Source organism: Notolepis coatsorum (assembly GCF_963971535.1).
Source record: "Notolepis coatsorum genome assembly, chromosome: 8".
Lineage (NCBI taxonomy): Eukaryota > Metazoa > Chordata > Actinopteri > Aulopiformes > Paralepididae > Notolepis > Notolepis coatsorum.
Window position 1 is genome coordinate 58,431,025 of NC_140172.1, and position 56,894 is coordinate 58,487,918.

At 46.9% G+C, this 56,894-nt stretch overlaps 1 protein-coding gene across 1 annotated transcript; it reads left to right on the forward strand.

Annotated features, from left to right (window-relative positions):
• Positions 1-11,273: 11,273 nt before the first annotated feature.
• Positions 11,274-51,476, forward strand: LOC311233459 (palmitoyltransferase ZDHHC23-A-like; the record flags this gene model as incomplete). The annotated part of the gene is made up of 4 exons (XM_084320426.1): positions 11,274-11,386; positions 20,151-20,837; positions 21,809-21,976; positions 51,203-51,476. The coding sequence occupies 4 exons, from the start codon at positions 11,274-11,276 to the stop codon at positions 51,474-51,476; spliced, it is 1,242 nt and encodes a 413-aa protein (XP_084176552.1).
• Between the last annotated feature and the right edge of the window lie 5,418 nt (positions 51,477-56,894).

Consider the following 56,894-nt stretch of genomic DNA (forward strand, 5'->3'; position numbering starts at 1 on the left):
TATTGTTTATGCATATTCAACCGACCTTGGCATCTACTTTGGATCACCAAAGCTCAAAACAACCTGGATATAAAAATAAAAAGCATACCAGAAGTTAGTTAGGGACTCTGTCACTCTTGAACTGTGCAAACCAATGTCCCTTTTAACAGCAACAGCAACCAAAATACGTAACCATTAACGAATGTCTCAGCGCAGACCATAGTCGAAGCCCGCTGGCTAGCCCGAGGCTAGCGCGTAAGCTAGTGACGAATCCGGATAGCACGTTAGCCTACTATGTACATTGTTCAGCTAGCTCGTTAGCTTCCAAAGAGGCGATACACAAGTACGACCATGAGGTCAGCTTTAGCAAGTAACAGAAGTCATTGGGAAGCCCCGCTAGTTGGATGGGCAGAGGACAGTTAGCATGTCTGGGCATGACAGCAAGTGTTTGTGAATAGTCGACCTAATCAATGTATATAGGCCCAAACCGCCAAGTCACTCACCCTCCATAGATATCAAGCAACAGACTCGGGTGTCTTCGCGAGATATTCCTTCGCTTTAGCCAGCGACCAAAACAAACGCTGACCACCGACCTTCTCCAACACAGATAGTTTCGCGGGAGCGAATAACGTGGGCCTCAGGCCTAGTCTCCAGAGCTTAGTCAGGACCACCTTGTACTCGGCTCTCTGAGCTTGAACCTCCGGTGTAAAGTCCTCGAAAATGGCCACTTTGTGATCGCCAAGCCTCAGAGTACCCCTTCTGGTACGAGCCGACCGCATGATGATTTCTCTCTGTTGGAGTCTGTTCAGCTTGACTATGATGGGCCTCGGTTCTTTGTTCACGCCGGGAGAAAACCTGCCCGCTCTGTAGGCCGACTCACAGATAGGAGGCGAGGGGAGGACGTCCGTCCCTAGTATCTTCTGCAGCAGTTCGGGCATGGTCTCAGAGAGACGGCCTTCACCGCTGGTCTCCGGTACTCCAACAATCCTGACGTTGTGGCGTCTATCCCGGGACTGCATCTCCTCCATCGCCGACTGTAGTTTGTTGACTTCAGCCTGCCTAGCCAGCAGGGCGGATTCAAGACCCGCCATCTTCTCACACTGTGATGATACCTCCGTCGTTAGCATGGCTAGTTCGTTAGCATTAGCCGATGAGGCAGCGTGAATCGTCTCCATCTTGTCTGTCAGCGGGACTACCGCCAGCCGTATTTCTTCTGATATCTCACGACGGAGGCTGATACAGAAATCCGCCAACACTTTCTTCTGTGCTTCAGCGATGCGTGCCTCAGAGTCTGCGTGTACTTTCTTCTGTGCTTCAGCGATGCGTGTCTCAGAGTCTGCGTGTAGCTTGGTCATGACCAAGAGCACAGCTTCGCTTAACTCCCCGACAGCGGGAGACGGTACGGCCATGCTCGGCGGTGTCGGTGTCGTGCCTAATTCTTTCATGGCTCTGGTTTCCACCCCCGCCATCGTAGAAAGTCGAAAAAAGTTGATGAATGTATACTAAACACGACGACCTAGCAAACAGATAAAAACAAATAAAAATAAAATAAAGACTAATGGGGAGAAACGTATATTCAGCACGGTAGAAGGGAGCTCATGTGAAAACACGTCTACTCCATGATCGCTCAGCTCCGCCCCTCTTTAATGTCCATCTTTGTGACGTGTCCCGCTGTGATGAGCTTCTCAATCTCAGCGCGGTATACACTCTCTTGGGCGGGGTTCTTGGCTAAGCGCCGCTCCGTGTTCAGCAGGTACCGTTCTGTGGCGTCTGTCTTGGCGTGGAAAGTAGGCATTCCTTCTCGCCGCAGGAGTGGCGTGGCGTATCTCAACACGCCGTTGACCGGGACTCTCTTGGTCCCTGTCTCGAGGAGGTGAATGGCGTAAATGTCATCTTTAGAGCGAATGTCTTTCTTTCCGTTCTTAAAGGGCATTTGTTCCAAGGTCCATAACCGCTCTACGTGTTGCAGGAGTGCGGTTTCTCCCTCTGTGACTCGGGAGTGGAGACATCTAGTGGCTGTATTTCGGTTGAGAGATTTGGCGAGCGGGCCTTGGAGAGTCCATCCCAAACGGGTCTCGACTGCTGCAGGACAGCCTCGGGGTCCGGTATGAACCCGGTCTATCGGGACAATGAGGTCTGCATGGTCGGAGCCTATCAACAGGGTCGGCATAGCATTGTCTATGAGCGGGATCGGTAACTTGCGCAGATGTGCATATTTCTCCATCAGCTTGGCGACGGGGTATGTGTACCGCGACAGTCCTATTTCTTGGCTGGTGAAAGCGTCTGTAATCTGGTACCGTCGCTCAGGCTGGCCGCTTGCTGCGATAGAGAATGAGACATTCTCGCCCTTTATCGTCTTCAAATCTCGTCTTATTGTCCGAATTGTCATTTGGGTTTCGCTTCCCCGCAGCCCTAGCTGGGCCGCAGCGGAGGCGAGCAGAAGGGTCTTCTCTGACCCGTCATCGAGGACGGCGTAAGTGTCCAGGACTTTATTCTGGTAGCTTAGTGTCACACGCACTACTTTTAGGAGTACTCGGGCTCCACTGCTGCTGGCGGGATCGATGTACATGACGCTCGCTTTGCTGCTGGATGGTGCGGGTGAAGGGCGCCGTCTGTTACTGTCGTGAAGTATGTCCAGATGGGCTCCATCGCACTTGGTGCACCTTTTCTTTAAGCGGCATTCGGCTGCCATGTGTGAGCGCGCACAGCGAAAACAGCGCTTGTTGGACTTTATCCATTGACTTGCTTCCTCCGCGTTCAGCTTGGGGAAGGAGTCACATTGCGCTAGCCAGTGTTCTTTCTCACAGTAGGGGCACACTATCTTCCACTTCTCCGTTCTGGAGGGGGTACTGTGGCTCCTGCTGCTCGGTACTGACTCCGATTGGTGCATCACAGTCACCGATCTTCTTCCATCATTTAGTCGTCTGGTTCCTTCTCTGGAGCCAGGGGTGCTCCGTCCGAATGTATCTAGCCGTAGGCTGCTGACTTCTCTCGCCAGGAAGTCTGCTAGATCGAGGAGGTTCGGTTCGTGGCCATTCGGGTCTCGGTGGTCTCTCTGTCGCCTAAAACGCTCCTGTCGAGCGGGCGGCAGCTTCTCCAAGATCCTTTCCACATTTGAGTTGGCGTAAAGTTCATGCCTCCCCTTCTCTCTCTGCGCTCCCAACATCCCTACCAGGGACTGCACTCTGATGGACAGGTCGTCCAGTGCTCGATTGTCTATTGCTGGGGGTAAGCGGTCGATGTGTCGGATCTCCTGGATCACGTAATCCCATATGCGCCCATACCTCTGGTCCAATGCTACCAGCGCTGCTGTGTATGGGGTGGTGGAAGTCGCGTAGGCGAGCGCTATATTATGTGCGCGGGGTACCTTTAAGTGCTTCAGTAGGATGGCGTATTTATGGCGTTCATCCAATACATCCACCAACATGGTCTCCAGACACATGCGGAGTTCTGTATACTGGGCCCGGTTCTCTTGGGTGAAGTCGGGTACCATAGGCGTGCCAATGTATGACGCTGACTGTGGATACATCGGCGAGCGTTGGGGGAGAGGCCTCCTAGGCGAGTCTCCTCCCGCTCCTTGGTATGGGCTGGTACCGGCAGTGTACCATGGCCCGCTTGTCCAGGTGCTGTTCCTCGGTGCGGGTCGTGCGTCGTGCTCACCCGTGTATAGAGTCGGGGGTCTGTAGCGCAGCTCCGCGGGAGTATAGCCTGGGCTGTACCGGACCTCCTGGTCCGGTAGAGTACTGTGCTGTCGTCGGGCGTGGTTCTCCTCCTCTTCCTCTTCGTCTTCAGTTAGGTCATCCAGTGCTTGTAGTCTCTGGTTTAGCCTCTCCACAGGATATGCTGCTCCTTCCCGGTTGCTAGGTCTCGCTTGGACCGGTGGGGGGAGGTGGTCTGTGGGGGGTATAGACCTCGTCTGTTGGTCAAGTTCAGGGTTGTTTACTCGGCTAGGGGATGCCGCCCTGGAGGTGTGTCTAGACGAGTTCCTGGAGCCTCTGGCGGAGGGAGAGGGTGTTGTCCGTCTGATCAGCTGTTCTATTAGTTGCGCTTGCTGTCTGTCGCGCTCTGCGTCCGGTAGAGCACCAGCAGCTGCTCGCTGGCTGTCTGCTCGGTCTCGGGCCACATTCTCTTCTCTCTGAATGCGTCTTATTTCTAGACGTATATGCTCTTCTTCGCTCCGCTGCTGGATCTGCAGTTGGTCGCGTTCAGCAGCGGCGTTCAGGCTGATGAGGAAGGCCTGCTGTAGGGTCCTCTCTGCCTCGCTGGGGGAAGGCGGTTGTATAGGGGAGCCTTCCCTCGGGGTACTCCTTGCGGAGCCTTGGAGCTCTATCTCCACGGTGCTCTCCCCGTCTTCTTCCGTGCCGAGTTCTGTCTCGGTAGCGTTGTATTCCTCCCGGGACTCATCGGGGACTACTTCTTCAGTACTGGCGGGGTGTGAAGTCATGTCTGGTTCCCACTGGTCCCCACCGTGAACTTGGTCAGTTACATTAGAACCCGTAGGGGCCTCTATGGTCGGGGTAGTCTGGGTGTTGGGGTTAGACATACTTTTACTTTCTAGTTTTACCGCGTTTACTGTTAGTAGAAGACTAGGTTGTTGACTGACAGCGTAAGCCTCTAAGTACTGAGGGAGCCGTCGTTCGCGCTGCGGGCGTTGGTTAGGAGGATCGTTTCGTGGAGTGTTCATCATAGGCCATTTCAATATTAATAACACTATATTAATATTACACTGATTACCCTCCGGCTCGAAGGACCAATTGTAACTGAGGGGTACAATTCCCTGACTGTATTACTAGATATGATACTTACTACCACTACCTTTGTACTTAATATTCGGCCACCCAGTACTCGGCATAAATATATTATGATGAACACTGTCACGTAGATGAAACGGATCCAACACAAATGTACGAATTAGAAATAGGTCTTTATTTCTACACAGCGATAGTGTGTAGAGCAAGCACTTAATCAAATCAATCACATTTATGAATGGGAATTAGTATGCACTTTTATGGCAAGAGTATTCGTCGGTATATCAATAGAGAATGTCCAATCTCTGAAGGCGCAGGTGGTACATATACGACCTGGAATAGTTTAAGGAATAACAGCAATGATACTTTAATGATTACAGACTGGATACACTGGGGGGGGTTAATCCGGTCGCTTGTAAGCCGACAGGAGTAGGAAGGGGGGGGGGTAGAATCCGGCTGCCTCATCCGGCCAAGGGTATCCCAGGTGAACCCACTGTAGTGCCGTTCAATGCGCCGGCGATCCTTGGACCACAGATGAAAGCAGATGGACTCTTTGTGGGCCGGCGTCCTCCGGTCCACGGAGGAGAGACGTGAAGCGACCTCGTCTTGCAGAGCGTCTCCTCACCTTGCGTCCTCTCCAGGGGGGGGGTTCCAACACACGGCAGTGTCGGGGGTCTTTATCCATGGAATAATCAACGTATACAAAGCATAATCCGTGCCTGGGAAGGCGGGCTGTCGTCGGTAGAATAATCCGGTATACAGGTCCACTCGCTCGTCGGCTCTGGGGCTCCTCGGGTGCAGCTTCACGTGGGGTTAACCACCCTGGATAAGCAGCCAGTTCTCTGCCCGAAACGATGGGGTGCTGACTACGGTAGTATTCTCACCGCACGAAGCACTATATATTAACAGACTATTATTAGCTTAATAGACTACGTCCAACTCGACGATATAGTGCCAAATATGACTATTCAAATATTAATATACACGATGTCTCAATACCGATGGTAAGCCGAACTTGGCCTTACTCCCACACGTGGCGTCGCGGGGAGGCTTTACGTCTGTGACTCTATTGGAGGGTAAGAAACTGGACTGAAAAGGAAGTCCTACTTTAGTAGCGCAGTATATATACGCACTATGAACAAATAGTCCCATTAGTGGTGCGGTAGCCAGATTCCTACGCGGAACTAGGACTTGTTCGTACATGTTGAGCGGTACGTTTGAACTGGGTCTGAGGGGTATGGCAGCCTGGCACCAAGGTCTCGACCAATAGTAGAATGGAGGCTATTATGGGATGTTCAGTAGGCTAGAATGGATATTCAATGCATATTGTACAAGGAATATACAAGGGATATCAGGGAATATTAGAGAATATACAAATACAATTAAATATATATATATAAATAAATATATATATTCGGTTTAATCTGGCCCTTCACAACAGTTAGCGTAGATTATGCAGCTAGCAAGAACTCTACTGCTAACATACCGTAAATCCTCAAATATAGGACGGGTCTTGTATTTACCTCAGCTGCAAAGAGCACCAGGCCTTTATTAGAGAGAGGCTTATATAAGTGGCAGGCCTTAATTTCACAAACTGGCCAATTGTAATTGTGATTGATTGATTGATTTTATTTAGACATAAACATATACAGATCACATGAGTATTTGCTTTGTCAGGGTGAAACTATGAATTGAAAATGGGGGACCCTGATGTAAACAAGACAAACGTCTCTGGTCTGCATCCCCTTAACAATTGTGTGTATTGAGCCGTACTGTATTGTACTCATTCTGCAATCTGTTAAATAAAGTTTTCATTCATTCATACATGGTGGATTAACGTAATTCACACACTGAAGTTGGAACTGTCTATAGGTTGCGGGGTCCGGGGACGATTTAGCGTGTGGTACCTACCTTCTCGACTTCCTCAGTCGAATCGAGTTGATGACATCTAGGGGTAACAGTACTGTATATTTGAATACCGTTTATGTCACAAATGTATCAGTACTAAATACCTATATGTCCCTATGCCATAAATGTCATGTATGTTGTGTATGTCATAAATGTCTATATGAATTGAAAATGGGGGACCCTGATGTAAACAAGACAAACGTCTTTCTCAGGTCTGCATCCCCTTAACAATTGTGTGTATTGAGCCGTACTGTATTGTACCCATTCTGCAATCTGTTAAATAAAGTTTTCATTCATTCATTCATTCATTCATTCATTCATTCATTCACATGCAGGCAGTAGCTTTAGCTAACGCTATCATAGCATCATGATCTGTAATGTGTCAACTGGACAACGCCAGCCTCGCCTGCCAACGCCATATAGACATGGCCGCCTAGTTATAGTTGAAAGTGGGGGTGCAAGTTTTTTTTTTCTTCTTTTTTTTTTTTACATTTTTTTTCTTCTTTTTTTTCTTTTTTTTCAATGGGTGGTTTGGAGGGGGTCCGGCACGACCCGCTCCACGGCAGCTTTTTTTACATTTAATGAACACCTGTATGTGCAATTTCCTGCAATATAGAGCCTTCAATCTTGACCAAAATAAAGCTGCTCTTTTCACTATAAAACTCAGTTTATATTGCAGTATGATAGCTATAATAATAATAACTTCACTGCGAGGGCTCTTTTAGCTAACGCTAGCTAGGCACGTATGATAGCCAATTACTATTATAATAATAATAATAATAATAACTTTCCCATCCTCCCAAAGCCCCTCCAGCCCCGTTCACATCCGCAGCACCAACAACAACAACAACAACTAATTGACGCTATCAATAGCCCCAGTGAGCGCGGCGGCTGAATGAATGAAAACTTTATTTAACAGATTGCAGAATGGGTACAATACAGTACGGCTCAATACACACAATTGTTAAGGGGATGCAGACCAGAGAAAGACGTTTGTCTTGTTTACATCAGGGTCCCCTTTCGTGACTGTGCTGCACCGAGTGAATCCACAGTCACTTGCTCCTCAATGGGAAACCAACCTAGATTTACCATGAAGGACTGGTTCTGGCCGAACCGTTCGTTATACAAGTATCACAGAGACATTACAAAGGTGCTCACAGTTGCACGAGGGGTTCGCACAGAGATACGGGATGGTTTGAAAGCTCGGCGTTGCTAATAAATATTTTTAATATTTTTTTATAAACTGCTCAAAGCGGCATTATTTCCGCCGTTGGGTGATCACAGCGCCTGCGCACCATCCTGTATCTCTGGATTCACTCGGTGCAGCGCCGAGGCTCACCATACGAGAAATATTCAGTTTCAATCTGTTTGCGCATTTAGTATACAGTCACAGTGTTCGACTTACGTGATGATTTGCTCCATTTTGATGTAAACGCCGAAGAATAATCCTCACGAGTCACAATGTTATCCAATATCCAGCCTGAATTTTTCAAGGGCTTTCGAAAAAGCCGCCTCCCCCAACATGTCGTATACGTCATGCCGACGAACCGTGGCCCGTGGGCACTGGATCAAACCATTAAAGTGGGGGGTCACACAATCTTTGGAAACTTAAAAACTTGCTATTAAGTGTCATTGCGTATTATTAATTTGATTGAAATTACGTAGTTATGGTTCGATAAGATTTATATATTGGGGGGGGATATTTATATCATATGATATGATCAAAAAGTGAGGGAGCAAAGAGACAAGCTTGCTCCCCCAAGTTCAATAGTCCTGGAGCACGTGCATCGTCTGCTCCGTTAAGTGGGCGCCTATGCATATAGATAGCGAACGTTAACGTTTGCAAACGAAGTCAACATCATCCAGCTGACACCACAGATCTAGATATTATGACGTTAGTTAGCGCTAAAGCTAACGCCAACCAGAGGGAAACGTTAATGTACGGTAGTCAGTGTAGTGGGAGGCAGCACTTGATTTGCATTGGCAAAGAGTTTATCTCATTCTATATCACGGCACGAAAAATAAATAAAAAATACTTTTTTTTGCGACCTCATAATGGAAGCCGGCCTGTATTTGTCTGCATGTATCAAACCCCCGGCTTATATAAGAGGCCCGTCCTTTATTCGAGTACCCTCCACTATTAGAGGATTTACGGTAGCCTCTAATGCTGGTACCGCTCCTTTGGCTAGCATGGCTTCAATGGTTAGTGTAGCCTCTACAGCTAGCACGGCCTACACGGCTAGCACACCCCCCACTGCTAGTACAGTCCATACTGCTAGCACGGCCTCTGCAGCTAGCAGAGCCTCTACAGCTAGCATAGCCTCTACTGCTAGTGTAGCCTCTACAGCTAGCATAGTCTCTACTGTTAGTGTAGCCTCTACTGCTTGTAGAGCCCCTCCTGCTAGTACAGTTCCTACTGCTAGCATGGCCCTTACTGCCAGGACTGCCCCTTCAGCTGGCAGGGTCTCAGTTACTAGAACCGCTCTTTGTGTGGGTTCTTTGGTCCCTACTGCTAGGACTGCCCGTTCAGCTAGCATGGTCTCGTTTTCTAGAGCCGCTCCGTCGGTTACTATGGTCCTTATGCTAGGACTGCCCCTTCAGTACTCTTCGTTTCCTAGAGTACCCAGGTACTGCTCCTGGCATGGAACAGCAGAGCGTTTCCCCTGGAGTCCAGGCGTACCCATGGGAGGGAAGCCGCCTGGCCCACCGTGGAGCCCCCAGGGGGAGACAGGGTTCCCGATGCCACAGGCCCTCTCCACCGCCCTGGTCGGTGTCTCCTGCTCCCGAGGAGACCCCGACTCCTGCTTCCATCCCAGAGGAGGCCCCTGCTTCTGGTCCTGCTCCTGCTCCCGAGGAGACCCCAGCCCTTGGTCCTACCCCTGGTCCTGCTCCCGAGGAGACCCCTGTCCCAGGTCCTACTCCTGGCCCGGCTCCTGCACCCGAGGAGACCCCTACTACTGGTCCTCGTTCCCCTCGTCGGCCCTCCGTCTCCGGTCCCAGTCCCACTGGTCCTTTGCCCCGGCCTCCCTTATCCAGTCCCCTCTCCGGTCCTTTTCCCCAGCCCCCCTTCTCCAGTGCCCCTCCTGGGTTAGTTTCTCCACCCCCCCTGCTCCAGGCCCCCTCTCCCTTGTCCCCTTCACCCTGGCCTCTTTCCCCGGTTTTTTCCTGGTCCCCCCCTCCCTGGGGGGTTGCTTCAGTTCCCGCCCACCCTCGGGGGTGTACTGTTATGTTCCACCTGGTCCTGCCCTCTTCCCCCTCCTATTCCTGGACTAAATGATGACATTGTAGTAATTTTGAGAAGAGAACATCCAGAGCTCTCAATGAGCGTTGGAATTTCGAAAAACTACACCTCCCAACGGATTCTAGCTGCCTTCAAGCAAATGACTTGTGTATGAATTTTTTTTTATTTCTCTTATTACTCTGGATTATATACCACAAAACTGAACGTTATTGGCATATATTGGAGCGCAGTTAGTTTGTCTCCCCTATTGTGAACATTTAGCAACCATCCGATTTGAAATCAGTTTAAAAATGGCGGAGCTGTCACAAGAATAAAAAACCTACTGTACATACAGTAGATTTCATTCTCTGTTCTTCATGCACGCCTGGTGATACTAAATCCAAATTGAACTCTGCCATTGGAATAAGTAGATTTGGCCCGATCCATAGCTGTGCAAGTTGGCTATAATAAGGTAATTTATAGTGTATGGCATGTAGACAATCTCGTTGGCAATATAGAACAGCTGACAGATTAGAAATAGCATCTATTGTTCAAAAGTTATGAATAAATTAGTGAAACTAATTCTAAATAACTAAATATGTCTTCCTCTATGCCCTCTGCCTCTCTGCACGCATCTCACACGGGAGGGGGTTGGTCTCTCAATCTCTGGGTCTTTGGCTAGCTTGTTGTTAGCCAGCGCTAGCATGGGAGCTAGTTCAGCTAATACAGGCCTGCCGGCTGGGGAGGTTCATCTCTGGGGCATGCGGGCCGCAGCGACCCGGTCACACTCATCGTCTGTTCTGGGCCAATAAAATGAAATATATTATATATAGAATATGACCCAGTAATGAATAAACTAAATACAACAATGTGGCTATTTGAGAACATTGCATTTGCTAAATAAATACGTCAATTGTGCCTCGGCAAACAGCGTCAGCGCGCCGTGTGAGCTCAAGCAAGCATCGATTTCCTGGGTGATTTTATAGTTCACATCGCTACTTTAGAAACAAGCTTTTCGAGTGGAAAATATTACCAAAATATCTGGAAAAACCTCTCACAAACACTATAGACTGTCGTAAACTGAACAAATGCTATAATATATGGCCAACAATTGCCTATAAACAGTACTTACACTGTCGGTTCAAACTGCGCACAGGACCTAATTTGCTAGGGAGGATTTTGTTCCATGACCGCTGGCTCTGAAGATTTCGGGAAAAGACACAAAGATTGTTCCGGGATGTTTTATATACTCCCTGTGACGACTGTGATACAGTACTTCCGTCGATTTACCACATACTGTAGGGCATAGGCCCATGCAAAAATCTTGTCCATCTGTTAAACATCATATTTCCTGAGTACAGTTCATTACAGTACTACTTTTCTATTGGTTCACAGCTTGTTTGCACAGAACCTTCATCATGAAGTGGGAGAAGCTGAAACCACCGGAGCTGGATGATCCCATCTGCTGTTGTGAATGTGATGTCAATGGCTGCTGCAGCGACTGTGAGGACCTGGATGAGGACTGTAACAGGTGAGGCTCCGTCAGGGTGCCGTATTGACCAGAATACCACAACCATTATAATAATCTTTTTCAATACTTATTTTTTGGGGAAAATATTTTTTTAAGAGCAAATCTTGTATTTAGGACTAGCGATACTAACACATTGAACGAAACAAGGTATGTATTTTAAATGAAATGGTCTTGTTTACAAACAGATAGAAATGCAAAAACAAATTTTTTTATTTTACAATTTATTTTGAATTAAACTGTAGCCTACTGGTAGGCCTATTTCTAACATTGGCCTTACTTGCAGCTAGAGTTGGCTGGAGCTGGTCCCCGGGTTTTTATGTTGTATTTGTCACATATAAGGTACATGTACATTACAGTGAAATGCTTGGTTCTGTATGAGCCCCCTGGGATTGTGCTTCATACAGTAAAAAAAAAGTTTAAAGACCAAACAGTAACACTATACAAAATATACAATATATAAACTAAAGTACAAAATGTTAACAAAATGCAAAGATGAGGTAGGGATGTAGTGCAAATATTTTAGTAATAAATAGATAAAATATGGTGTAGTGTTAAAAAGTGTCTAAAGTGAATGTTAACACTTTGAGTGCCAGCCACGAGAAATCTTGTTAGTTCATGCCATGCGTTGAGTGCCAAGGACGAGAAATCTCATTATTTAATCGTTATTTCTTTTATTAGTGATTTCCATAAATGTTTCATCAATCTAGCCTCACGTTACCATTGGGACTGGCTCTGAGCTCGAACAGGGAAAATACCGCCCCCTATCGTCTCCCGGATGGTAATGCACGCATTGGATTGGACTCAATGGAAATGCATGAAAAAAATAAAATCCGGAATCCACATTTTACTTATCAGGCATGTAACCCGAGCCGATTGCATTCATTGCCGACCCTCAGAACAGCGTGGAATATGTGACTCGCCGTGACCAAACCCGATTTGATTCGCAAGGGGGAGGTGCTCTGAAATAAAGAAAATGTCTTGCTGTTCAGAAAATCCAAAAAATCGAAATCTTGATTTTTTTTACATATTTGAATTGTCATTAATGTGTTCCCTTGTTTGCCCTTAGTTGCAAACTTAAATACAACTTGTAAATGAGGTAATTATTGTTATAATAGTTCCACAAATTTTCTTTCAAGTGAGGAGAAAAACTACATGCGCGGGCTGTGCAGGCCTGTCCAGGTAGCAAGTACTGGTACTTAATAGGTGTTAACACACAGACACATTATTTAGCTCTCCTATCTCAGAGAGAGAATAACACACTATTAATACACTATCTTAATGTTATAAGTTATAAGCAACGTAACGCAGTGTAAAAAAAAAAGATAAAAAAAAGAGGCCTTGACGCCGTTATAAAACGCATGTTTTAACTTAATTAAAAACCATTAAAACACAGTTAGAATTTTATGAGCGAACGAATTTCGTTAGGGTGCATTTTTTTCAACCTAATAGCTAAATACATCTAAATAACACTGTTGAAAGCTGGGCTGTGTAGACGTTACAAATGTACAATCGCGCGGCTGCTGGTGCTGCAGCGCGAGGGGAGATGAGTCGAGCAGGGGAGACGAGGCGCGCGTTAACCCTTTCACTGCCACACTACAGAAGCGCTTAGTAATGCTTCGCCTCAAAGCCGTTTCTGGCCGAATTAGTCATCGAATCTTTAATTTTTTTTTAATTCTTATTCAGAGGTATTTCGTCGAGATTTCATAATTTGTAATGTAATGAAAAAAGACTACCACTTTCACTACCACACTACAGAAGGTTAACCTTTCACTACCACACTACAGAAGGTTAACCTTTCACTACCACACTACAGAAGGTTAACCTTTCACTACCACACTACAGAAGGTTAACCCTTTCACTACCACACTACAGAAGGTTAACCTTTCACTACCACACTACAGAAGGTTAACCCTTTCACTACCACACTACTGAAGGTTAACCTTTCACTACCACACTACAGAAGGTTAACCTTTCACTACCACACAAATTTTTTAATAAACTATCATGACTTTTCCTTTTTCCTCTGGGTGTTGTGTTTGCAGTCACCAGACTCATTGTAATAACAAAGAGCCTCAGACTGGAAAGCTGCCAGGTGTTAATTGCCCTAGAGAGAGGGGGGCCATGGATTACAATGAATTCTGGGTAGTGTTGTAGTTGTTTCACTATTGTCACCGAATAGCCTGCTCGTCTCTTGAAGGCTATTATCTCTGAATACGTGTTGTGATATCACCATGAATCATAGGAAGTAGCTTGCAAAGTATCCCACCAAAATGTTCAAGTGATGGCTTATTTTGAAGGTATGAATCTGTACTTTCATAATATGTAAAAAAAAAAAAAAAAAAATGAAGATCCCTCAACATGACCATGAAGTCCATACCTGGGCACATATGTGTTTCGAGTACCCAGCGTTGGATCAATAAACGCGATCGATATTTGGAATGCCAATCAGGAATTGGAATAATCTTTTTGCAGAACATCTGATGTGAGGTAAGGAATCAGTCTTGGGGTAATCAAAGTTTTTTTCACATATATCTTAACGTGTATATATCATATCTGTGTATGTGTGTGTGTGTGTGTGCTGACCAGGAAATATTTTCAGCCCGCTTCTCTAGCGTGCATAAGTACACATATACTATCGATAATCTAGCGTTTATTTGAAAACGATTCATAAATAGGCTGAAAAATGACAACGTGTTTTGTGTATTCCACTAAAGGGCGTTTATCACAGAATCTTTAAACATTTCTGGAAATGTCCAAACACTAGCATTTTTCAAAATGGTATAAAACGGAAATGTACAGATGAAAAAACAATCCGTTTCGTACATGTTGACTGCAAGCAAGTCATTGATAAGTGGCGGGCGTATTAGACACATAGCCATAATATAGAATATAGAAATAGCTCCGTGAAAATCATGAAATATCGGAAAATCAGTCTAAAAAGGCTGGCATTCAAGCGATAAATCGTGCGCCCCCTGCTGGCACTCAAAATGTTAAAGGCGAGTGTTTAAAGTGAGTGTGTGCATGTGGATGTGTGTGCAATGAATGTAGATGGATTTGTTAGTGTTGCATAGAGTCATTGAGCATCCTGAGGATAGAAGCTCCTTTTGAGTCTCTCTGTACTGAGAATGAGACTCTGGTAGCGCTTGCCTGACTGCAGCAGTGCAAAGAGGCAGTTGTTTGGGTGGCTAGAGTCTTTGACTATTCTCTTAGCCTTGGCCCTGCAACGCCTGGTCTAAATGTACTGGAGAGTGTGAAGCCCACCTCCAATTGTGCGTTCGGCTTATGGAGCCACTCTCTGCAGTCTGCTGCGGTCGTGTGCAGTGCGATTCACAAACCAGGGGGTGATGTTACCCGTCAGGATGCACTCTATTGTGCATGAGTAGAAGTTCTTCTGACTCACTTTGAACTTCCTTAGACGCCCACGGAAGTAGAAGCCCTTCTTCTGACTCACTTTGAACTTCCTTAGACGCCTAAGGAAGTAGAGGCCCTGCCGTGATCTGGGTCTGAACACCGCCCTGAGCGCCTGGATCCTGGACTTTCTGACCGACAGGCCCCAGGTGGTCAGGGTGGGTGGACACACCTACAACTCAATCTCCCTGAGCATCGGGTCCCCCCAGGGCTGTGTTCTCAGTCCTCTGCTGTACTCACTGTACACACATGACACACATGTGTGGCCAGGTTCAGCTCCAACTCCATAGTGAAGTTTGCGGACGACACGTGGTGGGGCTGATCTCTAACAATGACGAGAAGGCCTATCGGATGGAGGTTGATGTACTGGCACGTTGGTGCCAGGATAACAGCCTACTCCTGAACATTGGTAAAACCAAGGAGCTGATCGTGGATTTTAGACGAGTACAGCAGGGGACACACAAGCCACTGTGGATAAATGGGGCTATCATAAACAGGGCGAGCAGTTTTAAGTACCTGGGAGTCCACATCACAGAGCCACTGTGGTAAAAAAGGCAAAACAGCGCCTCTACCACCTGAGACAATTAAGGAAGTTCAGAGTATCATGGAAGATACTCCACTCCTTCTATTCCAGGGCTGTAGAGAGCATTCTGACTGGGAACATCACTGCCTGCTATGGAAATAGCACGGCCCAGGATAGGAAGGCCCTACAGAGTAGTGATGTGACGATTCATCGATTCGCATCGGTGCACCGGCATAAACGTTCACGATGCGAGTGCACCGGTGGAATAAGTCCGCATCGGCTACAATTCAGGCTGAACTTGCGATGCATCTTGTTGTAGCGTCTTTGCATCGGTCAAAACCGATTCATTCATATAATTTCCTCTCATCCACTTCTGTCAGCAGTGCACTGTGACTGCACACAGCAGATACTATCTTTGCTTCGCTACTAGAAGGCGAGAGCCGCGTCACAGTTATCAACAACAAACAGTGGGAGTCGAGGAGGAGACATGAATAGAATTTATCAACTGGCTAACGCTAGTAGCCTCTAGCTAACGCCAGTTAGCCGTTCAGCTAACGCTAAACTACAGTGTCTAACTAACTAACTAACTAACGTGACTCTGCAACACCAGTTCCATTAGTGAGGAAATGGGGGGGGGGGGGGGGGGGGTATATTGAAGACGCTTGACAACAAGTTCAAAGATAACTTCACATTTATTGGCAATTCGTTTCTTTCTTACATCGCTTCCTCCAGGTTCCAACTGTGTTGACAAAATGCAACCCTGGTGTGGTCAGCTACGGTGCATCAGAACGCTCAAACTCAAACGCGCCACGCGCTCTCTCTCTCTCTCTCTCTCTCTCTCTCTCTCTCTCTCTCTCTCTCTCTCTCTCCCCTCTCTCCCTTCCCCTCTCTCTCTCTCTCTCTCTCTCTCTCTCTCTCTCTCTCTGTTCAATGATTTAAAGTGGCCAAACGTTACAATATAAATACTAATTGGATAGTTGATGATAAACATTTAATTTCATTATCTGAAATATTATAAAATCATTAAGTCTGCTATAAGCCATTATCCCTTTGTGTGTGATTATTATTGTCTCACAGTAGTGTGTATATACATTGTGTGTGTGTGTGTGTTTTTTTTTAGCTAAAGTGGATAAAAAAAACAGTACTATGCGAAAGTCTTCTTAGGCACCCAAGAGTTTTTATATAAATTGTCTTACAGTAGATTATTTTATTTTTAATAATAATATAAGCTGTATAAGGAATACAACCAAATCCTCTGTCATACCATAAAATGTTATCATTATTTTCCATCGTGTTGAATCGTATCGCCCCGAATCGCATTATGTTGAATCAAATCGTATCGAATCGTATCGTATCTCAACAGGGGGTGAATCATATCGCATCGCCCGGTGCTTCAAATGTATCGTTAATGTATCATATCGTTGGCACCGTATCGAGATGCGCATTGCATCGGCCTCAGTGATGGAGATGCACATCACTACTACAGAGAGTGGTGCGCTCAGCAGAATGGACTACGGGTATTGCACTACCACCCCTGCAGGACTTATACAATAGGAGGTGCAAATCCAGAGCCTGTAGAATAATTAAAGGGGACATGCGTTGCTATTCCTAGCACTATTTGGGCAACTTTACACAATTCCTGTGAGTCTATTGAAGACATCTGTAAGGTTTTTTTCAAAAAAATGCATTGTTTTATATTTCTAATCAAGTACTCAAAACCATAATTTTTCAGCTTCAAGATTTCAGGCTGTTATGGCCTGGCTCCGCCCATAAGCACTTTGAGTGACAGTCAGTCCACACAGTCTGCGACTGGTAGACAGAGAGATAGAGAGAGAGAGGGAGGGGGTGGGAGAGAGAGAGAGAGAGAGAGAGAGAGAGAGAGAGAGAGAGAGAGAGAGAGAGAAGAGAGAGAGAGAGAGAGAGAGAGAGAGAGAGAGAGAGAGAGAGAGAGAGAGAGAGAGAGAGAGAGAGGGAAAAAAAGACAGGCCGTTATTGATAAGGCCCCCTCTCTCCCTCCCTCCCTTTCTCCTCCTCTCCCTCTCTCTCTCCCTCTCGGGTGTGCCGCGCGGCAGCTTGTGGGGGGGGGCCCTCCCTCCCTCACTCTCCCGTTCGGAGGTGTGTGCCGCGCGGCAGGTCCCCCCCCCAAGTGCTCCCAAATGCTCTCTATCTCTCGCTCTCTCTCTCCCTCCAGAGTGCATGCAGAGTATGAGGAAGTGGTTTCCACTCGCTGTGTACAGTCAGTCTAGGTAGATTGTGGGCGGGCATTAGCTACAACCACAGAGCCAATCACATCACTGCCTGCTACCCAGAGCCTGAGTAACATCACGCAGGCCTTCAAATCAGGATGGCCTAATTTACTGGAGTAGGAAATGATCTGAGCTGAATCAGAGCAATCCGCCAATATGGTATTTAGACACTAAAACACATTGATACTAACTCCTATTACTATAATACAATGCTAGAGACTGAAAAATGACATTTATAATGCATGTCACCTTTAAGGACCCTCACCACCCCAATAACAGCCTGTTCAAGCTGCTGCGGTCAGGCAAGCGCCTCCGTATACACGCAACAAGAACAGAGAGACAAAGGCTCAGCTTCTTCCCTCAGGCCATCAGAAAAATGAACACTGATCTCTCCGCACACATGAACACACACATACACACACAACACAACATTCTGCACTCGCACACACACAAACGCACCACAGGTCACTTTAAACACACAAGACACTTTAAAGGAAGGAAAGGACACTTTAAAGGGGACATGTCTTGCTATTCCTTTCACTATTTGGGCAACTTTACACAATTCCTGTGAGTCTATGGAACACATCTGTAAAGTTTTTTTTCAAATAAATTCATTGTTTTGTATTTCTAATCAAGTACTCTAAAGCAGCATTTTTCCACTTCAAGATTTCAAGCTGTTTTGGGCTGGGCTCCGCCCATAAGCGCTTTGAGTGACAGTCACCCACAGTCAGACAGAGGCAGACAGAGAGAGATATAGAGAGATTGAAGGGGATACTAATTAATTTCGCCGCGGGAGGGCATAATCCCACGGGACAATTAGGGGTGGGAATCACCACTTTCATCACGATACGATATCGATACTTTCCGATATCACAAAGTCTGCCACGATACGATACGATTAGATTCAGGTGCCTGCGATCGATATGAGACGATATTATATGCCCATTTAACACAATCAGTAACATTTAAATCAACAACAAAAAAAGGCAATGGAAATATCATTTGACATTTTTATTTTTGAGCTCTTCCAGACATTTAAATGAAAAACAATCTATTGTTTTTAATACAAATAGACCTCCTGTTCACTGTTTTTGGTTCACTGTTTTTTTTTTTATATATTAATATCCTATTCACTGTCAGAGCTGTATTTTGGCTGGAAAAGGCATATTGGGATTCCGAAGGTGCAGTACCGGCCAGATCCTGGTAGTGGGGCTATCTCGAGAATGCAGTAACCCCCCTCCTTCCCAGTCCCTAGTGGACCTCTGCTGTTCTCTCTATATGGCTCTGATCAGCTTAGCTTAGTTAGCTTACGCTAACGCGACGTTAATTTAAGTATTTAACGCGACGTGGGCATAAAGGAATGGCGAAGATGCAAAGCATGTTAGATGCATTTGACCCGTTGTGGGGGAAAAAACAACAGGCACTTATTTCGGGTCGCAAAATGGGCGGACTCTGAAGCAATGCTGTCTAACGTTAACACACGCTGCTACTGAGCTACTGTTGTGGCGGCCGGGCGGATTTGCATTGCTCACCAGGGGATTTTCAAAATAAGAGTATCGCAATATGAATCAATCTTTTTACGTTGATGTATCGTCCCACCCCTAGGGACAATGCATTGGTAACTTGTTTCAAATGACAATATATACCCCTGTGAATATTATTGCATGGATCGGAATACAGGCGTGCACGTGGGAGTCAAAGATATTTTGACAGTGATATGCGAGTGGAGAAGCTCCATCCCTGCGCGCGCGGTACGGGAGGTTGTGTGTAAATGTGTGTGTGTTTCCCCAGAAGCTCCTGTCCCTCTCTCTCTCCCTCTCTATCTCTCTCTCTCCCTCTCTCTCGCTCGCTCCTTCTCTGCTGTCTCTGTCGGCACCCACCTGCTTGAGGAAGTGTCGGTATTTCCACTCGCTCTGTTGTTGAGCGAATGGTTGCGCTACAACCATAGAGGGGGCGTTACTGCAGATCAGCTCCGTGCTATGTAGGATAGCGAGTCAAATCAGAATAGCTTAATTCACTGGGGGAGGATATTGTCTCAACTGAATTGGAGCAATCCGCCAAAATGAGAATTAGAGAGACAGACCCCATTTATACAAACCCCCATTGCTAGGAAACAATGCTAAACACTGGAAAAGGTCATTTATAAGACACAGGACCTTTAAGAAAATAATTTGTTGTGATTGTTGTATAGTTAGTAACAGCAAGTATAGCATACGGACAAGAAAAACTGCACATTGTATAGGAATGTACATAGGATCCAGTGCCTTTATGCAATTTATTAACATGTCTATTTTACCATGTCTATTCTAGTTATCTTTTTATTATTATTACTATTACTATTGTTTTATTGCACAATTGAAGCGGGCATGGCCAACCGCATTTCACTGTATGCCCTGGTATGTATGTGATGAATAAAACTTGAATCTTGAATCTTTTCCAGGTGTAATTTGCGGCAGAAAATACTGTTTCTATTCGAAGAATCAGGATATGTTAATAACAAAAAATGTAATAGTGTCCTTTGTTGTATAACACAGACATTCCTCCCTGCCTCCTCTCCACTCACTTAGCGTTTACATCTTTCCTGCAGGTGGCTGAAGGGCGAGACCCAGAACGCCACGTCTCGGCTGCCCATGCTCGGGTCTGTGATCGCCAAGCTGAGGCTGCCGCTGTTGTCTGAAAACAGACGGTTGGAGATCTCCACACTTCCGGCATTAGTGCTGCTGCCGCTGCTTCTGCGCTTGGCGGCACTGCACTATCTGCTGGGGCTCGTCATTCTGACCACCCTGCCCGGCCTGGTGCTGTGGTACTACTACGCCACGCACCGCAGGAAGAGACGCACCCTCTTCTTCCTCACCCTGGCGCTCTACTCACTGGCTTACATGTACTACGTCTTCATCGCCGAGATCCTGCCTCGCGGGGATGTGAGCCCCCTTCAGCTGTGGACGGTCACCGCCGGGGTCGTCCTCACGCTTGTCTCACTCGTTCACGCGAAGAAGGGGCCAGGTTTTGTGAATGCCACGTCCCCGCTGGTAGCAGACGATGCCCACGGGCCTGGTCAGAGCCTCGGATATGATCATAGCTCCACCCACAACAGTGGCACTGGCCAATCAGAGGTGTCTACCTCCTCCTCAGTGAGAGCAGCGGAGTCACGGACGGAGGCCCTGCCTGGGAAGTGGAATAGGTGTCCGGTGTGCGAAGTGACACGTCCCCCACGTGCGGGACACTGCCGGACCTGTGGCTGCTGTGTCCTGCGTTTGGACCACCACTGTATTTGGTGAGTATTATTAGTATTATCTATCTTATTATCAGTATAGTATGTTTTCCACTAAGGCTGTCAGAATGAATTTCAATATTCAAACTTCATTCGAATTTGAAAGAAATCTATGGATTTGAATACCAAAGTCTTGGTTGAATGTAAAAAAATATATTATTTTGGCCCTGCAATGCCTGGTGTAAATGTCCTGAAGAGTGGGAATCCCACTTCCAATTGTGCGTTCGGCTGATCAAGCCACTCTCTGCAGTCTGCTGCGGTCGTGTGCAGTGCTATTCTCAAACCAGGTGATGTTACCAGTCAGGATGCTCTCCATTGTGCATAAGTAGAAGTTATTTAAGTTCTTCTGACTCACTTTGAACTTCCTTAGACGCCTAAGGAAGTAGAGGCACTGCTGTGCCTTCTTCACTACACTGTGCATGGTCCATGTCAAGTCCTCTATGCTATCATACAGTGAACTGTAGCTGTGATTACAGTGTAAAGCAGTATGTAAATCATTCATATTCAACTTTCATTAAACTTTGCCTGATTTCAGCCTACTCATATTCAAATAGTATTTATAGGGACAATTGACAGCCCTGTTAACCACTGCTACAATTTTGAATACAAACATTTTAATGTACAAATTAATTGTAGCCCCACCACCAAAATACAAAGTAGCAATATAGACGTGTTTTTTCTTCTTCATGATTGACAAATAATATGAGATTTGATCTGTATTTACTAGTAAAATAGAGATATTCTGTTCACTGAAATCAACTCCACAGTGCATAGAAGGTACAGTGAGCTTCAGTCAGGAGCTTGTTCCCATCTGACTTTGCATTGGTTTGTGGCTAACTGTCTGGAGCTAGTATGAGGAACAGCATGGATTGTGCTGAGAAAACATTCTACTGATCAACACCATTGGTAAGTAAGAAATAGGTTCCAAAAATGTTAACTGTCCCTTTAACCTCTCTTCCTCTCACCTGCTGTAGGATAAACAGCTGTGTGGGCCAGGCCAACCATCGTAGTTTCCTTCTGACACTGTTGGTGTTCCTGTTGACCTCGCTGTATGGGATTAGTCTGGTGCTCAGTAGTGTGTGTCCTCAACAGTCCCTGATTACTGCTCTGCTCTACTGCCCTGGAGTCTACAATCAGTACAGGTATAGACCTCCGGCTGCTCCCGTCTCTCCAGTCTCCTACAGCTATAGGAACATGAATGGGTTATTAATAGATCAGCCCTAGCGTCGTCTGTGGTTCATGCAGGCTCTTTAGCTTGAAATAAGGTCTTCTAATATTGATTTCAGGGGATTTAGAATTTTGAAGAATTATTATAGTAGGGTGGTATATACAGTCATAAGTCATAGTACCACCTACCACTCAATCTTAAAACCTGGCTCAAAAGCAACCTGGCGTGTCATCATGCCTCCACATGTCTGCTTTGTCTGTCCTCATCTGTCTGGCTTGTCTATCTGTGTGTCAGGTTGACGTCTCTTCACTCGAATCCCTTTGTCTATATGGTTGTACTGCATGGATTCCAATCGTTTTATTGCTGGCTGTGTGTTGTCTGATCATTCTCATGTCTTGTCAACTGTGTCTTGTCTGCTAATGCTAATGGTGTGAACTGCCAAGAAAACTGCTAATGGGTTGCCACCCAGGGTGACCATAAGGCATCACAACAAACACAAGACTTCATGAGACAGCAAAGGACGGACAGGCTGAGTGTAGGCCAGGCACACTCAGCAGAGACAGTGCAGGACAGAGAGGCAGAGTGCAGGCCAGGCACACTCAGCAGAGACACCGCAGGACAGAGAGGCAGAGTGCAGGCCAGGCACACTCAGCAGAGACACCGCAGGACAGAGAGGCAGAGTGCAGGCCAGGCACACTCAGCAGAGACAGTGCAGGACAGAGAGGCAGAGTGCAGGCCAGGCACACTCAGCAGACAGTGCAGGACAGAGAGGCAGAGTGCAGGCCAGGCACACTCAGCAGAGACAGCGCAGGACGGACAGGCAGAGTGCAGGCCAGGCACACTCAGCAGACAGTGCAGGACAGAGAGGCAGAGTGCAGGCCAGGCACACTCAGCAGAGACAGCGCAGGACGGACAGGCAGAGTGCAGGCCAGGCACACTCAGCAGACAGTGCAGGACGGAGAGGCAGAGTGCAGGCCAGGCACACTCAGCAGACAGTGCAGGACGGAGAGGCAGAGTGCAGGCCAGGCACACTCAGCAGACAGTGCAGGACGGAGAGGCAGAGTGCAGGCCAGGCACACTCAGCAGACAGTGCAGGACAGAGAGGCAGAGTGCAGGCCAGGCACACTCAGCAGACAGTGCAGGACAGAGAGGCAGAGTGCAGGACAGGCACACTCAGCAGACAGTGCAGGACAGAGAGGCAGAGTGCAGGACAGGCACACTCAGCAGACAGTGCAGGACAGAGAGGCAGAGTGCAGGACAGGCACACTCAGCAGACAGTGCAGGACAGAGAGGCAGAGTGCAGGCCACGCACACTCAGAGATGGCTGTGGCTTGAGACCTAGGGCAGTACCTGACAACTCTCCTGAGTGGAAAGATTATGGGACAAAGAGTTATTACCAATTAAAACCAGAAATCACATTTCTGGCATAAAAGGCCCAATGTTTGGATACGAAAACCCTGAAAATGTTTGCCTCACTTTAACTACACCTGTACTACACGGTACAGTAGCACCCCCTAGGGATTAAAACTGAACTTCAAACAGCTCAAAATAAACTAGTCAGGATAAAAGATAAGATATTCCTTTATTGATCCCCTTGGGGACATTCAGGCATCATAGCAGCATGGGTGAGGGGGAAGGGAAGGTATAGGTACATGGTAATAGTAGAAGACATAATACAGGTAATAAAATTATAGTACAGTAGAAAAGTAAAAATAGGCAGTGTAAACAATATAACAAACTCTGAGTATACGCATATGAGCAGGCAGTGTAAATCAAGGTGCAGATGAGGGTCTGTATGCCCTATCAGTTATATTTGCATTACAATAAATATACTTACAATAGACACTATAATATAAATACATACTATGAGTAAGAAGTATACAGTATACACAGGTGCAGTATGCATAAGGTACGTATGGCCTGATATACGTTGTATGTTATACGTTGTCCGTTTAGGTGGGAGTCAGACACACTCTGTGATCAGACAGGATATGACTCGTATACGTTGGCCCTTCCCAACTCAAGCAATTAAAATGTTGAAAATAGGGTAAAGCAGCCGAAATGTAGACGTACACATAATGATCTTGCAAGGAAATGGGCCATGGTATTTTAAGAGTTATTTTATGCTCATTGGGGACTCGCATGGCTATTCAACTAGAGGCAGGGCCACAGACATTGTGTCACGTAGATTTAAAATTGTATTTAATGTTCTGGGCAAAATACCTTTCTGTACATGGCAGCGGTAGAGAACAGACTTCCAGTAGAGATACAATCAAGTCAGTCCTGTCATAGATTTAAACATGATGTGGGAAATGGTTATTTGACCAAAATGAGAGAATGACTTAGAAATGTATGTGGGTGTATATGTGTGTATGTACGGTATGTTTGTGTGTAAGTATGTGTGTATGTAGGTATGTGTGTATGTACCGCATGTATGTAGGTATGTGTGTATGTTAGCGGTGTAACGGTACATGTATTCGTACGGAACCGTTTCGGTACAGGACTTTTGGTTCCTTCATTATTCAATATCTACATTGATTGATTGATTGAGGGATGATTTACAATAAAGTGCTAAGTGCTAAAAACTGGAAAGTAGGCTTACATTGTACATAGTACTTACATTCTTGATGCTAGAACTCCCAAAATAGCGTTGGCATAAAAAAGAAGGTAGGCCAGCTGTAGTTTACATAGCTTGCATACAACTTTGCCTCAGGTTCCACAAGTTGATCAAAATCCTAGGTATTTCCAATCAGGGCTTTTAGATTGATCAGAGTGCAAATCACTGTCTTTGCGACCGAGTTGGTTTCTGAACTCTCTGCCATCACGCCATGTGGTTGTTGTTGTTGTTACTACTACTGGCACATTCTTCAAATCAATGAAAGTGACATTGCACGTCTCCTATCCGTCATGCAGCGCATTCAGGCCCACACAAGAAGTTTAATTAATATTCATTTTAATTTGAATTTGAATTTTAATATTAATATTAATTTTCACAATCTAATGTATGTTTTTTCTTTTACTTTTCTTTTTACAAGTCGATTATTAATTAGAATATAGAATATTCGTCGATAGCCCTACTTAACATAAACATACGGTTATCTATATAACCATAGTTATCCAGTCTATATACTGAATACATTTCTCCACATGTACCTATACACACCCATCCGCCTGGCCACACCCCCATCCGCTTCTCTACATAAGCAGGGGTGTGGCCATACTAACAGCTCCTTCCCAAGTCTTTCACCACCAAGGCAAAGACCACGGGGTCCTCAGTGAGTCCAGCGCAGAGTGCTCGCTATTACTCACATAACTATGGTTATATAGATAACCGTATGTTATGTTACGTTATAGCTTACGCTCTGCACTCTACTGGAACACAGGAGCTGAGCAGAGCGGAAGCTCGACAAATGTACCCGCTGAGGCACCCCACAACCATCAGAACCGGGGAGGACCCGAGCCCCCGGACCCCCCTAGTGGAGGACGGGAGGGAATCGGATCCGACTGTGCGAAGAGGGGTTTAGCAACTCAAACGCACAGGGTCAGCAGACCGTGGGACTTCCCACAGAAGAACCCACGACTACACAAACGCGCAACCCACATGCCATTAGGGAATGAACGGGAAGAAACAAAACCCCCGTTACAACCCCTAATATCACAGGGTCAAGGGCAAAAACCCAACCCCGTGGCAAGGCCGTAGCAGCGGAGCGCGAAGGAGGACCCAGCCCCAGGAAGGGACTTGACCCCCCGGAAAAGGGGGCCTGGTGAGGCCAACGACGCCGCAGCATCGAGACCCCACCAGGCGATCACTAGTGACACCACCCCCCACATCACCAGCGTATCGGACAGGGCCCATCCAAGAGCAGGCCCTTCCCCCCTACAGCACGCCGCCCTGAAGCACTCAAGAGGCTACACACACAGCGGGACCAGGCAGCGCACCGGGGAGACAACCCCCAAAGAGGTTGATCCCTCAATCCAGGTAATAGGTCAAAAAGACTCGACCTGAGCCTGGAGCACTGCGGACTAGACAGGCGCCAAAGGGGTCTGCTGAAAACAGCACCCCGGCGGAAGGGCCGTACGGTATGCTGTGCACCATGTCGTAGCCTCCACAAAAAACCCAGACCCTCTAGAGGGGCCAAGGCAGAGAAGGCAGACACGATTGGCAGACGTCATGAAAGGTGCAGGGGCACACTCGCAGGCAGACGGGGTCAAGCCCGGCCTAACCCGAGAGTCGACTCCGCTACCAACACACCTGGAAACCAACCACCACCTAACAGGAGGCGGTTGTTCCTAAAACTCCAAAACACAACTGCGGGTATACACCGGCTATACAGCAGTACAAGTGTTTCAGTTCTCAAGAAAGGGTTAACCCAGGCCAACAGGTCGACGAGAACGAGTTCGGACCTGGGCCCGGCGGACCGGGACGTACACAGGGATGCCAGAGGGGTACAAGAACCACCTCGACAGCCCCCTCCCAGCCCCGCCAAGCAGGAGAAGAGAGGGGCGAAAAAAGAATGGAGAAGGACCAGGCTCCTTTAGCACAGCGCAAGGTACAACACAATATGGACCAAGCAACAGTGAAGGATCACACGCAGTGACATAACCACGAACACCTCCATAACATCAAACCCTGCAACGTTCCCTCCAAGCCGCCTGGGAGAGCGGCAGGAAGCCGGCCAAGACACAGATATGGGTCCCATATGACGCGCCCGAGGGAAAACACCCCTGTCAACCCTGCCCTATAAAAGAGAGGAGACAGGGAACCCCCAGAGAGAGACTTCACACGTGAGTAATAATTGAAAAGATATATGCAACATTGAGCTACGTGTCCAAAAAGATTCATGTAATAATTGGACTGAGACTCTCTGAGGAGGAGGTTCTGAAACTCTTGAGGAGGCTCCCTCACTGAGAGGGAGGTTCTGAAACTCACCGAGGAGGCTCTGAAACTCCCTGAGGAGGAGGCTCTGAAACTCCCTGAGGAGGAGGCTCTGACCCAATATACACTACTAGTAGGGAGCAGAGCAGAAGAACAAATTGTCTCTACTGCAGTGCATCACCTACCAAGCTCAAGACACATACAACAGAGCAGAACTTCTTTTTAAGTTCTCACGCACCGCATAACTCATCTTGACAATAACAGAGGTCCACAACATGGAGCCTGAAAAGAACTCACGGAAGTCTCACAACCAATAGAAACGTGCCCAGTGACGTACTCTATGGCGGGGGGAATTCCGTGACCCACCGCCCAAATATGGCGTGGGACCAGGAAACTCCCTCCCCCCCTTACCCTGTGACGCGCTGACCCAGCAACGTGACAGGAAGCCCGAAGGACAGGAGGTCCAACCCCCTGACCAATCAGAAAAAAGGGGAGGGAGGGTTTATCAGTTCACCCCCTCATGACCCCTCACCCCTGATACGATGCAATGACAAAGCAGAGCCATGACACCAGTCATAGCGTGCTACATGAAGCGCATGTATACCTGTCAAGGTAACAGCTTCACATAGGCTCATGTGCGAACCTGCCACCTGAATTTTCTACATCTTTTCCTAAAGGAAGAAAAAACACAGACCAAGAGAGGGCCAAGGGCCCTGGTACAAGAGCTTACACATGTAACTTCTGTAGGCTAACACCTAACCCAGTTGTGGATCTTAACGACACACACAACCCTCCATAACAACAAAAAAGGGCGAAAGTACACTCTCACTACCGTAAGAGGAACGCCGTTTTTCATGACGAGAGAAGACACAAGTCCTCGATTAAGTACTGGTCACAGGCCTTGCTAAGTCCACATGACAGCGACCAAACAATTTTCAGAAAAAAATTGCCTCTCTAAGCAAGAGCACAACCCCAGCAGAAGCTGAGGGGTTACACCGTATCCCCAAAAACATAGTGTAACATATATATATATATATTGTAAACAAAATCATGTCTGAGGGGAGGGGGGGGGGGCCAGGGGAAAACCGGGGAAACCCACCCCTCACCACCTTACCCCTGATACGATGCCAATGTGTAGAGTAAGCTTGCCCTGTGCACGCCAGCACAGCCGAAGACCTTGTTTGAACAGGTACAGCCCTGTTCATGTGTGAAAAAACTTGCCACCTGTTATTGTCATCACAAGCTGAGAGAGGGACTCATCCCTCGATCACATGCCACTATGCACAGCATTGTAGGGCAACCCAGCCAGTTGTGGGCTCAGCCACGTTGTCTAACGTTACATGAACACACACAACTTCTCATCATACAACAAAAACCCAGTTAATTTTTACTCACGTAAAAAACAACGCTGTTTCTAGGTAGAGAGAAAAGCACAAGCTTTGGCCTGCGGTACCCAAGCTATACCCAAGACAATTCACACACAGCACATGTCGTATCTCCAAATGTAGTGAAGCAACATACGTTTTGGAAAAAACATCGTTATTAACAAAACATTCGGGAGGGGAAGGAAGGAAGAGTGGGGTAATGTCCAATGGACACCTTACCTGCACCAACGAACGCAGGATGGAAAGGCTGCAACACAGGCTGGTCTCCACGTTGACGAAAGGCCTCTCGCTGGCGGGGCAAAAAAGCAGATGGCCGGAGCCTCGCTCCGGCGAGACGCCCCCCTCCTGCAGCCGGTCATGGTGCTGGCCCGACTACATCTTCTGTCAAAGATGACGTCGTAGTCAGAGTGCTAGGGCCTGCTATTCTCACGGCTAATGTTCAACGGTTGTAGCACAAGCTAACAGCTAACTCTAGGCTAACTGATAGCATCAAGCTAACGTTCCCAGCCGAGCGAACGTACGGGCAGCTAACATCATAGCTAAACAGCTAACTGGCTAACAGTTAGCTCAACCCAGCTAAGAAGCAAGCTAAACGGCTACCACTGAACAATAGTACAACGTGAGAAAGCAATATAGGCCAACACTTCAGACAGCCGCTGTCTGTCCCTCTTCTCATCCGAAGAGAGAAGAGAAAAAGAAGGCAACACGTCCCTCTTCAGAACGGTGTTTACCAGACACAGCGGTGTCGGCAACAAGTCCCTCGCGGACTATAGCCGACTTGAGCGTGGAGATATTCTCATAATGAAACACCAAGCTCACCTCCCTCGCGCCGGGTGTTTTTCATCTTGAAAAGCAGGGCCAGCAGGCGGTCAGGTGGCGTAGCGGAGATTGCGTTCGTCACCAACACCGGAGACGCTGGATTCGCCTGTTCGAATCCAGCTCACAGCTCCGGCGTTGTCACCAGCTTGGCTGGCCGTTCACACTAATACAATTGGCTGTATTAGAGGGTGGGAAAGCTGGCGGGGTGGGTCCGGGTCGTTGTAAACAGCGACTCCTACAGTTCGGTCGGGGCGCCTGCTCAGCGCGGATAGGATCTAAGGGGGGTAGTGTGATCCTTCCACACGTTACACCCGCTCAGTGAGAGTCCGCGCTGCCAGGTGAAAAGAAGCGGTTGATTGGCTAGACGTGTGTCGGAGGAAGCACGTGATAGCCTCCACTCTCCCAGACCGACGGTGGGGGGTAAGTGCGCAGCGACCAGGAAGGGGATTGGGAATTGGCATAACGACTAACATTGGGATGGGAGAAAATCGGAGGAAAAAGGAGGGGGGAAAAAATAAAAAAAATAAACAGGGCCAGCACGGTGTATACTGTTTACTTCACTTGCTCATGGTATATATACAGTAAGTGTTTTATTGCCCATATTTATTGTAACTTATAATATAACTGATGGGTCATATTACAGACCCTCATCTGCACCTTTACAGTTTACTTGCTCATATTCTTATTCAGTTAATTAAATAGTTTACACTTCTTATTTTTATCTTTACTAGTTGTATTGCCTATATAATTTATGTCTTCTACTATTACCATGCCCATACTTGTACCTCCCCTCCGCCCTCCCCATACTGCTATGATGACCGAATTTCCCTATGGGGATCAATAAGGAATATCTTATGGTATATACCCAGGGATTAAAGCAAAGAAAATCTCCTGACTGAACTTTTTTTCAGGCCAAGTCATATTCTTATTTTAACCTCCACTGTATATTTTTTATTTAACAGCGTTAGCGTTTTAAGGGAACTCGATTATTTTGAACATCTTTTCTATTGCCAGTTTGCTTTTACGTAATATCAATGCTGTTTTCAATTCATTAAATAAAACGTTTTGCAAGGGTTGACTCTGACTTTGTCATACAAATAATCAACATACTGTAACTTTTCAGTGCACGTTTTTCAGCTGATTTTGCATGACAGTGCCTGCTTCAGAAAAGATCAATCACTATCAGGCTAAATCCAAACTTTGATTTGATTGCAATCTTGATCAGGCCATTTCAACTAGCTATTTCTAATGCTTGCTGCACATTAAGACACTCGTATAATTTGCTTGTGTGACGTTTATAGATGTAGGCTATAGTTAGGCCTAATAACGTCGGCTTGTGTGCCTATTTGTGAGCTCCCGCACAGGCGTGATGGAATTCAAGTTCAAGTTTTTATTGATCACATAGGCAGGCTACACATTATTATTGTTATAGGCTATTGTCAAGAAAGGAAGTACATTATTTTCAATCGTGGCTTTAATTCGTAGCCTTAACACTTTGAGTGCCAGCAGGGGGCGCACAATTTAGCGCTTGAGTACCAGCGTTGTAGTCAATGGGAGGGCGAGCACATTTGCGAACGCATAAACTATATCTTAAATGATGTGTCTAATACGCCCGTCGCTTATCAATGACTTGTTTGCAGTCAACATTGTCAAAAAGGATTGTTTTTTAATCGGTACATTTCCGTTTTATACCATTTTGAAAAACGTTAGTTTTTGGAAACTTCCAGAAAAAAAGGTGATTCTGCAGGAATCGCCCTTTAGCGGAATACACAAAACACGTTGTCATTTTTCGGCCTATTTATGAATAGTTTTCAAATAAACGCTAGATTATCGATAGTAGCCGATAGAGAAGCGGGCTGAAAAATCGATTATCCATTTCCTGATCAGCACACACACATGCACACACACACACACACATATGGGACACGCTGAGATATAGGTGAAAAAAAACTCTGATTATCCCAAGACTGGTAAAATAGATTCCTTACCTCAGATCAGATGTTCTCCAAAAAGATTATTCAAATTCCTGATCGCCATTCCAAATATCGATCGCGTTTATTGATCCAACGCTGGGTACTGGAAACACATATTCCACGCTGTTCTGCGGCTCGGCAATGAATGCAATCGGCTCGGGTTACATGCCTGATAAGTCAAATGTGGATTCCGGATTCTTTTTTTCCCATCCATTTCATCCAGTCCAATCCAATGAGTGCAATACCATCCGGAGAGACGATAGGGGGCTCTCTGTTCGAGCTCAGAGAGATCCCCAATAGTAACGTGAGGCTAGATTGATGAAAAATGAATGGAAATAGCTAATAAAAAAAAATAACGATTAAATAACGAGATTTCTCGTCGTTGGCACTCAACGCATGGCATGAAATAACGAGATTTCTCGTCGTTGGCACTCAGTGTTAAGAGAATTTATATAGGCTACCTAATACTGACATCAAAATAAGATTGTATGCCTCTACAAATCATATTAAACCAGGTTGTTTGTGAGGTCATTAGGTAGGGCTATTGCGTCTACGTTTTAACAGTATACAGGATGGTGCAAGGTGTGGAGATGTATATCTCTTTGTGGATTTCTTGTCCAGCTGGGTTTATTTGCACATGCAATATCCAGTTGTAATAACAATAATTGCTATTAGATACTGTCTGGTATACTAATGGGTAAGACAATTAACTTCTGAAGCATGAATAAGGAACTGTCCTATACATATAGGCATATATATAGTAGTGTTGTCAAAAATATCGAAAAATCGATACATATCGATTCTGAATATTTAAAACGGTTTCAATACTCATTTCCCGAAATATCGATATTTAATTATTCATAAAAAAAATATATATATATATATTTTTTTATAATGAAGTTGCATTGTTCATTTCAATACCTGTAATAGTACAGTAGTCCACACACACACACACACACACACATGTGCATTCAGTTAAGTCGGAATATGACTGTTGTTGTGAAGGGCCAGATTAAACCGAATATATATATTTATTTATATATATATATTTAATTGTATTTGTATATTCTCTAATATTCCCTGATATCCCTTGTATATTCCTTGTACAATATGCATTGAATATCCATTCTAGCCTACTGAACATCCCATAATAGTCTCCATTCTACTATTGGTCGAGACCTTGGTGCCAGGCTGCCATACCCCTCAGACCCAGTTCAAACGTACCGCTCAACATGTACGAACAAGTCCTAGTTCCGCGTAGGAATCTGGCTACCGCACCACTAATGGGACTATTTGTTCATAGTGCGTATATATACTGCGCTACTAAAGTAGGACTTCCTTTTCAGTCCAGTTTCTTACCCTCCAATAGAGTCACAGACGTAAAGCCTCCCCGCGACGCCACGTGTGGGAGTAAGGCCAAGTTCGCCTACCATCGGTATTGAGACATCGTGTATATTAATATTTGAATAGTCATATTTGGCACTATATCGTCGAGTTGGACGTAGTCTATTAAGCTAATAATAGTCTGTTAATATATAGTGCTTCGTGCGGTGAGAATACTACCGTAGTCAGTACCCCATCGTTTCGGGCAGAGAACTGGCTGCTTATCCAGGGTGGTTGACCCCACGTGAAGCTGCACCCGAGGAGCCCCAGAGCCGACGAGCGAGTGGACCTGTATACCGGATTATTCTACCGACGACAGCCCGCCTTCCCCGGCACGGATTATGCTTTGTATACGTTGATTATTCCATGGATAAAGACCCCCGACACTGCCGTGTGTTGGAACCCCCCCCCCTGGAGAGGACGCAAGGTGAGGAGACGCTCTGCAAGACGAGGTCGCTTCACGTCTCTCCTCCGTGGACCGGAGGACGCCGGCCCACAAAGAGTCCACCTGCTTTCATCTGTGGTCCAAGGATCGCCGGCGCATTGAACGGCACTACAGTGGGTTCACCTGGGATACCCTTGGCCGGATGAGGCAGCCGGATTCTACCCCCCCCCCCCCTTCCTACTCCTGTCGGCTTACAAGCGACCGGATTAACCCCCCCCTAGTGTATCCAGCCTATAATCATTAAAGTATCATTGCAGTTATTCCTTAAACTATTCCAGGTCGTATATGTACCACCTGCGCCTTCAGAGATTGGACATTCTCTATTGATATACCGACGAATACTCTTGCCATAAAAGTGCATACTAATTCCCATTCATAATTGTGATTGATTTGATTAAGTGCTTGCTCTACACACCATCGCTGTGTAGAAATAAAGACCTATTTCTAATTCGTACATTTGTGTTGGATCCGTTTCATCTACGTGACAGTGTTCATCATAATATATTTATGCCGAGTACTGGGTGGCCGAATATTAAGTACAAAGGTAGTGGTAGTAAGTATCATATCTAGTAATACAGTCAGGGAATTGTACCCCTCAGTTACAATTGGTCCTTCGAGCCGGAGGGTAATTAGTGTAATATTAATATAGTGTTATTAATATTGAAATGGCCTATGATGAACACTCCACGAAACGATCCTCCTAACCAACGCCCGCAGCGCGAACGACGGCTCCCTCAGTACTTAGAGGCTTACGCTGTCAGTCAACAACCTAGTCTTCTACTAACAGTAAACGCGGTAAAACTAGAACGCCCAACGCCCAGACTACCCCGACCATAGAGGCCCCTACGGGTTCTAATGTAACTGACCAAGTTCACGGTGGGGACCAGTGGGAACCAGACATGACTTCACACCCCGCCAGTACTGAAGAAGTAGTCCCCGATGAGTCCCGGGAGGAATACAACGCTACAGAGACAGAACTCGGCACGGAAGAAGACGGGGAGAGCACCGTGGAGATAGAGCTCCAAGGCTCCGCAAGGAGTACCCCGAGGGAAGGCTCCCCTATACAACCGCCTTCCCCCAGCGAGGCAGAGAGGACCCTACAGCAGGCCTTCCTCATCAGCCTGAACGCCGCTGCTGAACGCGACCGACTGCAGATCCAGCAGCGGAGCGAAGAAGAGCATATACGTCTAGAAATAAGACGCATTCAGAGAGAAGAGAATGTGGCCCGAGACCGAGCAGACAGCCAGCGAGCAGCTGCTGGTGCTCTACGGGACGCAGAGCGCGACAGACAGCAAGCGCAACTAATAGAACAGCTGATCAGACGGACAACACCCTCTCCCTCCGCCAGAGGCTCCAGGAACTCGTCTAGACACACCTCCAGGGCGGCATCCCCTAGCCGAGTAAACAACCCTGAACTTGACCAACAGACGAGGTCTATACCCCCCACAGACCACCTCCCCCCACCGGTCCAAGCGAGACCTAGCAACCGGGAAGGAGCAGCATATCCTGTGGAGAGGCTAAACCAGAGACTACAAGCACTGGATGACCTAACTGAAGACGAAGAGGAAGAGGAGGAGAACCACGCCCGACGACAGCACAGTACTCTACCGGACCAGGAGGTCCGGTACAGCCCAGGCTATACTCCCGCGGAGCTGCGCTACAGACCCCCGACTCTATACACGGGTGAGCACGACGCACGACCCGCACCGAGGAACAGCACCTGGACAAGCGGGCCATGGTACACTGCCGGTACCAGCCCATACCAAGGAGCGGGAGGAGACTCGCCTAGGAGGCCTCTCCCCCAACGCTCGCCGATGTATCCACAGTCAGCGTCATACATTGGCACGCCTATGGTACCCGACTTCACCCAAGAGAACCGGGCCCAGTATACAGAACTCCGCATGTGTCTGGAGACCATGTTGGTGGATGTATTGGATGAACGCCACAAATACGCCATCCTACTGAAGCACTTAAAGGTACCCCGCGCACATAATATAGCGCTCGCCTACGCGACTTCCACCACCCCATACACAGCAGCGCTGGTAGCATTGGACCAGAGGTATGGGCGCATATGGGATTACGTGATCCAGGAGATCCGACACATCGACCGCTTACCCCCAGCAATAGACAATCGAGCACTGGACGACCTGTCCATCAGAGTGCAGTCCCTGGTAGGGATGTTGGGAGCGCAGAGAGAGAAGGGGAGGCATGAACTTTACGCCAACTCAAATGTGGAAAGGATCTTGGAGAAGCTGCCGCCCGCTCGACAGGAGCGTTTTAGGCGGCAGAGAGACCACAGAGACCCGAATGGCCCCGAACCGAACCTCCTCGATCTAGCAGACTTCCTGGCGAGAGAAGTCAGCAGCCTACGGCTAGATACATTCGGACGGAGCACCCCTGGCTCCAGAGAAGGAACCAGACGACTAAATGATGGAAGAAGATCGGTGACTGTGATGCACCAATCGGAGTCAGTACCGAGCAGCAGGAGCCACAGTACCCCCTCCAGAACGGAGAAGTGGAAGATAGTGTGCCCCTACTGTGAGAAAGAACACTGGCTAGCGCAATGTGACTCCTTCCCCAAGCTGAACGCGGAGGAAGCAAGTCAATGGATAAAGTCCAACAAGCGCTGTTTTCGCTGTGCGCGCTCACACATGGCAGCCGAATGCCGCTTAAAGAAAAGGTGCACCAAGTGCGATGGAGCCCATCTGGACATACTTCACGACAGTACCAGACGGCGCCCTTCACCCGCACCATCCAGCAGCAAAGCGAGCGTCATGTACATCGATCCCGCCAGCAGCAGTGGAGCCCGAGTACTCCTAAAAGTAGTGCGTGTGACACTAAGCTACCAGAATAAAGTCCTGGACACTTACGCCGTCCTCGATGACGGGTCAGAGAAGACCCTTCTGCTCGCCTCCGCTGCGGCCCAGCTAGGGCTGCGGGGAAGCAAAACCCAAATGACAATTCGGACAATAAGACGAGATTTGAAGACGATAAAGGGCGAGAATGTCTCATTCTCTATCGCAGCAAGCGGCCAGCCTGAGCGACGGTACCAGATTACAGACGCTTTCACCAGCCAAGAAATAGGACTGTCGCGGTACACATACCCCGTCGCCAAGCTGATGGAGAAATATGCACATCTGCGCAAGTTACCGATCCCGCTCATAGACAATGCTATGCCGACCCTGTTGATAGGCTCCGACCATGCAGACCTCATTGTCCCGATAGACCGGGTTCATACCGGACCCCGAGGCTGTCCTGCAGCAGTCGAGACCCGTTTGGGATGGACTCTCCAAGGCCCGCTCGCCAAATCTCTCAACCGAAGTACAGCCACTAGATGTCTCCACTCCCGAGTCACAGAGGGAGAAACCGCACTCCTGCAACACGTAGAGCGGTTATGGACCTTGGAACAAATGCCCTTTAAGAACGGAAGGAAAGACATTCGCTCTAAAGATGACATTTACGCCATTCACCTCCTCGAGACAGGGACCAAGAGAGTCCCGGTCAACGGCGTGTTGAGATACGCCACGCCATTCCTGCGGCGAGAAGGAATGCCTACTTTCCACGCCAAGACAGACGCCACAGAACGGTACCTGCTGAACACGGAGCGGCGCTTAGCCAAGAACCCCGCCCAAGAGAGTGTATACCGCGCTGAGATTGAGAAGCTCATCACAGCGGGACACGTCACAAAGATGGACATTAAAGAGGCTGACCAGACCACTGAATCGTGGTACGTGCCTCACCACAAGGTCCATCACAACGGTAAAGACCGCATAGTATTTAACTGCAGCTACCAGATCGGATCCCAAAATCTGAATAAAGAGTTACTGCCCGGTCCCACACTCGGCCCCTCCCTACTCGGCGTTCTACTCCGCTTCCGCCAGGAAAAGGTGGCCATCAGCGGGGACATTAAAGGAATGTTCCTGCAGGTGAGATTAGTAGAGGAGGACAAGCCCCTGTTACGGTTCCTATGGAGAGAGAAGCCAGGAGATGAGCACCCAGCCATCTACCAATGGGAAGTCCTCCCCTTCGGAACGACGTGCAGCCCCTGCTGTGCTACATTTGCACTACAGAAACATGTAGCAGAGGACCCAGCAGCGGACGAAGAGGTCCGACACAGCGTAAAGAACAGCTTCTACGTAGACAACTGTCTACAAAGCCTTTCAACCCAGGAAGAAGCCGAGGCTCTCCTGATTAAACTCCGCGCCTCATTGATCAAAGGCGGCTTTGATCTCAGGCAGTGGGCCAGCAGCGATCCGCAAGTACTGCGCAGCCTCTCCTCCGAGGACAAGGCAGCCAGCAGCGAGACCTGGATGGCTACAATCCCGGGAGAAGCCCAGGAGATGACCCTGGGATTGGTGTGGCGATTCAAAACAGATTCGCTTCACTACAGACACAAGCCCCTGACTACGGAGCAGGGAAGGCCGGCGGCGGCGCCGACCACCAGACGGAGTGTGTACACAACACTCGCCCGACAATATGACCCGCTAGGATGTATTCTACCGTACACCACCAGGGCAAAAATGATTGTACGAGCATTGTGGGACAAGGACCAGGGCTGGGACGACCCCATTCCCGCACACCTTGCATCCACCTGGAGAGAGTGGGAGATGGAGCTCCACTCACTCCCAGGCGTTAATATGCGCCGAAGCTACTTCCCACCCACGGTGAGGCCAGAGACATGTAAAATGGACTTACACGTCTTCAGTGACGCCTCAGAGGTCGCATACGGATCAGTAGCCTACTTGCGGGCCCAAGAAAGGGGGGGAGAGATCTACACAGCATTTGTCCTCGCCCGCTCGAGAATAGCCCCACGCAAGCAACAATCTATCCCACGTCTAGAGCTCTGCGCAGCCCTAGCCGGAGCGCACCTAGCCACGCTCATCCAACGTGAGCTCACCATACCGGTGTCTAGAACAATCCTGTGGTCAGATTCCACGACAGTACTCGCCTGGATCCAATCGGACTCATGCAAGTACAAAGTCTTCGTGGGAGTCAGAGTCACAGAGATTCAAGACTTAACCGAAGAGTTAACCGGAGAAACAGAGTGGCGCTACGTTGATACAAAACAGAACCCAGCTGACGTCATCACCCGGGGGATGCCCCTGGATGACCTCACCCGTCGCAATGTCTACAGTGACGGCCCCGCATTCCCAAAGCTCCCGGAAGGAGAGTGGCCCACGCCTATCCCGAGGGAAGCCAGTCAGGAGGAGGCTGAGAATAAGAAGCCTGTGTTCTGTGGATTGAGCACCGTAGCCTCCACCGACCCTAACATAGACGATTGCACGTCCATAGAGAGTGCACAACAAAGAACATTCCTGCGGTACCACCCGGAGTGCAAGTCCCCCGCTGATATGTCAGCAGCTAACTACGAGGAAGCAGAATTGCTTCTACTGCAGCGAGCCCAGAGAGACTCGTTCCCCGATGAATTGGCCTGTCTACAGGGAGGAAAGCCCGTCCCATCCGACAGCAGATTAATTCATCTGGCCCCCGAGAGCGACGCTCATACCCTCATCAGAGTGGGTGGTCGCCTACGCAGAGCCCCCAATCTACCGGATGACATTAAATACCCGATCGTATTGAACAGCCGACACAAGGTCACAGAGCTGATTATAAAGAAATACGATGAGGATGTACATCACGCAGGAGCAGAAAGAGTCTTCGCGGAAATCAGACGTCGTTACTGGATCCTACAAGGAAGAGAGGCGGTACGACGCTTCCAGCGAACATGTCTAGACTGCCGCAAGTGGCGCGCGCAGCCCAGCATACCAAGGATGGCTGACCTTCCTCCATGTCGCCTCCGAATCGGTGACAAGCCATTCCACTCAACGGGTATGGACTGCTTTGGCCCGCTGCACATAAAGAAAGGAAGAGGAACCGAGAAGCGGTGGGGTATTGTATTCAAATGCATGACCACCAGAGCGATACACATCGAGCTTCTCCCGACCATGAGCACAGACTCATTCCTTATGGCCTTCCGTAGATTCACATCACGGAAAGGAAGACCGTCTACCCTATTGTCCGATCATGGGACAAACTTCAAAGGCGGCGAAAGAGAGCTGAGAGAGAGCTTCCAAGCTATGGGCCCAGAACTTAAGACCCACCTCGCTCCAGCACAGGTTGATTTCCAATTCAACCCCCCAAACGCACCCCACTTCGGTGGCACTTGGGAACGAGAAGTGCGCTCCATAAAGACAGCCCTGTACGCAGTACTTGGGGCCCAGACTGTGGCGGAAGAAGTCCTAATGACAGTCCTCACGGAGATTGAGGGAGTACTTAACTCGAAGCCCCTCGGATATGTCTCCAGTGATGTGGCGGATATCGACCCAGTTACCCCCAACACACTCCTGATGGGGCGGCTAGATCCTGCATTACCCCAGACAATGTACCGGCCTGAAGAAGCGAACGGCCGACGAATGTGGAGGTACAGCCAAGTATTAGCCGACAAGTTTTGGAGCAGTTTCCTACTGCACTACCTACCGTCTCTACAGACCCGCCAGAAGTGGGTAAAGGAGAGAGACAATTTGACAGAAGGAACAGTCGTCATGATTATTGATCAATCACTGCCCAGAGCTATGTGGCCGGCCGGCCGCGTAAGCAAAGTGATCACCGGTGCCGACGGCAAGGTCCGAGCAGCTGAAGTGCTTGTCCAGGGTCGCACTTACACCCGTCCCGTGGCGAGGCTCATAGAACTGCCCCGACTCCCAGACACAATCGATGATGACCATGACCCCATAACCCTATGACTTTGTGAAGTTGACTGACCCCTACAGCAAACCCTTATGTGTAAATAGACAACGCGATTAATCTGTCTCTGTTTAACTGATTAGGTCTGGGACCAATCAGGGGGTGGCTGTTGTGAAGGGCCAGATTAAACCGAATATATATATTTATTTATATATATATATTTAATTGTATTTGTATATTCTCTAATATTCCCTGATATCCCTTGTATATTCCTTGTACAATATGCATTGAATATCCATTCTACCCTACTGAACATCCCATAATAGTCTCCATTCTACTATTGGTCGAGACCTTGGTGCCAGGCTGCCATACCCCTCAGACCCAGTTCAAACGTACCGCTCAACATGTACGAACAAGTCCTAGTTCCGCGTAGGAATCTGGCTACCGCACCACTAATGGGACTATTTGTTCATAGTGCGTATATATACTGCGCTACTAAAGTAGGACTTCCTTTTCAGTCCAGTTTCTTACCCTCCAATAGAGTCACAGACGTAAAGCCTCCCCGCGACGCCACGTGTGGGAGTAAGGCCAAGTTCGCCTACCATCGGTATTGAGACATCGTGTATATTAATATTTGAATAGTCATATTTGGCACTATATCGTCGAGTTGGACGTAGTCTATTAAGCTAATAATAGTCTGTTAATATATAGTGCTTCGTGCGGTGAGAATACTACCGTAGTCAGTACCCCATCGTTTCGGGCAGAGAACTGGCTGCTTATCCAGGGTGGTTGACCCCACGTGAAGCTGCACCCGAGGAGCCCCAGAGCCGACGAGCGAGTGGACCTGTATACCGGATTATTCTACCGACGACAGCCCGCCTTCCCCGGCACGGATTATGCTTTGTATACGTTGATTATTCCATGGATAAAGACCCCCGACACTGCCGTGTGTTGGAACCCCCCCCCCTGGAGAGGACGCAAGGTGAGGAGACGCTCTGCAAGACGAGGTCGCTTCACGTCTCTCCTCCGTGGACCGGAGGACGCCGGCCCACAAAGAGTCCACCTGCTTTCATCTGTGGTCCAAGGATCGCCGGCGCATTGAACGGCACTACAGTGGGTTCACCTGGGATACCCTTGGCCGGATGAGGCAGCCGGATTCTACCCCCCCCCCCCCTTCCTACTCCTGTCGGCTTACAAGCGACCGGATTAACCCCCCCCTAGTGTATCCAGCCTATAATCATTAAAGTATCATTGCAGTTATTCCTTAAACTATTCCAGGTCGTATATGTACCACCTGCGCCTTCAGAGATTGGACATTCTCTATTGATATACCGACGAATACTCTTGCCATAAAAGTGCATACTAATTCCCATTCATAATTGTGATTGATTTGATTAAGTGCTTGCTCTACACACCATCGCTGTGTAGAAATAAAGACCTATTTCTAATTCGTACATTTGTGTTGGATCCGTTTCATCTACGTGACAGTGTTCATCATAATATATTTATGCCGAGTACTGGGTGGCCGAATATTAAGTACAAAGGTAGTGGTAGTAAGTATCATATCTAGTAATACAGTCAGGGAATTGTACCCCTCAGTTACAACTGTAATACAAACAGTTCAGTTTGTCAGGTACATGCAACACAGATTACAGTGTTTACATCTGTCTGCTTGAGAAAATACCATGTTCTGCAATAAAAATTATTGAAGTGAGATGAACAGTTATTTTTAAATGTGTGATCTAAAGATAAACAAAGGGTTTTAAAAGTGTTATATTTATCTTCTCTTATAGTACCAGAGAGAAGCTGGGGAGAATCAACCAGCAACAAAAGCAACATTTATTAAAAGAATATTACTTTTTTTTATTTATTTATTTTTACATTTTAAGATTGAACCCTTTTCCCCGTGGTATCGAAAATGGTATCGAAGTTAGAAATTCCAGTATCGTGACAACACTAATATATAGTAACACAAATTATATCACTTATCTAAATATCCATCACATAATGTGCCAGGTTACACACAGTTTTGATTGATTGATTGAAAACTTTATTAACAGATTGCAGAATGGGTACAGTACAGTACAGCTCAATACATACAATTGTTAAGGGGATGCAGACCAGAGAAAGACTTTTGTCTTGTTTACATCAGGGTCCCCCATTTTCAATTCATCGTAACATATATGACATACATGACATACAGATATACAGTACTGCTACATCTATATATTTATGACATACCAGATTTGTAAATACAGTACTGTTTGTGATACAAAAAGAGTCCAGAAAAAAAAGTATATTCATTTGACGTAGAAACTGAACATTGGATTGGGTAGGTGGGGGGGGGGGGGACTGTACATTGGAGGTTGTTGGGTAGGAGTGGGGGGGGGGAGGTTGGGTAGGAGGGGTGGGTGGGGGACACTGTACAACTGTACAAACAAAACTGTACATTGGAATATTGACAAGACCATACTTGGTAATTTACTGTACATTGGAGGGGGTTGTGTAAGGACATTTACAGGGGCCAGTTTCGAATTGCAGTCTCCCGTAGGTGTTTTTTGAGAGTGTTTTTGAAAGTGGGTAGTGATTCACATTCCTTTACAGCTTTGGGTAGGGCGTTCCACATTGATGTGGCATAATTGCGAAACGTGTTTACTCCCTTGTTTGAGCCGAATCTGGGTTTAACATGATTTGTGGAGCTCCCTCTGGTGTTGTGATCGTGGTATTCACTGACCTTTGGGAAGTATTTTGACATGTACATGGGTACCTTGGTCGTGTAGTGTATCTTGTAGACAGTGATGTACCTGAACGCGTTCAATGAACGATCGTTCATGAACGCGTTCGTATTTTGGGCGAACGTGAACTGAACGTACTGATTATCCGCTAAATGAACGTAATTGAGAACGCGTTCATTCTCAGCGCTGTGTAACGGAGTTCAAAAGTGCGTTCATTCTCAGCATCTGTTATAACGGCGTTCAAATATGTGCCAGATTTCATATGTATTTCAGCCGAAAACCCAGTGAAAACACACCGTAAACAGGCTTTAAAATTATGTGGAAAACCAACCGATCTGGCAACGCGCCTGTACACCCCCTGCTACGTCATCAGACTCATCACAACAACAGCTGAATCTGCGTCTGCGAGCAGAAGCTGAGAGCTGCGCAGCAGCAGGTCGAGAGCAGCACTCGCTCAGAGAACTCTACCTCTAGATGTCGGCGCTTGGGGATTTAAAATAGTTTAACGTTAAAGTCAGTACTGACTCAGACGGAAACAATCTAACGTTTGTCTGTAAACTTTGTCCACCCGGTTTGAAGAAGCAAGTCCCCACATCGACGCGACAACGTCGACAGCAACATTGAGAATATGCAAACGTCCTGTTTTAGTTTTCATAATAAAGACAATTCAAGCAAAGTTGTTCCTCATGTTTTTGAAAATATACTGTAGAGATGAAAGCTGCAGTGTGGACTGAATGCGCGGTGGCAAAGCGTTATGGAAATGCCAGTATTCTGATTGCTGTCTGTGTGGTTCAATATTTTTTACAAATAATAGTTTGCAGCAACGTATTGAAAAAAGAACTAACAAAATGGGCCGTTCAATATCTCCTTTATGTTCGAAATGTCAAACAGACCTGGGTACCTACAGGCTACAGTCTATCACTACTTTTGGGAATCTAAGTGTTTATCCAGGTTCTGGGGCCAAGTGATTGATTGATTGATTGAACACTTTATTAACATATTGCAGAATGGGTACAGTATAGTACAGCTCAGTCATGAATTGAAAATGGGGGACCCTGATGTAAACAAGACGAAAGTCTTTCTCTGGTCTGCATCCCCTTAACAATTGTATGTATTGAGCTGTACTGTATCAGGGTCCCCCATTTTCAATTAATCAGGACATACATGACATACAGATAGACAGTACTGCTACATCTATACATTTATGACATACCAGATTTGCAAATACAGTACTGTTTGTGATACAAAAAGAGTCCAGAAAAGAGAGTAGGCCTATATACATTTGACATAGAAACTGTACATTGGAGGAGGTTGGGTAGGTGGGGGGACGGGACTGTACATTGGAGGTGGTTCGGGGGGGGGGGGGGGGTTGGGTAGGAGGGGTGACACCCTTTACAATTCAAACTATTTGATAAACTTCTACTTTCGGCCCGGAAATGCATTCTGATAAACTGGATTAAGGATAAGCCTCCATTTTTACAAATGTGGTATAGAGAGATCTTCGGTGTGCTACCCCATGAAAGACACTGTGCAAATGCATAGAGGCAACAACGCTTCCTTTCAGGAGGTGTGGGCCCCACTATTAGACTATTTTCCTGCTGCAATTTCTCGGATCCTTCTAAAGGCCCAGTGCCCCATTGTATGGACAGACCTAGGATAGGAAAAAATAAATATATGTCTACATGTGAATGGGCTCGAGGCAAGTGCAATACTGTACAGTGCCTGTCTTGGTTTGCTTTTGCTTTTTTGCTTGTTTTTCTTTTTGTTTTGTTTTTGCTTGCTTATGGTGTGGATGATGGCATAGAGATGAACTGGAGGACCCCCCCCTCCATTGTCCCAATGTGTGTTTTTGTAATGTAAGTAACTGTACGTGAAAAATCTATATAAAAAAAAAATATATATCAAAAAAGAACTAAAAATAACTAAATTAGTTCATTTTTGAAACCATGAACTTTAGTTCAACATTTTGAATTATGAACTATGAACTGAACTAGTTCATTTTAAAAATTGTGAACTGTGAACTGAACTAGTTCATGTAGAAAGTGAACTTTCCCAACACTGCTTGTAGACCAGGCCCATTGCAAGTTGCTGTACTCTGTCGTCTACTCTAAGCCATCCTAAGTTGTCAAAGTGGGCAGGGGTGAGGTGGGTTCTAGGAGTAAGGTCAAGCAGTAGTCTGACCAGTTAGTTTTGAGATGTTTGTAATTTTGTTTTTAGCACCTTTGAGGTGCTTTGGTACCATGAGGTGCAAGCATAGTCGTAGTACCCTTGAATGAGTGCTCCTGCCAGAGTCTTCAGGGTATTCTTGTTTACCAGTGAGGAGATCCGGTACAAGAATCGAGTTCGACATCATTGGGTTAAACAAATTATTACAAACGGTGTCCGCGTGTAGCACCACATATTAATGTCCTCATACAGAAATGCTAGTAACGTCTGCACAGCGGCACTACACTGGCTTATACATGAAAAAGGGATAACAACGGTTGGTACATTAGCTCAATCATAGGAAGGATCACGTTAGCCAACTTAGCACCTCTTCCAGTCAATCACAGTTAACAACTCACTTGCTGTACTGTACGTGTTGCACAATGGGACGCTTTATAAAAATATTATATAACAAATAACCACAACATGACAAAAGTTAGACACACACACAGACATGCTATGCAATGCATAGCTAGCTAACGTTAAGCTAACGTTAGTTGGACTTGTCCTATGGCTTGTGAAAAATAGCTATCATTGTAATCATGCCTAGGCTTAAATATCACCTAACCGAGCTTACCTAATGCGTCTTTGGAAGATAAATTGTTGGGTGAATATGTCGTTGTATGCATTCATCAGAGCATGTCTTCTCCTACAAAGGTGTCGACGTGAGTGCGTCTTCTAATCAGATGCATCAATACATTGTTTTCGAGTCGTAGCCTTGATGCTAGCTGAAACTGAATATTTAGTTCATAGACTGAACAAAGCATACAACGACGGCCTAGTGGCAGGCAACATGAATGACCACAAGGTGGCGCGATACAACGTAAGGAGGACAGTGTCAGAGGCCAAACGGCGCTACAGGGATAAAATTGAACTCCAGTTTGAACAAGCTGACTCTAGAGCTATGTGGCAGGGGCTCAAAACGATGACAGACTACAAAGGCGCCTCCCTCAAACTGAACAGTGACATCTCCTTAGCAAATTACCTCAATACCTTCTATGCGAGGTTTGATGCTGGTAATAACAACACCAGCTCACAAGCCACGGCAATGGGGGGGGGGGGGGGGTCGGCTGCTGATGGAGGCGCAGTGTTCAGGGTAACAGAGCATGAGGTGAGGCGGACCTTTAAAAAAGTGAATATCAGGAAGGCAGCAGGTCCGGACGGCATCCCCGGCCGCGTCCTAAAAGTCTGTGCCGACCAACTGGCCCCAGTATTCACTGACATATTTAACCTGTCCTTAGAACAGGCTGTCATCCCCACCTGCCTGAAGAAGTCCACTATTATCCCTGTACCCAAAAAATCCAAGCCTGCTTGCCTCAACGACTACCGCCCTGTAGCTCTCACCTCCATAGCCATGAAGTGCTTTGAGAAGCTAGTAAAGGGCTACATCTGCTCCTCCCTCCCCATCAACATGGACCCCCTGCAATTTGCATACCGCCCCAACAGGTCCACGGAGGACGCCATAGCCCATGTGCTGCACACAGCAGCATCACACCTGGACAAGAGGCAGGGGAACTATGTGAGAATGCTATTCATCGACTACAGCTCGGCATTCAATACCATAGTCCCCTCCATACTCATAGCCAAGCTCAGGGACCTGGGCTTGAACTATGACCTCTGCCAGTGGGTCTTGGACTTCCTGACTGGCAGACCCCAGGTGGTGAGAGCAGGCAACTGCACCTCCTCATCCATCACCCTCAACATAGGGGCCCCCCAGGGCTGTGTTCTGAGTCCCCTCCTCTACTCCCTGTACACACACGACTGTGTGGCTCAGCGGAGTAGCAATACAATCATCAAATTTGCTGACGACACAGTGGTGGTGGGCCTGATCTCTGCCAACGACGAGAGGGCCTACCTGGAAGAGGTCAAGGTCCTGGCGGGATGGTGCCAGGAAAACAGCCTCTCCCTGAACATCAGCAAAACAAAGGAGATGATTGTGGACTTCAGGAGGTCGGGGGTCAAGGACTACAACCCCCTCAGCATCGACGGGGCACCGGTTGAGAGAGTCAACAGCTTTAAGTACCTCGGAGCCTACATATCCGAGGACTTGACATGGACCACACACATTGACAGTGTTGTGAAGAAGGCACGACAACGCCTCTACTTCCTCAGGCGCCTAAGGAAGTTCCAAGTCAGTCAGAAGATCCTTAAGAACTTCTACTCATGTACAATAGAGAGCATCTTGACCGGCAACATCACCTCCTGGTTTGGGAATAGCACTGCACAAGACCGAAGCAGACTACAAAGAGTGACACGTTCAGCCGAACGCACAATTGGAGGGGGGCTCCCCACCCTCCAGAACATTTACAACAAGCGTTGCAAGGGCAAGGCTAAGAGAATCATTAAAGACTCCAGTCACCCGAACAACTGCCTCTTTGAACTGCTGCGGTCAGGCAAGCGATACCGGAGTCTCAAGGCGAGCACAGAAAGACTCAGAAGAAGCTTCTATCCCCAGGCCATCAGGCTGCTAAACGAACAATGAATGAACACTACACAACAACAACCACCAAACGCACATAGCACACACATCCACACGCACACACTCACTTTAAACAAACACACTGTAGCACCCACTCCACACACTTTATAGCACACACCCACTTTAAACAAACACACTGTAGCACCCACTCCCCACACTTTATATTTATTGATGAAGGATTGCACTACAACTCGTACACCTTACTGTAAATTGTACCTAAATTGTACCTCATCCCATTTCTGCTTTGCACTAGATAGTACTGTACATTAGTACACTGCATAGTATTGTATATTATATGGTAACTCAGAACATTGTACATATGTCTATACCTGTGACCTCATTTTCTTCTTCTAAATTACATGCTATACTATGTTATTTGATACTATCTTGTCTAGCACAGTCTCTGGAGCGTAACAGTAAGAAGCATTTTGTATGAAAGTATTCTGTACTTCTGTATGACAACTATTAAAGAAACTTGAACACTGGTATCAACCAAAGAATTCCAAGTAAAACAATAATCCATACACGCTGCTGATGCTCCATTTCCGTTTTTGTGATTTGTGTATTGTGTATTTGCGAGGGAAGACCGTAAAAATTCCTAGAAAAATCTGACCAATGAGAGAACAGTTTGCTCGCGTGTTGCGTTTGTTTACAAGTTTCGGTCCACTGTTAACACTTTGAGTGCCACGCCGGGTTTTCCTTTTTACCCCCTTGATGCCACCATCCACTTCAATGTTAACGTTAATATCGCCTAATCTATGTTTTAAATTATGGCTATGTGTCTAATCTGCCCGTCGCTTATCAAAGACTATTTTCCAGTCAGTGCTGTCAAGGCAGATTGGTTTTTTATCGCATCATTTCCGTTTCAGAGCATTTATAAAAGCACCCATTTTGAGATAAAAACAGCCCATTCTGGACCATTCTATGAAAATCGTCTTTTACTGGAATATTCCACAACGTTGATATTCGTCTGCCTTTTTATGAATCGTTTTCAAATAAACGCTAGATGATCAATATTATACGTGCACGCAAGCACATTCGGGCCGCGCACGGATAATCGCCGCGTTGATTTCCTCTTGGACTTTTACAGTGAAACCGAAAGAGCCCATTTCACAAAACAGCTTATAACTTCATCAAAATTTTTCTGATTATCCTAACACTGATAACATAGATTCCTTACCTGACATCAGATGGTATCCAACTGGTATATTCCAATTCCTGATCACCATTCGAAAAAATCGATAAGTGTATAGATCCAACGCGATACAGTAGAACTCCATGATCAGCGGGGCTCAGAGGCTCCAGAATGAACTGTGGTAACCCCGGCTGGATCAGTGGACTGGAAAATGTGGAGTACCGGATTTTTTTCCCCATCCATTTTCATTGAGTCCATTCCAAAATCCCTTATGTCATCTGAAAGACGATAGGGGGCGCTTTTTTCCACATATGATTGCCGGCGGTGCTCGTGTATACTCGGGTAGGCTCGCGTGATGCAATATGATTTCCGATCGCTAAAAAAAAAAAAAAAAAAATCAGAGAAATCTCGTGAGTGGCTTTCAACCACATAAACATAAACCCGAGATATCTCGTGTGTGGCAGTTAAAGTGTTAACAATTTAATCGCCATTGACGCTGGAACACGTCATTCCCCGCCATGCTTATTCTGCCGATAACGCTGGACAGCGTCTTTGATATCAATATTTCAAAAATCTGTGATCGAAATCATATTTCTCCCCCGGAGACATGAGATGTACTGGTGAGCCCCTATCAACTCTCTAACGGTTCAAGAGCGCCATCTGGTGGCCGATCGGCGGATCGCCCAGGGAAGATACAGGGAAGTGGAAGCTGGTGCTCATTTCAATTTGGTCCGATCACTCGCTATAGGTCCCGGGACTCGAGCTCGACACAATGGATATCGATCCGTTGCCAATAACTCGATAAACAACATGATTTGGACGTATATACTATTATACAACCTGGAAATGGATCGGGTATTTCTACATCCCATAATAGAAAAAATTCTGTTCCACGCTCATCTCCCAACGACGAGAGGAAGCTACGGTGAGTTTCAGCGTTATTTTTTAATATCTTCTATACTAACTGCTCTAATGATCATATCACCCACACTAGATGAATGATATAACGTTGCCCACGGAATTATAAACGACCCCCCGCCCATCCGGTCAACATCAGATCATACGTAGTAACTTCTAGAAGTACGTGCAGTTGAAATTTTTTATCTCGCACAGATTCCTACCAAACTGTATTTGATCATCAATATAATGCATTTAGGGCTATAAATCAAGTTCTGGAGAAAGCTGCAGAAAACGATAAAAACATACTTATACTTTAGACCGTATTTTAGTATGAATATGTGAATGAAAAAGTATAACGTTGCTACACCCTGAACAATAGATATAGGACTTTGAATGTCATGGTAATGTCAATTTAGCAATACAATTTAAAAAGTTATAGCCCTGCAAAGAAGGGGAACTTCTCCATGTTAAATAGGGCTGGCGAGGGATGGTAAATTATGAATTTAACCCCGGCGATCAAAGTGTTAACACAGCATGTGAATACAAACCGAACCAAGGGGCAAGTGCAACATTTTATTATATTATTAGTCCCTGAATCGGAACAAAGCAAACGAACTACAGATGTGAAAACGCCTTAAAGGGATAGTCCGCTAAATAATTTCCAAGCATTTTGTACACAGGTAGCCAATTGACGGAAAATCCGTCGCGACTCTGAATCAAATTGACGGAAATCCGTCGTAGGACAGAGCGCTTTAATACCTGTATACCAATCTATATATAGAACACAGTGACAATGGTATATATATATATCTGTATATATCTGTATGTCATAAATGTCATGATTAGATTAGATGATTAGATTATTATATCTGTATGTTGTGTATGTCATAAATGCCATGAATTGAAAATGGGGGACCCTGATGTAAACAAGACGAAAGTCTTTCTCTGGTCTGCATCCCCAATAATAATAATTGTTAGACTAGAAGTCTTTATTTGTCATGCAGTTTTTAACACACACGCGAGATGGGTGACCCACAGGAACACACACACACACATGCACTGAGTCGCCGATGAAATGTTTCTCTGCACTTTTCCCATCCCGTTGTCCTTCCCCCCATGGGCAGCCGGGAGCAGATAGGGCGTCAACGTGAGCCGCGCCCCGGGGACCAATCCAAGTGCTCCTGTCCGTCTTCGTCAAGGACGCCACAGCGTTAGCGATCTGTTGTGCATGTTTTTCCATTGGGTTTATCTTATCGGGGGGGGGGGGGGGGGGGGGGGACCCTTGCGAGCACGGGGAGAACATGCAAATTGTGTGTATTGAGCTGTACTGTACTGTACCCATTCTGCAATATGTTTTTTAAATTAAAGTTTTCAATCAATCAATTAAATCAATCAATCAATGGTACATTTAACTGCACATTAACATTACTTTGCTCTTGTCTACTATTAAAAGTACACAACAAGTTCTGAGATCAGCTTTGCTCGTGTGACATGTAACATAGAAAATCTCGATTTGTTTTCTACAAACTCTACAAAATCTACAAACACCAAAGTCAGCTCTGTGGACCGTTTTTCCTTTTCCCTTACGTGGCTGCATGCTAATGAAGTTAGGCTATTGTTTTGCTAGGAAATCAACCAGGAATTGAAGTCACCTGAGAATCTTCTTAAATTAATAAAAACTATCCTCCTGGGTCATCTGGTAGAATGCAGTGACTATTAGACTAATTTACTTATAGGGTTGTAAGTCTAATTACTACACTTTCTTTCAAAATCACTGTTTTAACTTTTCACTGTGGCTCATACGCTCTCCTATCTCTGGTCTTGCTGTTTTTTCTCTTCCTCTGCATACAGTACAGTATACATATGTACAGTATGCACTAAGGTCTCCCCCTTGTGGAAATTACGTGCAGCAACAACAATTTTACCTCCCTTTCAATTCGGTGTTCATTATTGGCTAAGACTGATGTGGATAAATATATGTAAATAAAAAGTATATAAATATGGTGCATATAGCATTATTGTACATCAATACAGAGTTATATGGGTAGACTATAGTTTGAGGTAGGTTATGATTACAGTTTATGGCTTTTGTAGACAGTTAATAAGGCAGTAGGCAGGTATAAATTGAGTATAGTCAACAGAGTTAGAGTATTAATCATTCATTCTCTTCTGTATTTACAGCACAGCACTTTGCTTTACCTGTGCCTGGTACAGTGGTCTTGTCACCGTTGGATTACTACACCTGTTTGTCTCACAACTGATCAATATCAGCTACAACGTGACCGAGAGGGAGGCACAGCTTGCTCTGCGGCACAGAACTGGCCAGATTCAATTGTACGGACTTGTCGTGGACACAGGACTGTATTCCCATGGCTTCTACCACAACTGGATGGAGTTTCTAGCGATGGGAGAGGCCTCGTTTGCACCTCCTGCCAACCTCCCAGACTTGGTTTAGCTTATGTACTACAGTTCTATGTATAGCACCAAGAAGTGGTCATTTGACTGTAATCATAGGATACTATTTTTGGTGTTTCAGTCCTTTTTTGGTGCCATACACAACCCTTACAGTCGGGGGGAAAGTGAATGAGTTTATCACACCACATAATAATGTGTTATTAATCACCCAGACCAATTTGATTGATTCAAAACATTAATAACTATTGTAAAACCCAGCTCAGAAACATCTCATCTGGCTGCTCAGACCATTTCTCAGGATTGTGGGGGCACAGTCAGATCATGCTTGATTGACCAAATTTACCAAATATATCAAATGGTCCTACTTGGTTAGACATCTTGACTAACTAGCAAACTAGGTTACCACCCAAATATGTGTTTTTATACCTCCCAGAATATGGCACCAATTGTTTCAGAATTTTCCATTCACATACATACTTTGCGACGCTACACTGTTGAGCTACTATCAACTCTAGGAGAACCATACCAATACACTCTAGTTTTTATATAGTGTCAGGGGAGGGGTTATGCTAAGGATAGTCTCGCGTAGCCATTACCACCCATCGACTTCCACCCGCTAACTCTGCCAATTGAGTTAGTATGACAGCCGGACCAAGCCGGAGGCAACGCCGACAGCCGGATTCGAACCCGGTGTCTCTTGCGTTGGTGACGAGCGCAATGTCCGGTGAGTTAAAACACCAACCCGTAATTTCTGTTCAGAAGCAGTCCCATTGTGATTACATTATGGAAGAATGTTTGATCTCCCTACAATGTCGCAGAAAGCGGAAGGGGAGGATAATTAATAGTTAGTTGGCGCAATGGCAGCTTATAGCCACAGTCTTTATCCTGTGATTCATATGCTAAGGATGGCTCCAGTGTGTTATGTTTAAAATTTCAGCAACTATTTTCTAACATGTATAATGTGTTTAGAGACAAATCTCTGAATGTGCTTTACCCAGACTAAGTTTTAATTGGAACCTAAAAGTTCCTGAACATTGCTCAAGATAACACAAAGGTAGCCCCTTTCGTGACTGTGATGCACCGAGTGAATACACAGTCCCTTGTCCAACCATGTAAAATTCCTACAATTGAGGCCATGTTTAGACGGAAACGCTTGCGGGTGAATCCGGAATATTTTTTTTCCGGATGTGCCTTTTGTTCATACGGCAACAGCGTTTTTGCGGGGAGAATCCGCAAAAAAGTTAAACCACCTTCCTGGGTGGAAATCCTAGAAACGATACACCTTCGCGCTATCATCTGAACAGTCAAACCGCATAAAACTATGACGAAAGGGTTCTCAAGGCTCTCGTCGCATACTGCTTACATCACAGGCATGCGCCAGTAGCCTAGAAGCGTAAACAAAGCGAACAAGCATGTCTGATTCTATCCACAGAGATCACCACATTGGCAGTACTTTTAAATACACAAGAATCAGTCCAGCGGCTATCACATCTAGTGACTGGAGCCACTGTCTGTGAGTGACTCTGCTTTGGTCCAATCACATTCCCCCACCCACAGTCTGCGAATCAGAGACAGAGTAGGGCGGGTCTTGAAAATTTAAATTTAAGGAAGGGGTGCCTCGGCTTGATAGCCCGATGGCGTCTCTCCTTTGTCCTGAGGTGGTGTGGGAGCCGTTGCGGAAGGCGGTTCCCCAAGGGAAATCGGGCTAAGCAGTTGGCAAAATGGAGTGACCAGTCATTTATCGCCTCGACTCATAGCCTAGCTGCGACATCCAACATTGCGCAGCTAGCGCGCTTTATGTCAGGGATGATGGCGGGCGGTACGGTGCCGGACGAACAACAACAAGTCCTGCACGCCCAGGAGGCTGGAGCCATCCTGCACCTAATACAGCTGCAGGCAATTTAAATTTAAAATTTAAAAGTCCTGTTCGATCGCCGCAACCTGTGCGGTAGGAAACCTCTGCATGAGAGCACTGGTCTCGAATCCAAAATAACGGTCCTTTGATCGTTGTTCAAGTTTCAGTCTTAGAAAAGCTCACAGACAGTTGTGTCATCCCCCTCAACTTCAAGCACTGCGTCGTAAAGAAGCTTTAGGCTATTCTGCAGATACATCAGGTATGACTGACGTCACACACACTGCAGCTGCCTCGGCCTCGGACTGTCTGACAAGTGACAGGCAGCGCGACTCGCGAGACTCGAGTCGAGCTGCTCCACTCGGCTGCGCATTGGTTTGACGTTGCCCGATTTTTTTATTTTTAATATAAGAGGGTATTGGAACGAGGCATTAAATTAACAACATGTAAAAAAAATAATAATAATCTTTGAATAATTATTTTTTTAATTAAAAAATAATAATATATAAAATATTACAAAATAAATCTTTGAATTGCGGGACATTGTTTTGTTGTAGCGGGATGCGGGACAAATGTCCCAATATCGCGGGACAGGTGGGCACCCTACTCCATCGTCTCGAGTCGACTACACTTTTACAGCCTCGTCTGCATGAATAATTCCCTCCCAAAACACTAGTCTAAACACAAAATTAAAAGTGAGACCGCAAGACGACTTCTGTGGTTTCTGTTGAGACTTTCTCGTCTAAACATGGCCTAAGTCTGTCTCGCTTTTCTCTATCAAAACGCTTCTCGTACAAGTATCGCAGAGGAATTTCAAAGGTACTCACAGTTGCACGAGGGTTTCGGACAGACAAACGCTAGGGTTTGAAAGCTCGGCGTTGCTAATAAACATTTTAAATAACTTTTATAAACTGGTCAACACAGCTTTATTTCCGGCGTTGGATGCCTGATGCGCATGGGCTGGGATTTCAGGCAGCTAAAGCCGTTTTGAGCAGTGTTTATAAAACGTATTTTAAATGTTTAATGTTTAAAAAGTCTTAATTGTAGGAATTTTACATGGTTGGACAAGGGACTGTGTATTTACTCGGTGCATCACAGTCACGAAAGGGGCTAACACAAATGGTTCCCCTATGATTGCTGCCACCAGTTGCAGAGTGGCTATGTATATAACCATAGTTATATGAGCATAGTGACGCTCTGCGTCATACTGGAATATACTTCCATATCAGCCTAAGCACTGAATACATTTTCACATGCACCTTTACATACCTCATCTGTCTGGCCACACCCCCATCCGCTCCCTACATAAGCGGGGGTGTGGCCATACCATCAGCTCCTTCCCAAGTCTTTCACCGCTAGGGAACGAACAGAAAGGAACAAACTCCCGTTACCACCCCTAACATCACGGGGTCAAGAGCAAAAGCCCAACCCTGTGACAAGGCCGTAGCAGCGGAGCGCGAAGGAGGACCCAGACCCAGGAAGGGACTGGACCCCCCCGGAAAAGGGGGCCTGGAGAGGCCAATGACGCCACAGCATCGAGACCTCACCAGGCGGTCACTAGTGACACCGCCCCCCCACATCGCCAGCGTATTCGGACAGGGCCCATCCAAGAGCAGGCCCTTCCCCCCTATAGCACGCCGCCTAGCTTACTGAACCTGGTATTCCTAGGCAGTCTCCCATCCAAGTACAAACCAGGCCTGAACCTACACAGCTTCCGAAATCGAACGAGATCGGGCGAGTTCAGGTTGGTATGGCTGTAAGATTGAAGCACTCAAGAGGCTACACCCACAGCGGGAGCAGGCAGCGCACCAGGGAGACGACCCCCAAAGAGGTCGATCCCTCAATCCAGGCAACAGGCCACTTGACCTGAGCCTGGAGCACTGCGGACTAGACAGGCGCCAAAGGGGTCTGCTGAAACAGCACCGCGGCGGAAGGGGCGTATGCTGGCATTGTTGTGCACCATGTCACACTTGTCACAGCCTCCACAAAAACCCCTCGACTCTCTAGAGGGGCCGAGGCAGAGAAGGCTGACATGATTGGCAGACGTCATGAAAGGTGCAGGGGCACACTCACAGGTAGACGGGCCAAACCCGGCCTACCCCGAAAGTTGACTCCGCTACCAACATACCAGGGAACCAACCACCCCCTTGGTTCTAACATGAGGCGGTTGTTCCTATAACCCCTCAAGAAAAAACTCCAAAACACAACTGCGGGTATACACTGGCTATACCGCAGTACAAGTGTTTCAGTTTTCAAAAAGGGGTTAACCCAGGCCAACGGGTTGATGAAAACAATTTCGAACCCGGGCCCGGCGGACCGGGACGTACACAGGGATGCCAGAGGAGTTCTATAAGAATCACCTCAACAGCCCCCTCCCAGCCCTGCCTAAGCAGGAGAAGAGAGGGGCGAAAAAGAATGGAGAAGGACCAGGCTCCCTTAGCGCAGCGCAAGGTACAACACAACATGGACCAAGCAACAGTGAGGGGTAACACGTAGTAACACAACCACGAACATCTCCATAACGTCAAACCCTGCAACGCCCGGGCCGACCCGGCATTTTTACCCCCGAAAAAAGCACAAGTCCCTCAGGGTACCAGAACAGCAGATCTGCGCCCAGGCAGACAACAGGTTAACTGACCTGGACCGGCGTGACCAGAATCAGTCCCGTGCCCTAATCACGCCGCCATCCCCAATCCCAGGAGGGGGGTAGGTACGCGTGTCAATCCAAAACATTATAGAGGGCGCCACCCAGACGGTACCCTTCGTACCGCGCCCGGTGGCCCACCCCAAGGGCGTGAGACCCCTCTACCAATGCTTTGATCTATTCCGTTAACATCCCCCAGATATGAACGAGAATTCACCGAGACAAGCCTAGTACACTGGCGCTCAGAAGAGACAAACTCCATCCCAGTTGCCCCATAAAAACGCTGTTTTAATGATGAGCAACCAAGGCGCGCAAGCCCATGTGTGGTTCCTATCAGAAGCACCCAGGGCCAGCACTATGTACGCGTCGAGACCCAAAACATATCAATGGATTAGTTTAACAAGAACCCAGATACCGTTCCTCCAAAAAAGAAAATACGGACATGGGTCCCATGCGACGCGGTCTGAGGGAGAACAACACCCCGTCAACCATGCTCCATAAAAGAGGGGATGGGGAGCGATGTACCCTATGACGGGGGGAAACCCATGACTCAACAGACCATTAAAGGCGAGGAGTCAGGGAATCCCTAAACAATACCCCGTCAACCCGCTCCATAAAGGAGGGGACGGGGAACCCCCAGAGAGACTTCCCATGTGAGCAACAATTTGAAAAGTTTATGTAACATTGAGCCACGTGACCAAAAGGCTCAAGCTACATATATACCGAGCGTAGCAGAACTCTCAAGTTCCTATGCACCGCAACACCAACTTGACAATAACAGAGAACCACACATGGGGCCTGTAAAGAACTCACGGAAGTCGGCGACCAATAGAAACGCGCCCAGTGACGTATTCTATGGCGGGGGGAATCCCATGACTCAACCGACCATGATAGGCGAGGAGTCAGGGAATTCCCTACCCCCCCCCCCTCTATCTACCCCGTGCCGCACTGACCAATCAGCG